The 72,089-nt window shown below is 42.1% G+C and overlaps 1 protein-coding gene across 3 annotated transcripts; it reads right to left on the bottom strand.

Moving 5' to 3' along the window:
* Nucleotides 1–12,630: 12,630 nt before the first annotated feature.
* On the bottom strand, nt 12,631–45,083 carry LOC142658657 (ribose-phosphate pyrophosphokinase 1). 3 transcript variants are annotated; one of them, XM_075834247.1, is made up of 7 exons: nt 44,655–45,083; nt 25,390–25,573; nt 24,862–24,960; nt 15,163–15,287; nt 14,765–14,938; nt 14,116–14,275; nt 12,631–13,215 (listed from the first exon to the last, which is right to left on the bottom strand). In XM_075834247.1, the coding sequence occupies exons 1-7, from the start codon at nt 44,774–44,776 to the stop codon at nt 13,123–13,125; spliced, it is 957 nt and encodes a 318-aa protein (XP_075690362.1). In that variant the 5' UTR covers nt 44,777–45,083; the 3' UTR covers nt 12,631–13,122. The 3 variants fall into 3 exon arrangements, with proteins under 3 accessions (XP_075690362.1, XP_075690363.1, XP_075690364.1); XM_075834248.1 differs by lacking the exon at nt 44,655–45,083 and adding an exon at nt 44,323–44,408; XM_075834249.1 differs by lacking the exon at nt 44,655–45,083 and adding an exon at nt 43,989–44,090.
* Nucleotides 45,084–72,089: the final 27,006 nt, after the last annotated feature.

The raw sequence follows: 72,089 nt of genomic DNA on the forward strand, positions 1-72,089 counted from the left end.
ATGAGCTCAGTTCAGTCGGGTTACCACGGGAGCTCCGTCTCAGGGCACCTTCTCTGCTCGCGGTCAAGCTCCGCCCCCCCTCTTCCATGTTTTAACCCATAGAGCTCTGCGGGCGGAGTTAGACACAGCCGCAGCCCTAGCTGATAATGTTACTGCATCAGCCGATGCATCTGCCAAAAAGTCTGCAGCCTTTGCAAAGGAAGGGAGAGAGGCAATCATTTGTTCTCTTGGGGTCTTATCTTTTAGGTGTATTGTCAGGGATCATTACCATGTATATTGTTTGCAAAAATATTATCCTTACATATATATATATATATATATATATATATATATATATATATATCAGTATATTTGACAAAGAAATCGAATCTATGGAACAATGGAGCGTGTATCAGAAACACGCTTATGGAAGACACCACCCCTGGAATGCAAGAGGAGTGTACAGATGAACTTACAGCTGAATAGAGCCAATGGGCTTAAAGGGGTTGTCCCAAGTTGACGCAAATTTTTTTTTTATACATTCTAAGCAGGAAATGAATTTTAAAACATTTGGTGTTAAAAAAAAAATGTAATTCATTTTCTAAGTGCCTTTTTTTTACACTTGATAACTCAGCAAGTGCTGGTTATCTTTTCTAAAAAGGGGCGTGAGCGGCTCGATGTCAATCAAGCCGCTCCGCTCTGCAGTGTGCGCGCTCCCGATGTTGCTAGATACTGTAGTTCTAGCAACATCGGGAGAATGTTCGTCTCAAGCGGGCATGGTAAGCCCGATTGAGACGAACTTACCGTGAATGTACTGTACACTACACTACACTACATTCACCCCGTTTCGGCAAGCCACTTTTCCCTCCCCCACCCTGTCACTACATTTTTGTACCCGCCGCATCGGTGCTGCATCAGCACCCGGCGAACAACTAAAAATATATAAAATAAAATAATAATCACCTAAGACGTTCTAACGGCGCTCTGAACGGTCCCGTCACTTGCCATCTTCCTTCTTCTTGGCGCCGCTCGCATTCATAGTAACAATGCGTTGTGGCGCAGATGACGTAATCATATCAGGCCCACGTGATTACGTCATCTGCGCCCACCGCTCTGTTATTGTGAATGGGAGAAGAAAAGTGACGGGACCGTTCAGCTCTTTGTGGGAACGTCTTAGGTGAGTTTATTTTTGTATGTATGTTGTCATGTATGTATGTATGTTGTCATGTTTGTATGTGTATATGTGCATGTATGTTTGCATGTATGTATGCATGTATTTATGCATGTATGTTTGCATGTATGTATGTTTGCATGTATGTATGTTTGCTTGTATGTATGTATGTTTGCTTGTATGTATGTATGTTTGCTTGTATGTATGTTGTCATGTTTGTATTTGTATATGTGCTTGTATGTGTATATGTGCATGTATGTTTGCATGTATGTATGTTTGCATGTATGTATGTTTTCATGTATGTTTGCATGCATGTATGTTTGCATGCATGTATGTATGTTGTCATGTTTGTATGTGTATATGTGCATGTATGTATGTTTTCATGTATGTATGTATGTTTTCATGTATGTATGTTTTCATGTATGTATGTTTGCATGTATGTATGTTTTCTTGTATGTATGTTGTCTTGTATGTATGTGTGTATGTTTTCATGTATGTGTTTTCATGTATGTATGTTGTCATGTTTGTATGTGTATATGTGCATGTATGTTTGCATGTATGTATGTTTTCATGTATGTGTTTGCATGTATGTATGTATGTTGTCCTGTTTGTATGTGTATATGTGCATGTATGTGTATATGTGCATGTATGTTTGCATGTATGTATGTTTGTTTGCATGAATGTATGTATGTATGTTGTCATGTTTGTATGTGTATACGTGCATGTATGTTTGCACGTATGTATGTATGTATGTTTGTTTGTATAAATGCCTGTATGGCCATGTATGATACTGTCTGCTGGCGCCCTGTATCTAAGCCAACTTTGCCGCAGGCTTCTATACATGGTATAACAGTCAGTATCACACATGAAAGTGAAACTAAACCTACGACATGTTTTATTTCATTTTTTTTTTTATATATTTTTTTTTTTACAGGTTTGGTGTTTGGACTACGTCGGTTTCGAGGACTACTTAGATGACGCTTTTTTTTTTCATCAATAAAATGGTTAATGAGGGTTGTGTTGGGGGTGCTTTATTTAAATAAAATATTTTATCTATATCTTTGTCTTTTCTTTTCAAGTTGTATTACTATCACTTTAGTAATGGGCGCTGTCTGAGTGACAAGGTCCATTACTAAGGGGAGGATTAGTGTTAGCCGGTACAGAGGCTAACACTAAACACCATTATTACCCCGGTACCCACCACCACCGGGGGTGCCGGGAAGAGCTGGGTACGATCCAGTACCCGACCATCTGTTGTATTGTTTGATCTCTGGGGCGACCGCAGGCTGGTATTATGAGGCTGGGAAGGGCCAAAAACAGTGGACCTTCCCACCCTTGTAATGCTAGGCGGCTGCTGCTGCGGCTGTGTTGTATCTGGCTGGTTATAAAAATGGGGGGGACCCCACGTCATTTTTTTTTATTATTTATTTATTTTTATTAAAAAGACATGGGGTTCCACCCAATTTATCATAACCTGCCACAAACAACACAGTGTTATTAGCCTGGGAATGTACTAAACCAGTGGCCCCTGCCACCCGTGTAATGACAGGCTGCTGCGGCCTTGTATATGGCTGGTTATTAAAAATGTGGGGGACCCAACATCTATTGTTAAATTTTTAAAAAAAAACGACGTGGGGGTCCCCCACATTTTTATAACCAGCCCGATACAACACAGCAGCAGCAGCCTAGCATTACAAGGGTGGGAACGTCCACTGTTTTTGGCCCTTCCCAGCCTCATAATACCAGCCTACGGCCGCCCCAGTACCCGACCATCACAACAGATGGTCGGGTACTGGATCATACCAAGCTCTTCCCGGCACCCCTGGTGGTGGTGGGTACCGGGGTAATAATGGGTGGTTAGTGCTAGCCTCTGCACCAGCTAACACTAAGTACCGCCTTAATAATGGACGCTGTCAATCAGCCAACTACCATTATCTAGGCACTAATAAAGTTTGAAAAAAAAAACACAATTTTTTTTTTATTGAAATAAGAAATCCCCAACAAAACCCTCGTTAACCATTTGATTAAAATTTTCAAAAAACGTAGATCTACGCAGTAGTCCAACGAATCGAAGATGTAGTCCAATTGGTACATCAAAATCTGCAACAACATTAAAAAAAAGTTAGCAATGTGAACAATACCGATACTTATACTCACCTACACACACACACAAACAACCACACACAAACATATACACAAACACATATAAACACACACCCATATATTACACACACACACACACACACACATGTACACAAACACACCCATATATACACAAACATATACACAAACACACCCATATATACACAAACACACCCATATATACACAAACACACACCCATATATACACAAACACACCCATATATACACAAACACACACCCATATATACACAAACACACACACGTATACAAAAACACACACAAACATATACACACAAACCTATACACATATGCACAAACACACCCATATAGACACAAACACACACATACATATACAAAAACACACAAACATATACACACAAACATATGCACAAACACACCCACATATACACACACAAACATACACAAACACATATACGCACAAACACATGTACACAAACAAACCCATATATACACAAACATATACACAAACACACCCATATATACACACACACATATACACAAACACACCCATATATACACAAACACACACACATAAACACACCAAAAAAGCACACACATATATACACACAAACATATATACATATACACACAAATATATGTACACAAACACACCCATATATACAAAAACACACACACACAAACAAACATATACACACAAACACACCCATATATATATACACACAAACACACCAATATATACACACACACACACACACACACACACACACATATATATATATATATACACAAACACAAAAATATACACAAACATATACACACAAATACACTCACACATAAACACACACACATATACACAAACACACCCATATATAAACAAACACAGACACACACACTTACCTTTAGCGGATCGCAGACTTCTCACGACGGGTGCCTTCCACTTCATCTCCTTGCATCTCCTGCGCATGCACCGAGATGCGCGTTCATGAGTAAATGACATCCTCTGCTCCGGACGCAGAGGATGTCATTACGCATGCGCGGCCACCGCTAAAGGTAAATAGCGGTGGCCGGGAACCTAGGCAACGAGCAGGATATAAAAGAGGGACCGACCGCAACTTCAATCAACGATATCAAGAAAACGACATCGCTGGGCGACGGACAGGTAATTAGAATTCTTCTTATTTTTACATGGGGGAGCTTTATAGCTCCATTTATCAACTTGGGACAACCCCTTTAAGCACGTCCCACATCTCCAGGGAGGAAAACTTTTGTGTTTCTTCGTTCAATAAAAACTCCAGTTCTTACTTCCTACTTCACTGAGGGAGGATCTGTACCAACTTGTCTCCTGGTATATTTTCTCCACGCATGCACTCAGATTCCAACTTACGGAGGTGGTTATTCGGTGTGAAATAACAGGCAAAAGGAAGTTATCCTGACAATTGGCGCCCGAAGCGTGGGGCCATACTCGAGGGGATCTCGGAATCCGGACAACCGACAATCACAGGGTGAAACAGACGACCCACTGAAGGAGCCTGATCACCTCCACAATAACACGGTAAGTCAGTGGATTTTATAAATCTTCATCTTATCTGTGTTAGTGGACGGTCTTTTGGTAGTCTGTAGAACCCTGGTCGGTTGCCTGGATTAGCTCTCAGACGACAGGAGCGACATCCCCGCTGTGTGGTCACGAACCCGTAAGAAATTAGTCGCGCCCGACTAACCATCCTCTGGGTAATTAGGGACTAGATAGAAAATATCACCTGTCTTATACAGGGGCACGCGGGCACAATAATGTGCGATAAGTCGTGGATAGTATTATAACCTGTCTTATACAGGTGCGCGCAGGGTGTAACGCACTGATAAGTCGTGTGACAAGGGGCACGCGGGGTGTAAACACTGATAAGTCGTGGATAATATTATAACCTGTCTTATACAGGTGCACGCGGGGTGTATAAAACACTGATAAGTCGTGGGTAATATATTGGCCAGACCAGAGGGTTGCAGGCCAAAAGTTGTTATATAAATTACGTGAAGGATATAGAAGGTTAGAATGGATGGTTTACGGTCAAATCATCAGGATCACCCGTACCCGGACTATCCTATTCGTATGATTTGGTGAAGCGAAGGGAAGGGAAACAGTATGTGCGTAAAATGAAGAAATTGATGGAAGTGTGCGAAATGCATAGAGAGGGCGGCTGCAAGCCAGAGACTGGGCGAAAGGTATTCAGGAGAACAAAGGGAAGTTGGAAGATAGTAAGTTGATGGAAAGTGCTTTAGCATGGCAGCGAACAGCCATAGCTGTCAGCAAAGAGGGATTTGCAGAAGAGGAAGTTAGGAATAAGAAAGGCATTATATTATGTTATATGTATTAGAAACCACAGGATCAGCCGCCGCCCTGTAATGGCGGCAGTCCCTCATGTTGAGTGTGTCCTCATTGTGGGCAGCAAAACCCCCCTCACAGTTGAGCAATGTGCTTCCTGTGGGAGAGGCCGCCCCCACCCCCTGATGAGGTCATGCCTGGCCCAATCAAATCAGTATGAAATGATAGCCTTGTTAATTTTGTCATTTCCCTCAGTAAAGTGTGGACAGTAACACATGCTGCAGTGTTTTCTTCTATTCTAGATTCCGTCCCAGGGGTGCAGGACGCTGTGCACTGGTAAACAGACAAGTCATCATAGTATAGAGATAGTGGCCGACAGATTGGACACTGTTACAGATGTGTGACTCTTGGAGGTTCATTGTATGGGAGAATTTTTGCCGGCATTGAAATTGTTAAGATTGTGAGAACAGAGGCTGTGAGGAGTGAGTGCGTGACCCCCGCCTGTAGAATTTGATGTAACGTGTGTGATAGATTGTGTGGGGGAGGGGGGCTGTGTGCAGTGTGAAAAGCAGACTGGTGTATGGGGCGTGGACTGATGAGACAAGTGATTACAATATTACACTGATTTTAGATCTATATTGTATGCTCTTATTTTTAACAGCAGTCATGTCTAAAAAAAGAATTCTTAGTGTTTTGTGTATGGGGTAAAAAAATCAGTTTCTTTCTTTCTGTGTAAAGGAAAATTTCTTCTCTTTGCGCATGCGTTGTTGTCCATAACTTCACCAAGCGAGAAAAATATTACAGCCGGCTGGATCTGTCTGCAAAAAGATAAAAGTTACGCTGCATATTTATGTGTTATGATGTGATCAGATTTAATCTGTTTTGATGTTAATTCAAATGAATTAAAATACCGATATTGTGAGACACGGGGTCTTGAAAATGTATGTGCCCCCACTGTTCCCTATTCTTGTATATAGTTTATTGGTTTGCAGTAATTAATATTACCAGATAGAATATTTTCCGTTTTATTGAATAACTAATTACAATTGTTTTGTTTTTGTTTTCACTAATGAGGCGCGTGCTATAGTGCTGCCTAAATGTTATTTTGGAAAATGTGAGATGTTTTACAGATAAATGGTTGCAAGTCATTTTAAAGATAAAATGTATTTTTGTCAGGAGAAAGTCATTTTTGTTCCAGGCTGTTGTGTATTACAGGGGGTTAAACTAGTGCCCCCCAGATAGAGTGCCCGACCTTATTATGTTGACATGTAGTTTTGAACCCTGCTACATTACTTTTGCAGAGTCCAAAAAGCGGGGCCTGAAGCCCGGCCGGTATCTTCCCCACTGCAGAACATACAACTACCCGAGGTAGAAGTGTATGACAAGGTGCTCATATGTGTAGACCTGTTCTCAGGGAGGCCTGAAGCCCGGCCAGTATCTTCCCCACTGCAGACATTGTGTGTAATCACAAGGGAACAGTGCTTATCCCAAGTATTGACCTGGTGTTTGTATAAGATGTCAGCAGTTCTCCAGATGTTATTCCAAAGTTAGTTTGTTTAATAACGGTATTCAAAAAGTGTTGTGGGAATATTAAATACTGAGGTTAAGTTTTATGTAAAGTTCTGGACCAGCCTCAGCATTGGACTATTGGAGGCTTGCGTCAGTATTATGTTTGTGTAAATGATAACTTCTCAGTGCAAGTAGATTCCCATTTGAAAATATTTTTGTTGTGAAAGGAAAATTTTAGAGCATAGAATTCTGTGCAGTGTATATGTGTGTGTATATATATGTATATATATATATATATATATATATATATATAGAATAAGTTTGAAGGTATCAGTTTTAGTTACTGCCCAGTGTGAAGAACGTTTAACATAAATCTGTCATTTTTGATGTTTTTCTTCAAATTAATTATCTGATTAAGATCAATTACTGATTATGCGATGAAAAGATTGTTCTCCACAGGAAGTGGACAACTGGGAGCGAAAGGCGTGAGAACCAGATTCTGACAGAATGTGGACGGATAAAGGAAAGTAAACCGGTAGCACCCAAGGCACTCTTGATGGCACTTGCATTGATGGTGTATGACCTCACATATGCCCCAAGACTGCAAGGATCGATGTGGTAAGATCTAATTGGCATGTCCCAGGCTTTACAGCTGATGCTGCTAAATTCTGTTAGAGCTATTTGATTTGCCTACAGAACGGTCCTGGCAGACCGGTGCCAACCTTATCATACCCGCCTCCCACGAAGAGAACCGACCTTGAGAGGCCTTCCCAGGTAGAACGAACCAGAGTAGGGGGAGAAAAATTGGTTTGAGACACTTGTCAGATAAACATGTGGAATCTGTATATATTTCTGTGAATAGCAGATGTTCCAGGTAATCAGCGGAGATCAAGGTACAAATCCTGCTGGAAAGTGTAAACACCAAGTTCAAATACAATGTACCCAGTAATTACACATCTTCTAGGTGCCCTGTCCAGTGGAACAGAGAAGTTTTTCTTACATGAAGGTGTTTGTTTGATGTAGTTTAAGGGCCTGTCATTATTATTGTATGTACTTAGAACAATGTTTATAGTGTATGCGGATGATGTTGTCACCAGATTAGTATTTATTTTAACAATTGACAAGGTTTGGGTCCCCGGCAAGTGCCAGTAAACATGAACTAGAAGACTTTTAATATGATGAACTCTATCACTGAGATGCGGCAGGCGCAGCCGGAGCCAGTACAACGCGTCTGTCATGAACGGACGGCAGTGTCACAATTCTAAGCAGCCGCCCAGACAAGTAACTTACCAGAGGAAGAGGACAGATGCGGAGGGTTTGTGGTAGTCACAATAAAACTCCACTACTCCGTCTACGTGGGATCTTACCCCAGGCTCACAGCATGAGGTGCTATGTACAGCCCGGTGACGTATACTAAAAGAGACGGTGTCTGACAGATGAGAGGGACCAAGCCAAGTCCTGATGACATCAGCAAAGATCAAAGTAAAGACCAAAGACCTGAGTGAATCCGTCAGCAGTATCAAGGTTTTTAATAAGTTAGTGACCAGATGGAGGATAATAATGAATCCCCCACTGGACACCACTGTGCAGTCTGACTCGACAGAAGAAGAAGAGGACGATGATGTACAGGACTTGCAATGAACTGATGGGACCCAAAACCTGAGGGTGATAGCATGAGATTGGTGATCGCATTATATTATTAGTTGAGGCCCTATTGTTTATATTGTCTGAGGTTTATAATTATAATGTGTGTAAATATGCCGCGGCACTGCAAATTACAATCTGAGGAGTTTTATGTGGAGGTGTGGGATGACGGTCACTGGTTGTTGTCACTCATCTGTAAGAAGTACATGGCAGCAATGAGAGCCCGGAGGTTATGTTACCCGGGTGCCTTTAGGTTCGGGGAAGATGCTGCCCATGACCTGTTGTGTCTGCAGGGGTAAAAGTCCCATTAGGACAGTAAGTGACAGTGCGACAATTATTACCATTAATAAAAATGTAGACTGGATTAATTATATACAGTGAAGGAAAAAAGTATTTGATCCCTTGCTGATTTTGTAAGTTTGCCCACTGTCAAAGACATGAACAGTCTAGAATTTTTAGACTAGGTTAATTTTACCAGTGAGAGAGAGATTATATATAAAAAAATAAAAATAAAAAAATAAAAATCACAGTCAAAATTATATATATTTATTTGCATTGTGCACAGAGAAATAAGTATTTGATCCCCTACCAACCATTAAGAGTTCAGCCTCCTCCAGAGCAGTTACATGCTCCAAATCAACTTGGTGCCTGCATTAAAGACAGCTGTCTTAAATGTTCACCTGTATAAAAGACTCCTGTCAATTAATCAGTCTGACTCTAACCTCTACAACATGGGCAAGACCAAAGAGCTTTCTAAGGATGTCAGGGACAAGATCATAGACCTGCACAAGGCTGGAATGGGCTACAAAACCATAAGTAAGACGCTGGGTGAGAAGGAGACAACTGTTGGTGCAATAGTAAGAAAATGGAAGACATACAAAATGACTGTCTATCAACATCGATCTGGGGCTCCATGCAAAATCTCACCTCGTGGGGTATCCTTGATCCTGAGGAAGGTGAGAGCTCAGCCGAAAACTACACGGGGGGAACTTGTTAATGATCTCAAGGCAGCTGGGACCACAGTCACCAAGAAAACCATTGGTAACACATTACGCCGTAATGGATTAAAATCCTGCAGTGCCCGCAAGGTCCCCCTGCTCAAGAAGGCACATGTACAGGCCCGTCTGAAGTTTACAAATGAACATCTGGATGATTCTGAGAGTGATTGGGAGAAGGTGCTGTGGTCAGATGAGACTAAAATTGAGCTCTTTGGCATTAACTCAACTCGCCGTGTTTGGAGGAAGAGAAATGCTGCCTATGACCCAAAGAACACCGTCCCCACTGTCAAGCATGGAGGTGGAAACATTATGTTTTGGGGGTGTTTCTCTGCTAAGGGCACAGGACTACTTCCCCGCATCAATGGGAGAATGGATGGAGCCATGTACCGTCAAATCCTGAGTGACAACCTTCTTCCCTCCACCAGGACATTAAAAATGGCTCGTGGCTGGGTCTTCCAGCACGACAATGACCCGAAACATACAGCCAAGGCAACAAAGGAGTGGCTCAAAAAGAAGCACATTAAGGTCATGGAGCGGCCTAGCCAGTCTCCAGACCTTAATCCCATCGAAAACTTATGGAGGGAGCTGAAGATCCGAGTTGCCAAGCGACAGCCTCGAAATCTTAATGATTTACAGCTGATCTGCAAAGAGGAGTGGGCCAAAATTCCATCTAACATGTGTGCAAACCTCATCATCAACTACCAAAAATGTCTGACTGCTGTGCTTGCCAACAAGGGTTTTGCCACCAATTATTAAGTCTTGTTTGCCAAAGGGATCAAATACTTATTTCTCTGTGCACAATGCAAATAAATATATATAATTTTGACAATGTGATTCTCTGTTTTTTTTTTTTATATATAATCTATCTCTCACTGGTAAAATTAACCTAGCCTAAAAATTCTAGACTGTTCATGTCTTTGACAGTGGGCAAACTTACAAAATCAGCAAGGGATCAAATACTTATTTCCTTCTCTGTATATCCCCAACACCGGGCCCAAAGGGAAAGTCACAATGGCCATACATCAGTTGGAGAGCTTATCTCAAGAGTTGAAAAGGAAGTCCGGTATTACCGACCCATGGGACCAGTATTTTTCATGGATGACAGAAAATATTAGCTCAAATAGGAGTAGTGATAGTGGTCTTTTTAATACTATTCTGTCCTTCTGTGCTGTGTTTTCCCTTGTATCAGGAAAATTATGACGAAAGCTGTAGAACAGACTGTGCAGCACTATGTTTACACAAATAGACGAGGTGACACCGACAGTCCCTTTAAAGACAACCATCCTGTATCCTGAGGAGAATAGGGAACGTTAGGACCATTCCAAAACCTTGGAAGTCTAGGTACAAAGGGGGGTTATTCATAAGGAGTAGCTCGTCTCAAGCTGGTGAAGAAATCCAAAACCCCTACCCGCCTGGCTCGAGTGGTCAGTAGTAGGTTGCTAGGCAAGACTCAGGGATAGAGTAATAATAATTTTTGGGGGGACTGTCAGGGATCATTACTATGTATATTGTTTGCAAAAATATTATCCTTACATACTTATATATACACACACACACACACACACACATCAGTATATTTCACAAAGAAATCGAATCTATGGAACAATGGAGCATGTATCAGAAACACGCCTATGGAAGACATCGCCCCTGGAATGCAAGAGGAGTGTACAGATGGACTTACAGCTGAATGGAGCCAATGGGGCTTTTAGCACGTCCCACATCTCTAGGGAGGAAAACTTTTGTGTTTCTTTATTCAATAAAAAGTCCAATTCTTGCTTCCTACTTCACTAAGGGAGGATCCGTACTAACTTGTCTCCTTGTATATTTTCTCCACACGTGCACTCAGATTCCAACTTACGGAGGTGGTTTTTCAATGTGAAATAACAGGGAAAAGGAAGTTACCCTGACAATATCTCTAACTGCCCCCTTACCAAAATGATAAGTGGATCCCATCATCCACATTTCGTTTTTACGGAATTCACTGTACAATTAAAATATGTTCACTTTATTCTGAGAGTCGATTATAGCGATACCAAATATAGAAAAAAACAAATGTAATCTATATATATATATATATAAAAACCCAAGTGTAAAAAATATAGTTTATTTTGTGTCGCCAAATTCCGAGAGCCATTTTTTTTTTTTTCCGTCGATTAAGTGGTATGAGGGCTTATTTTTTGCGGGATAAGCTGTTGTGTTTAATAACTTTTTATTTAATTTTTTGTGGGAGAGGAGGGGATAAAAACAGAGATTCTGGTGTTGACAATTTTTTTTTTTTCTTTTTACAGAATTCACTGCGGGTTAAATAATGATCTATTGAAATAGTTCAGACTTTTACAGACGCGGCAATACCAATTATGTTTATTTATTTTTTTACTATGCTCTAGGGGGACAATTTTTTTTATTTTTTATTAAAAAAACAACTTTATTTTACTAATTTTCACTTTTTTTTTTATTAGTCTGCCTAGGGGACTTCAAACAGTGATTGTTAGATCGCTTGCATGACATAATGCAATAGTAATGTATTGCAGTATATCGTGATTCCGACAGGCTTCTATTAAGCCCTGCCGGAGCCTTAATAGGAGCAAAGATGTCAGACCTGGGGGCAGCCATAGCAACCATTGCCCATCTTCTGTTTTCACGGATCCCTCCATAAACTCAAGTCTATGGGGATCCGTGAAAACGAAAGCCGCACGTGGGCACCTTGGCTGTAAAAAAAAGTCAGTTTCCCCACGTTCATGTGAATCTAGCCTTACCCTTTAATTTCCCCATCATGTTTTAACTTTAACATGTAACAGACTTCTACAACAATAATTAAAAGGATGAAGAACTTTGTTACACACGACAAATCTACCAACGTTTATATAGTGTATAAATTGACGAACAAAAATATTTCACTTTGTTTATTCCGTGTAAGAAATGTACACAAACAAAAAAGTTTGAATAATGTAACAGCAGCATTTGGTGATCCTTTAGGTCTTACAAAGCCTAGTAAACATTACCATATTCCCTATAGATCCCCTCCCGCCACAAGATGTGAAGAATGGTTATAGGTTAATATGAACTATACGTGGCTTGTTTTGAGAAGCACTAAATAGCAAATAAATGCCAATGAATGTTTAGTATAGAGGTCAACCCCTTATCAGTGGAACCATTGTAAAGCAGCCTGCTTTATTTAAGAAATAAAAAAAGAACACAATAAAGACATCAAAATAGTCGTCTTTCCATCTTCATTGACAAAGTGGTAATTTCTAACAAAGTTCATTAAAATACATAACAAATAAAATGGACCTTCAATGCAGCTACAGTTGATAAATGGGCCTCTTCAGCAGAATGAATACCATTCCAATTTCTTTCACAAAGATGTCTAGTAAAAGGTGCTATAAAGGAACATGGCTGAACAGGTAAGAGACAGACTCCCCATTGTGTGTTCGGCGAATGGCTTCTGCCAAGATCATAGAGATGTCGATGACCTGTTGATAGGGGATTATAAATAGACTTTAAAAAAATGATTAAATATCTGATATACAGACATTTCACATTACTATGAAAAACAAATGAAAGCAAAGACGTGATTATGCCGCCATTAGTCACATTATAAAACAGTCCTTGGGCCGGTTTACTTGCGTTTCTCAACTAAGACAAATTAATTTAAATAAATCCTTAAAGGACGGACATCATTCAAAGAGCTATATAAATCTATGATAAAAAGTGAAAAAAAGAAATAAAAATCTTCAGTTAATTATAAAATGTAATCTATACAAATATATTTAATTTATTATATATTATAAGGCTGAAGTGACACGGTTTTGTACAATTGCTAACTTACATAGGATCATATTGAATTACAGGACTGTCGTACATAAGTTTTGTTTTTTTTTTAGCAAAACCAAGTGCTAGTTACTAATAAAGCCGCCAGACAAGTTGGCATGCAGGGCTAAAAGGTGGACACAGAGGAATTTTGACATGAGGATTGAAAAGCTCAGCTGATCACATCCTTTCTCCACTTTCTGGGGAATGATATAAAAAGGTGCTATAAAAAGGACCATGGCTGAACAGGTTTGCCACTGTTCACACTAGCAAAATGGCTTCCATTCTTTACAGGATCCATGACACATCCGTTTTGATTTTGTAATTGATCCCAAACGCTCCCACTGTCTTACAATGGGGCCATCAGGATTTCGTTATACAAGGAATACTGCAGCTATTCTATCCTTCAGGGGCAGAAACCTGATGGAGCAGGATTTTCTAAAAATGAAAAAAATAACTTCCACCATTTTGTTACAGAGAAAAGTAAGGAGTAGTACAGGGTGAATCGTATTGAATTCTATAAAAAAAACAAAAAAAAACCACATTCAATTAGATGGGAATACCTGAATTTTAGGACAATGTCTGATCTTTTCCTCTTGAGGTATAGTATTAGTCACCACCACAGCTTCAAAACAGGCGTTATTAATCCGGGAAATGGCAGGGCCCGAAAATATACCGTGTGTCAAGATGGCATACACTTTTGTGGCACCAGCAGATAGAAGTCTACAGAGATAATAAAAGAGAACTCGTTTTTCCATTTCCACACATCTTCTGTTTGTGTAAAGCATAATATCAAAAAAATACAAATAAATTGGAATAAATCTTTGATAAAATGGTACATTAAAGTCGAATTTAAAAGGCCAATGTAAGAACTGCACTTAGTCACACTAGCAGGTCTAATTTACCAGATATTTCTGCACGTCAAGACCTGTACCAGACCTAAAACCTGCATGCCTCATTTATACCCATCATCCAACTACAAAAAAAAAACAAAAAACACTAAATCACTCCTTCGCTTTTCTTCCCTTGTAGCTCAAAACGATCTGCACATATTACAGAAACTAGACGGAGCAAAATAAAAATAAGTGACCGGATTAAAAAAAAAACACGCAATAAATAAAACTATAGCCATAAACATGTCACATAGCCCAGCCTTAACGCCCCGGTATAGTTTTTGCACAGTGTTCCATATTAAAATGCTTAGACACTTACTTATCTGCTGCGTGACAGATGGTCCCACAGGTATCTGCCATGTCATCAACAAGAATTGCCACTTTATCTTTCACATCCCCCACAAGAACCATACGGTCCACCTCATTAGCTTTTTTTCTTTCCTTGTGTATTAAAGCAAAGTCTACATTCAGTCGGTCAGCGATTGATGTAACTCTAGATGGGGAAAAAAACCAAAAACACATAGTAACAGACCACCTGCTAAAGTACGTAGACACCGATCTAATGTAAGAAAAAGAGAATTTGGACTTGTCATTTCTCTATATTTCTTCAGTCAACTTGATCTTCTTGGGAAACCAATATATCTTCAAATTAAAGTTAATAAAACAGATTTGATGCGTTCGTACACGTTTTAACATTGATGAAATGCAATATCTTACCTCTTCGCACCACCTGCATCTGGTGACACTATGGTACAGGTTTTCCATTCTGCAATATTTTCTCGAATCCATTTCAAGACAGCAGGTTCAGCATATAAATTATCCACCGGAATATCAAAGAAACCCTGAAACAGATAAGAGTTTACTTAACACGCACTGAGCAAGTCTACGATAAATCTTCACTACATGCAGCTCACATGCTCAGCTGCCCATAGATGTAAAGTTTTGTCCATGATATAATGTGTTCTCATTTTTATTTGATAAAAATGATCATTGGAAGCACAGCCTTACTGTACCATAGTTGAAGGGATTAAAGGGGTATTTCCATCTAAGACATATATGGCTTATCCACAGGATATGTGATAAATGTCTGATAGGTGCAGCTCTGGGACCTGCACCTATCTCGAGAGCGGTGGTACCTAGACCACGCCACGTGAGGCGGCTTCTTGTCCAGCTGTTCAATCCCTCAGATGTTGCTGTTAATAGCAACCGAGGCAGTGGTTAGCCAGAGAGAGGGGGCTCCCTTTGTCCTCCAATGCCCACCCCTGGGGGCAGAGAAGTTGCCATGGCAGCCAGGGCCCCACAGTAGAGCACAGAAAAGATAATCTACTGCATCGATCGCACGATAAAGTACCCTAGGGGTATTTAACCCCTTAATGACCAGGCCTGAAAAGGCCTTAATGGGAGGTGTCCAGCCACAGGATAGGTCATCAGTATATGATCGTGGGGGTCCGACACCCGGACAGATAGGCTGCCTCCGGTCACGGAATAGTGGCCAAGCTGCAGCTCTGCTCCTATTCAAGTGAAAAGGAGCAGAGTAGAATTGCTGTTCTGCAACAGTAGGAGCAATCTGCTTCGGACTCTGAATACTGCATACCCTGCATGACATCCGGTGCCTGGAGCAGCCGATTTGTGCGGGGGTCCGGGTGTCTGAGCCCTACCAATCATACTGATGTCCTATCCTGTAGAGAGGTCATCAGTTCTCCACCATGCCTGGACAACTTCTTTAACGAACGCCTAAATTTCAGTTTGAGAAACTGTATTTTATTTATTTTTTATGTGAGGGGGGGGGTGAAAAAGTTCACTGCTTAAAGAGGCTCTGTCACCAGATTTTGCAACCCCTATCTCCTATTGCAGCAGATCGGCGCTGCAATGGAGATAAGAGTAACGTTTTTTTTTTTTTTTTTTAAACGAGCATTTTTGGCCAAGTTATGACCATTTTTATATTTATGTAAATGAGGCTTTCTAAAGTACAACTGGGCGTGTATCGTGTTCGTTACATCTGGCCGTTTTTACTTCTTTTGCTAGCTGGGCGTTGTGAATAGAAGTGTATGATGCTGACGAATCAGCATCATCCACTTCTCTCCACAACGCCCAGCTTCTGGCAGTGCAGACACACAGCGTGTTCGAGAGATCACGCTGTGACGTCACTCACTTCCTGCCCCAGGTCCTGCATCGTGTCGGCCACATTGGCACCAGAGGCTACAGTTGATTCTGCAGCAGCATCAGCGTTTGCAGGTAAGTAGCTACATCGACTTACCTGCAAACGCCGATGCTGCTGCAGAATCAACTGTAGCCTCTGGTGCCGATGTGTCCTCGCTCGTCCGACACGCTGCAGGACCTTGGGCAGGAAGTGAGTGACATCACAGCGTGATCTCGAGAACACGCTGTGTGTCTGCACTGCCAGAAGCTGGGCGTTGTGAAGAGAAGTGGATGATACTTCTATACACAAAGCCCAGCTAGTAAAAGAAGTAAAAAACGCCCCGATGTAACGAACACAATACATGCCCAGTTGTACTTTAGAAAGCCTCATTTACATAAATATAAAAATGGTCATAACTTGGCCAAAAATGCTCGTTTTAAAAAAAAACAAAAACTTTACTCTTATCTCCATTGCAGCGCCGATCTGCTGCAATAGGAGATAGGGGTTGCAAAATCTGGTGACAGAGCCTCTAAGTTATATAATTTATTTTTACAGCGTGTATATAGGAAAAAGAGATTCTCTGCATTTTTTTAATATCCCATCACGTTTTGTGCTAAATAACCTGTTGAATTTATTTAACAGGTTATTACGGTCGTGTCGCTACCTAATATGAGTTGTTTTTTTATTTTTATGTAATGTAGGGGCAATAAAATATATTTTATGCAAAATAATGACTGGTTACATTTTTTTTTATTTTTAATTCCATTAAGGGATAACTTCATCTACCACTTTATTTTTGAATTATAATGTATTGGCATACTCCTGTATGCTATTACATTATACAGTGTTACAGTCTGCTGTTAGGGCAGCACATTGTATGCCCTAACAGCAGGCAAACTGAGCAGACAGCCCTTGGGTCATTTCTAGTTCCCCAAGGTTGCATGCAGAGGGATCCTCCCTGGTCTTCGAAGAGGGGAGTTGCCTTTGATCATGCCATGTCTCACGGACTGCGGCGATCAAAGGGTTAAACAGCTGGGGTCAAAATGTTTGATTCCAGCAGGTTATAAGTTAAGGAGCTGTAAATTACAGCTCCCGCTTAGTGGAGGAGCCCTCACAGGAGCGCTCTTCAGACACTTCTACAGCGACACCAAAAAGACGTTGCTGTACACAATGGACCTGCACCCGCTCCCCCCAAAAGGAGTCATTAAGGAGTTAAGAAAATATTTTAATAAAATTAAAATAAATTTAATAACTTTAGTCGCCAATAATAATTACAAAAAAAAATAAAAAGTAGACAATTGCTAGTCGTTTCTGTAAACATGATATTTTAACCCCTTCAGGACACAACCGGTTTTGGCCTTATTGACCAGGTTTAATTTTTCAAATCTGACATGTGCCACTTTATGTGTGAATAACTTTGGAATGCTTTTATTTTTTTAAAGCAATTCTGAGATTGTTTTCTCGTGACAGTTTAAAGTTAATGGTAGAATTTGGTCAATACATTCAATGCTTGTGAAAAACCATTTAGGCGTTTCACAGGAATTAAAAGCAAAGTGGAGGTTAAACTTCCAAATAAATTATTTTTTTATTTTTTTGCAGAAAATCCATTTTAATCTATTTTTTTCTAAGAAGGTTTTACAAGAAAAATGCAACTCAATGTTTATTGCCCAGATTCTGCGGTTTTTAGACATACCTTACATGTGGCCCGAGTCTACTACTGGACCGCTTCAGGTTTAAAGAGGTCTTGTGGGGCCAAAACAGTGCAAAAACCCCAAAGAGACACCTCAAGGAATTTATCAAGGGGTACAGTGAGCATTTGGACCTCACAGGTTTTTAGCTGAATTTAGTGGAATTAGGCCATGGAAATCTAATAAAATGTAGTTTAAAGCTCAGATTTTTCCATTTTCACAATAGATAAAGGCAAAAAAACACCTAAGGATTTGTAAAGCAAACTCTTCTGAGCATGGCAATACCTCATATGTGGTGATAAACTGCTGTTTGGACACACTGCAGGGCTTAGAAGGAAAGGAGAAACATTTGACTGATCCCAAATTTTGCTGGAATGGTTTCGGCACCATGTCACATTTGCAAAGCACCTGCAGGACCAAATCCGTGGAAACCCCCCAAAAGTGACCCCATTTGGGAAACTACACCCCTAAAAGAATTTATCTAGGGGTATATACGGAGCATTTAGACCCCACAGATATTTTGCAGAATGCATTGCAATTAGGCCGTGAAAACTAGAACTTTTTTTCCACAAAAAATGTGCATTTCGGAATAAAGGAGAAAAAAGTACCCCTAAATTTAGAAGGTAATTTGCATGGCGATTTTGCAGAGTTGCTTTTTGGGCACCATGCATTTGCAAAAACTCTGAGGTACCAGAGTACAGTGAGAGCACCCAAGAAAGAGACCCCATTTTAGAAACTACACCCCTCAAGTCATTTATCATTTGCCTGGACATATGACAGGGCTCAGAAGTGAAGAGCAACATGCGCATGTGAGGCCTATTGGCCCACAATTGCAGGGCTCTGAGGTCAAATAGGGGTTACTACTTTACTATTTTGGTAACTACACCTCTTAAGGCATTTTAAAGGGTGTAGAGACTATTTTGACCCCACAGGTGTTTTTTCATTAGGAATTAATGCGCAGCGGATGGTGCAAAGTGAAAATTGCAATTTTCCACTGATGACATTTTAGTGCACAATATGTTGTGCCCAGTTTGTGCCACTGAAGACAAATAACTCAGACTGTTAAGCAGATTATCCCGGGTATGGTAATAACATATGTGGAAGTAAACTGCTGTTTGGGCACACTGTAGGGTCCAGAAGGGAGAGAGCGCCATTTGGCTTTTGGAGCGCAGATTTTGCTTGATATTAGTGCGGTTTGAGGTTTTACTGGTATTTCAGTTTATAATGTGTGGGCATATGTAAGCTGTGAGAGGTAACCGAAAATTCTGCCATTTTTTTTTTTTTGTGTTAATCGTTGGCTATGAATTAAATTTTTACCTTATTCTGCAGGTCGATATGATTACGTAGATGCCAAAAATGTATGGAACGCGGTGATATCAAATATGCGTACTTTAAAGTTTTTTTTTCCCCTATAATGTAAGTCTTATTATAGGAAAAAATGCAGTTTGTTTTTTTAACATAACTTTTATACAACATTTTTTTTGTCCCACTAGGGGACTTGAAGGCCTGCACCTTGATCTTTATTCTAATACATTGCACTACCCACGTAGTTAGAGCTGTCAGTCATACACTGACAGCAAGTCTACCAGGGTCCATCTCTGGGCGGTGCCCAATGGGCTTCCATACGTGGCAGACCAGGAGGCTATTGTTAGGCCTTCGGTTGCCATTGCAAATTCCGTTTGGAATTTCCAGGCAGATAATCGCTCGCGCCCATAGAGCGCCACGGGGAAAACCACCGCAAAATACGCTTTCTCTGCCTCCCATTGATGTCAATGGGAGGTCAGAGACGAACGCCCGAAGATAGGGCTTGTCGCTTCTTTTTCCCGCTAGACTGTTTTTCCGCTCGCGGGAAAAAAACACCCCCACCTCCCATTGAAATTAATAGGAGGCATTTTCGGACGTTTTTTGGCGCATTTTCCACGTCAAAAAACGTGTCAACAGGTGAACAGGGCCTTACACAGTTAGGGTATGTTCACACGGCCACGTCCGTAACGGCTGAAATTACAGGGCTGTTTTCAGGAGAAAACAGCCTCGTCGTCATTTCAGCCGTAATGGCATGTGCAAGCGCTTGAACTCCGCGTCCATTACGGACGTAACTGGAGCTGGTTTTCCATGGAGTCCATGGAAACCGGCTCCATTTACTTCTGAAGAAGTGACATGACACTACTTTGGCGCAGGCGTCTATTTACGCGCCGTCTTTTGACAGCGACGCGTAAATATACGCCTCGTGTGAACAGACAAACGTCAGCCCATTGCTTTCAATGGGCAGATGTTTGTCAACGCTTTCAAGCCCTAATTTCTGACGTAATTTGGGGGTTAAAACGCCCGAATTACGTCCGTAAATAGGCCGTGTGAACATACCCTTAGCAAACCCCAGTCCTCTCACTGCTGCTCCTGTTCATGGTCGGCATTCATTTAAAGAGGCTCTGTCACCAGATTTTGCAACCCCTATCTGCTATTGCAGCAGATAGGCGCTGCAATGTCGATTACAGTAACGTTTTTATTTTTAAAAAACGAGCATTTTTGGCCAAGTTATGACCATTTTTGTATTTATGCAAATGAGGCTTGCAAAAGTCCAACTGGGCGTGTATTATGTGCGTACATCGGGGCGTTTTTACTACTTTTACTAGCTGGGCGTTCTGACGAGAAGTATCATCCACTTCTCTTCAGAACGCCCAGCTTCTGGCAGTGCACAGACACACAGCGTGTTCTCGAGCGATCACGCTGTGACGTCACTCACTTCCTGCCCCAGGTCCTGCATCGTGTCGGCCACATCGGCACCAGAGACTACAGTTGATTATGCAGCAGTATCAGCAGGTAATTAGCTACATCGACTTACCTGCAAACGCCGATGCTGCTTCAGAATCAACTGTAGCCTCTGGTGCCGATGTGGCCGACATGATGCAGGACCTGGGGCAGGAAGTTTAGTGACGTCACAGCGTGATCTCTCGAGAACACGCTGTGTGTCTGCACTGCCAGAAGCTGGGCGTTCTGAAGAGAAGTGGATGATGCTTCTCGTCAGAACGCCCAGCTAGTAAAAGTAGTAAAAACGCCCCGATGTACGCACATAATACACGCCCACTTGGACTTTTGCAAGCCTCATTTGCATAAATACAAAAATGGTCATAACTTGGCCAAAAATGCTCGTTTTTTAAAAATAAAAACGTTACTGTAATCTACATTGCAGCGCCTATCTGCTGCAATAGCAGATAGGGGTTGCAAAATCTGGTGACAGAGCCTCTTTAAGTAGATACGCTGTGCAGCATGTCTGCTTGTTAATAAAGCTTTTTTTTTCTCCTGCGATGGGGCGGGGCCTGTAACGATTTCACAATTCTGGGCAAATCCAGAATTGTGCCAACTTGAAATGGCGAATTAATTTGATTAATCGCCCAGCCCTAATACACACACATTTTATTAAGCAATAAACATAATTGGTATCGCTGCGTCCGTAAAAGTCTGAACTATTACAATATAAAACATTTAAGATGGTGACGCTGGTTGCACCGCTCATCCTTAACCCCTCGTGGACAGTTTATTTTTTTCAAATCTGACGTGTCGCTTTATAGGGTAATAACTCTGGAATGCTTTTACCTATCCAAGCGATTCTGAGATGGTTTTCTCGTGACATATTGTACTTTGTTATTGAAAAAATTTGCTTGATAAATTCAATATTTGTGAAAAACATTTTTCCAAATTTAAATGTATCTACTTGTAAAACAGATAGTTATACCACACAAAATAGTTACTAGTTAACATTTCCCTTATGTCTACTTTATGTTTGCATAGTTTTTTTCACAAACTTTTAGTTTTCTAGGACGTTACAAGGCTTAGAACTTTAGAAGCGATTTCCTATTCTCAAGAAAATTTCAAAAGGCTATTTTTTCAGGGACCAGTTCAGTAGTGGCTTTGATGGCCCTGTATATTATAAAGTCCCCATAAATCATCCCATTTTGAAAACTGCACCCCTCAATGTATTCAAACCCGCATTCAGAAAGTATTGTAACCCTTTAGGCGTTTTAGGCAAAGTACAGGTGAAATTTACAAATTAAAAAATTTTTCATGCTGAAATTCATTTGTAATACATTTTGTTCTGTAACAGAAAATTTTACCAGAGAAACGCAACTCAATATTTAATGCCCAGATTCTGCAGTTTTTAGAAATATCCCACATGTGGCCGTAGTGTGCTAATGGACTGAAACACCGGCCTCAGAAGCAAAGGAGTACCTAGTGGATTTTGGGGCCTCTTTTTTTTAGGAATCTATTTTAGGCACTATGTCAGGTTTGAAGAGGTCTTGTGGTGCCTAAACACCCCAAAAGTGACCCCATTTTGGAAACTACAACCCTCAAGGCGTTTTTCTAGGGGTATAGTTACCATTTTGACCCCACAGTTTTCTTGCAGAATTTAGTGGAGTCTGAAGATGAAAACCCCCTTTTTTTCTGTGAAAACATAGAATTTGTTCATTTTTTACAAGGAATAAAACAGAAAAAGGACTCCAACATTTGTAAAGCCATTTCTCCTGATTACAGCAATACCCCATATGTGGTCATTAACTGATGTTTGGACTCCCAGCAGGGCTCAGAAGGGAAGAAGCACCATTTGGATTTTGGAGCGCAGATTTTGCTGGATTTATTTTCGGTGCCATGTCGCGTTTGCAATGCCCTGGAGGGACCAAAACAGTAGAAACCCCCCAAAAGTGACCTCATTTTCGAAACTTTGACAAGGGATAAAAGAGAAAAAGCACCCCAGCATTTGTAAAGCAATTTCTCCCGAGTACGGCAATACCCCACATGTGGTCATAAATGTTTTTTTATTAGAAATGAATTAACCCTTTCAGGACTGATCTTTTTTGCTTTTTCACTGCCCACCTTCCAAGAGCTATAACTTTATTTTTCCATCAATAGAGCGGTGTGAGGGCTTATTGTTTGCGGGAGGAGTTGTAGTTTCTAATGTACTGGGAAACTGAAAAAAATTGCGGGTTGAAATAGGACAAAACACGGATTCCTCCATTGTTTTTGTCTTTCACCGTGCGGTAAAAACGCGTTTTAATCTGCGTCTCAATACGATTACGGGGATACCAGATTTATATATTTTTTTATATTTATATTTGTTAAAAAAAAAAAATTGTTTTGTATCATCCCATTCTGAGAGCCAGAACTTTTTTTATTTTTTGGTCGATTGAGCGGAGGGCTTATTTTTGGCGGCACGAGCTGTAGCTTTTTTTTTGTATCATTTTATGGTACATACAACTTCTTGATCACTTTTTAGAACTTTTTTTTTTTGGCGCTAAGGTGACCAAAAAACAACGATTTTGGCATTTTAAATGCTTTATTTCTTACGGCGTTCACTGTGCGCAATAAATTACGTTTTACTTTATTCTGCGGGTCAGTACGATTGCGGCGATACCATATGTATTTATGTGTTTTTATGTTTTGCAGCGTTTTCACAATAAAATTAAGTTTCTATAAAGTAATTTATTCTGAGTGTTGTAACTTTTTTTTGTCAAAAAAGCTGTGGGAGGTCTTGTTTTTTGTGGGACGGGTTCTAGTTTTTATTGGTACTATTTTGAGGTAAATGTGACTTTTTGATCACTTTATATTCTACATCTTGGGAGGGGTGGTGACCCCAAAAAATAAAATAAATAAATTAGATGCTGGCATAGTAGTTTTTCGTTTGCGGCGTTCACCGTGCGGGAAAAGCAACATTATGTTTTCATAGTTTGGGTCGTTACGAACGCGGTGATACCAAATATGTGCATTTTATTTTTTTTCTTATAGCGGTTTAATTTTTTTTCTTTAATAAATTACTTATTGGGAAAAAAACAAAAACCACTTATTTTTACGCTTTTATAAACTTTTTTTTTTCATACTTTTTTTTTTTACACCACTTAGAATATAATGTATTCAAACTGTCAGTGTGATGTCACAGTCACTCTGACAGTAAGTCTACGAGGACCAGCTAGAGGCTGGTCCTCGTAGGCTTCCATACACCGCAGACCCGGAGGCCGTGGCCTGGCTTCCGGATGCCATCACAAGCATCAGCAACCCCCACAATTACATGGGGCCTGCCGATGTGCTAAAAACCCCCTAAATGCGGCGATCGGGGACAGCTGACCTCCCGGTTCCCAATGCACACCTTGTTGCCGACAGTGTGCATCGGGAACGACAGTGACTTACTGTCACTGACAGGAAGCCTATCAGGAACAGCGGGAGGTTGGTCCTGATGGGCTTCCGTCCATGGCAGACATGGAGGCCATTGTTTGGCTTCCATTTGCCATGCTAACTATCGGCAAACCCCGCGATTTCAGACCAGGGTCTGCCGATATGCTAGAAATCCCTAAAACGCAGCGAACGCAACCGATAGCCGCATTTAAGGGGTTAATTCACCGACCGTGTACACCAGAAACAACTCAGTAACTGTACGTCCTCGTGCGGGAAGTAACCTCCCGCAACGACGTATAGTTACTTACTCGTGCAGATAGGGGTTAAGGATGAGCGGTACAACCACACTTTCCACCTTCAAAACAATACACAAGACAGTAAAAAAAAAAAAATTGGAGTTTTAAAAACCAAAAGAATGAAGCTAGATACCTGGATCTGGGAGGCATGAAGATCCATAGTAATTATGTGGTCAGCCCCAGCCACAGACAGCATATTCGCAACAAGCTTTGCAGAGATTGGAGCTCGTGACTAGAAGTCAAATGGGGGAGAAAATAAAAACATTGAGTGACAATTTTACACTATTCACATATGGAAGAGACTGCTTTAGGAAGTGCCACAAAAACTATAAGGCGTCATGCGTACGACTAGTTTTGCAGCCGTATACTATCTGCAATTACGGATAGTATTAAACACATGCTAACATTTAGGCCAATCCACACGACCGAGGTTTCCAGGGTCCGTGCATTGCCCGGATTGCAAAGAAAAAACAAAAACAAACAAAACAGGACATGTCATTATGCGGTCCGGGTTCATTAAAATGAATGCACATCTTGTGTGTGCATGGTCCGTGATTGCGGATGGTCAGAGGATGACTCCGCGGCCCATTCGTGTCGTAATCACTGACCGTAGACACAGCTACAGCCGTGTGCACGAGGCCTAATACATACATGTCCTTACCTTATCTTTCTTATCCTGGCGGGCATATGGAAAGCAGGGAATAACAGCGGTGACGCGACAGGCGGATGCTATCTTGCATGCATTTATCATGATCAGAAGTTCCATTAAGTTGTCATTTATCTCCCCGCAGCCACTCTGGACAATATAGACATCTTCTCCTCGCACACTCTCGCCAATCTCAACACTGCAATAAAGTGGACCACCATATTAGTGAAATAAATTCTAGATGCTCTTCACTACGCACCCAAGTCTAACGACAATCATATACAACATGCTGACACTTAACCCCTTAATGTCCAATGACGTAACTGTACATTTTGGCCGGGGTGGGGGTGGAGAAGTATGAAGCATTTTATACCTATTGACAGCAATGAGCTTCTCACGTGTCGGCCGTGATAGTATAAGTACTCAGCATTATCTGTATATGGATACCCTGTACAATAACCCCTTCAAGACGTTTGTCATATGGATAAGTCATAGAAAGCTAGGGCTTCCCACATTTTGCCGTATCCACACGACAAATGGTGGACAACGGCTCAGAAGCCACCATCCCCGGGTGTTGGCTGAATGTTATAGCCGACACCCAGGGGTAATGGCGAGGACCGAAGTTTGCTCAGATCCCCGCTATTAACCCCTTAAACGCAGCGGTCAAAAGCAATCGCTGCATTTAAGGTGTTTGCAGCTCATCGGCACCCCAGCAGGGCCTAAAGGGCTTCCGCAGCCGGCGGAAAGATGGTGCCGGCTTAGAAGCTGAGCCGGCGTCTTCAGCGGTGGAGGCCAGCTGTATGTTACAGCTGACATCATTCACCTGTAACGGCAGGAGCTGAAGCTAGCTCGGATTCCTGCCATTAACCCCTTAGATGAAGCGATTAAAAAAAAAAATCGATAGCTGCATCTTTGTGGTTGGTAGCAGATTGGCAGCCCTGCCATGCTATAGCAAGGTTGCCAGCTGCTGCTATGGCAACAGGAGGCCTAGCAATGGCCTTCTGCTCTGCATTACGGAAGCAGATTAAGCCTAATCAGGCTTGCTGTCAGTGAATGACTGACATCTAATACAGTGCACTACATAGGTAGTGCAATGTATTACAAAAAGAATCTGACAGTTGGACCTTCAAGTCCCCTAATAAGACAAAAAAAATTAAAAATAAATAAAGAGTTTCAAGTAATAAAACACAATCACCCTTTTTCCCTTGTCAAGTCCTTTATTATTGAAAAACAAACCATAAATATTTGATATCGCCGCGTCCGTAAAAGCTTGAACTATAAAATTATTATGTTATTTATTCCACGTGGTGAAAGGCGCAAAAAAAAAAAAAAAAAAGTAGTAGAAGAAAAGGAACGTAAAAAACAATTCCAGAGTTTCGTTCTTTGGTCACTTTGGCCTACAAAAATTTGAATAAAAAGTGATCATAAAGTCGCATGTATCCAAAAATGGTACCTATGAAAACTATAGCTCATCTCGTACAAAAACAAGCCCTCATACAGCTCCGTCGACAAAAAAAATTTAAAATAGTTATGTCTCTCACAACATGGAGACAAAAAAATACATTCTTTTAACAAAAGTAATATTGTGCAAAGATGTTGTAAAATATAAAAAAGTGCTATCAATTTGGTATCGCCGGAATCGTACTGACCCGCACAAGAAAGTTAAACGTTTTGTTTTTACGCTGTTCACCATGCGTTTTAAATGACACAAGTTAAAAAACGATATGCCAGAATTTGTTTTTGATTACATTGCCTCCCAAAAAAAATAGGATAAAAACTGATCAAAAAGTCACATGTACCCCAAAAGGTACCAAAATAACTACAGCACGTTCCACAAAAAAAAAATAAAAAAAAAAGCCCTCATGCCGCTACATCTATCAAAATATAAAATTAGTTAAGTCAGGAAATAAAAAATATGCAGTTGTACAGGCCCGTGGGGAACATTTCTTCTGTTTCAAGAGATCTATCAAAGCCCTAATATTAGGGAACCAGGAAGGGGAGGGCCCAAACATCTGCTGCAAGCAAGGGCGTCCGTATTATACCAGGACAACACTTTCCCAGCAAAATTCCCCAAACTGTAAAGGTGCGGAGTGTGGACCAAAAGGGGATAAGAAAGGAGATTTATCAGTGAGACACTGGCCTGTGCAGAAAGGATTGTGTCACAGCGTAACACACATCTATGGATTAATTTACCCATTATACCACCAGACTATGCTCCTGATGTACACTGCCCAGTTTACATATGCCCCCACTTTAGAAAATAAAATATCACTAAAACTCCAAACAAAACTACTACCACGCAAAATCCACGCTCCAAAAGCCAAATGGCGCTCCCTCCCTTCTTAACCCTACAGTGTGCCCTAACAGCAGTTTACTTCCACATATACAGCATCGCCATACCCAGGAGAACCCTTTTAACAATTTTTGGGGTGTGTCTCCCCAGTGGCACAAGCTGGGCACGATATATTTGCCACTGAAATGGCAGATTTGGGAAAATTTGCTATTTTTACTTTGCACCATCCGCAGTGCAATCATTTATGAAAAAGATCTGTGGGGTGAAAATGCTCACTAAACCCCTTAAAGAGGCTCTGTCACCAGATTTTGCAACCCCTATCTGCTATTGCAGCAGATAGGCGCTGCAATGTAGATTACAGTAAGGTTTTTATTTTTAAAAAACGAGCATTTTTGGCCAAGTTATGACCATTTTTGTATTTATGCAAATGAGGCTTGCAAAAGTCCAAGTGGGCGTGTATTATGTGCATACATCGGGGCGTTTTTACTACTTTTACTAGCTGGGCGTTCTGACGAGAAGTATCATCCACTTCTCTTCAGAACGCGCAGCTTCTGGCAGTGCAGACACAGCCGTGTTCTCGAGAGATCACGCTGTCGTCACTCACAGGTCCTGCATCGTGTCGGACGAGCGAGGACACATCGGCACCAGAGGCTACAGTTGATTCTGCAGCATCGGCGTTTGCAGGTAAGTCGATGTAGCTACTTACCTGCAAACGCCGATGCTGCTGCAGAATCAACTGTAGCCTCTGGTGCCGACACGATGCAGGACCTGGGGCAGGAAGTGAGTGACGTCACAGCGTGTTGGGGTGCTTTTTTTTCCTTTATTTGTTGAGAATTTTTTTTTTAGCTGAAGATATGTCTTATTGAGAAGGGATTATTTTTTACTTCCACTGCCCAATTCTAATAAAGTCACATGTGGGGTATTGTTTTACTCGGGAGAAATTGCTTTACAAATGTTGCAGTGCTTTTTCTCCTTTAGTCCTTGTGGAAATTAGAAATTTGCTAAACCTACATTTTCTTTGAAAAAAATAAATAAAAGATTTTCTTTTTCTCAGCCTATTTCCAATAATTTCAGCAACATACCTGTGGGGTCAAAATGCTCACTATTGACCCAGCTATTTTCCTCAAGTGGTGTAGTTTCCAAAATGGGGTCAATTGTGGGGGGTTTCCATTGTTTTGGCATCACAAGACCTCTTCAAACCTGACATGGTGCCTAAAATGTATCCTCACAAAAAAAAAAAAAAAAAAAAAAAAGCCCCAAAATTCACTAGGTGCTCCTTTGCTTCTTCGGCCTGTGCTTCAGTCCATAAGCACACTACAACCACATGTGGGATATTTCTAAAAACACGTATAACCTGGGCAATAAATGTGGAGTTGTGTAAATACTTAAATAATAAACGTAATTTTTTTTAATGTCAATTTCACCTCTACTGTGCATTAATTCCTGTGAAAAGTCTAAAGGGTTAAGAAACTTTCTAAATTTTGTATTGAATACTTTGAGGGGTGCAGTTTTTAAAATGGGGTGACTTATTGGGGGGGTTTCTAATATATAAGGCCCTCAATGCCCCTTTACAACTGAACTGGCCCCTGTAAAAATAGCCTTTTGAAATTTTCTTGAAAATAGCCGCAATTTCGCAAAGTTCTAAGCCTTGTAACATCCTAGAAAAATAAAAGCATGTTCAAAAAATGATGCCAATCTAAAGTAGACAGGATGTTAATTAGCAACTATTGTGTGGTATAATTGCCTGTCTTACAAGCAGATACATTTAAATTTAGAAAAATGCTAATTTTTGCAATTTTTCCGCGAAATTTTGGTGTTTTTCCACAATTAAATACTAAATGTACCGAGCAGAATTTGGCAGCAACAAAGTCCAATGTGTCACGAGAAAATCTCAGAAATCGCTTGGATATGTGAAAGCATCCCAAAGTGATTACCACATAAAATGAAACATCAGATTTGAAAAATGAGGCTCTGTCATGAAGGTCAAAAGTGGCCAAAGAGGGAAGGGGTTAAAACAGAGCAGCATGCTGACTATATACATTGTACAAATGCTCAGCAACAATTGACTAAAATTATATAACATATATATATATCTATCTATCTGTGCTTCATATGCTGACCGTCACCTCGCTCTAACCGCCAGGTTCGGAAATACCTCCAAGCCTGGCTTTTTAACCACTTAGATGCCACGGTCAATAGCAACAGCCTTTAGAAAGAGGGGGAGCACCCCCTCTGTCACTCCATCAGTCCCCCCAGTGATGCGATTTTACATTGCCGATGGTAGTCATCCCAAGTCTGCCATCTTTCTGCTCCTATTGAGCTTGCCCCCCCCCCGCCCAAAAAAGTTATGGGTCTCAGAATACACAAAACAATTGTTAATTACAAAAAAAAAAATATAAAAAAATATATATGTATTAGGTTATTTTTTTTTTTGGAACAGTATATATATATATATATATATATATATATATATATATAAAAAGAAAAAAAGACTATATAAATGTGGTAGTCAAAAAACAGAAACCCCAAAAACAATGGAGTACATTTTTTTTTCTTCTTCCAGTTCCACAAAGAAAAAAAAATAAATTCATTGCAGCTACCCAGTACATTATATGTATGCATTTTAAATGGCTCCTGGAAGGTGCCTGACTGAACTCATTGGGGTAATTTATTAAGACTGGCGTTTAATAAATCAGTTCATTAGAGCAAGATGCGACACATAATAGGAGGCAAACTACTCTTAATAAATGTGTCGTGTCTTTTGGCCGACGGAAATGGTTCATGCACTCCCTTCCCCATCGTACATAAAATAAAGTACACTTACCACACCTCTTCACTTCTCCCTGCCGGGTGCTCCCAGGCTCCCTCAGCATGCTGTAGCTCACACAAGTTCCTGATGGCAAGCAGCGTCAGGCTCTTATTTGCAATGCAGCACTCAACGTTTTAATACTGCCTGGTGTTAATACGTTGTACGAGCTGCAGCCTGCTGAGGGAGACAGGATCGATCGGGGAGAAAACGGTCTTGTCTTATGGGGATGGATGGGTTTACATGGCTACATAGTTAAGGTTGGAATAAAAAAAAAAAAAAACACTACTGACAGGTCCAACCTGTAATTCTATCGTGTCAATCCAGAAAAAGGCAAAAACTACCACCAAATTGCCTCATTAGGGAACCCACTTTTTACTCTAGACGTAGAGGATGACCCCTTGTCCTGGTTACAGGCCTAAGTGTAAAAAGACTTCTGACCTGTCCAATTACATATTCGTAGACTGTAATTAGATCGCTCCTACGCGGTCTTTTTTTTTTTTATAAACTATATAGCCCCAAGTTTTGATAACCTTTCTTGGTACTGCAATCCACCTGTTCCCTTAACCTTGGTCGCCCTTCTATGCACCTGTTCTAGTTCAGCCATGTCCTAATGCATAGGTGCCAAATATTCCATATGTGGTCTGCATAGTGATTTGTATAGCGGCAAAACTATGTTCTTGCCATAAGCATCTATTTATTTGCCTTGGCAGCAGCTGCCCGCCACTGGTTGTTAAAGGTAAATGTACTATCCAATAGGCCTAAATATTTTTCAGTACTAGTTTTACCATTTAAATAATTGTAAAATGTGTTAGGCCCAAGTGCATAACCTTACATTTATCCACATTAAATTTAATTTTCCATTTCTCTGCTCCAGGGGCGTTTGTTTTTTTGACTGGTTTGGATGTTGGACTGCATCGGAGTCGAGGACTACTTCGATAGTATTTTTTTTATTCTCAATAAAATGGTTAACGAGGGTTATGTGGGTTTTTTTTATTTTAATAAAATATGTTTAGGTCCTTGTATTTTTTTCAAGCTTTATTACTACCGCCTTAGTGATGGCCGCTGGCTGATTGACAGCGTGCCTTAATGTTAGCCAGTGAAAAGGCTAACACTAACCCCCATTATTACCCCGGTACCCACTGCCACCAGGGGTGCTGGTAAGAGCTGGGTACAATCCAGTAGCCACACATCTAATGATGGTTGGGGACAGGGGGAGCCACAGGCTGTATAATTAGGCTGGGGAAGCCCAAAAACAGTGGGCCTTCCCTCCCTGGCAGTGCTAGCCTGCTACGTTGTATCTGGCTGGTTATGAAAAATGGGGGTCCACACACCCCCCATATTTCATAACTAGCCAGATATAACATAGCAGCATGCTAGCATTACCAGGGTGGGAAAGCCCACTGTTTTTAGGCTTTCCCAGTCTAATACCAGCCTGCATCCGCCCCAGTATCGGTACTGTATCGTACCCAGGCTCTTCGCAGCAAACTTGGAGGTGGTGGGTACCGGAGTAATAATGGGAGTTCGCGTTAGCCGGTGAAAAAGCGAACATTAACCCCCATTACTACTCCGGTAATCAACTTAGTAATGGTCGCTGTCAATCAATTTTATTGAAACCAAAAACCCCACACACAACCCTCGTTAACCATTTTATTGAAAATGTAAGACAAAAAAAAAAAAAAAAAAAAAAAAAGCAGTCTTAGAATCTAACGTAGTCCAACATCTAAACATGTAAAATAAAATAAAAACACAGAACACCCCATTAGTGACACATGTGGTAGGCTTAGATACAGTGCCCATGTGTGATACTGTCTTTTGGACCCTCATATGTTAGGCTTAGATACAGTATAAGACTACTGTCTCTTGGGGCCCTGTATCTAAGCCTACTATGTGGTAGGCTTAGATACAGGGCCCAGCACAGAGGATCATACCATGTGATCAGAGGCTGAACCGTGATGGAACTAGAGGGGTTACAGGCTTACTTCAGTTCCTCAGGAGAGGGAGGAATAAGGAGAAAGTGTTAAAACATGTTGGTGTTAAACAGTTAGTGATTCCTGATGAAGGGGGATGCATCGATACATTTGGGATGTTTGGCCATTTTATATTTGTCTTTATATTTAAATGTTTAGTGTCATCCTTTTACTTCGGTTGACGATTCTGCCTGCTGCATTATTGAAAGATTGACCAGAGGAGTGATATTTAAGGTGATCGCGGATCGGAGGGGAGCTTGTTGCCTGGTTCTCCTCACATATGCGAGTACTATTCCATTTATATGCTAATCTGATTGCACTGCATTGAACTTCAATACAGCCACTCTCCAAAGAATTTAAAAAAAGGTACAGCTAGTGTATAGAGAGCCTGCAGTTCCCCTATCCTTTTAGCGGTAGGCTACTTTCCAGGAAAGATTTTTAATTCCAATTTTTGATATGGGTTCAGAAGGAGTGTATTTTAGACCTTCAAGGACAAAATTTAGATCTCGGGGGATGACAAACCTGCTTCCTGAGGGATAAACTATGAGCCCCTGAGAAAATCTTTTGATCCAACGATGATTGGGTAGATCTTGATCAAAATAAGAACTAAGTGCAGAAATCCAGACATAAAAGCTCCATAACCGCTCCGTGTGTCAGCAGCATATGATGCGTGGCTGCGTGATTTTCGCGCAGCCATCATTATGACACTGTATGTTTGTAAACAGAAAAGCACAGTGAAGGTGAAGCTCTTATAAGTGTCTCCCCTACAGCTTTTAGTTCTCTGACGTTTGAGGACATCATCTGAACAGGCCATGTACCTTGAAAGTGCTTGTCTTGGATTACCGACCCCCAGCCGTGTTTGCTGACATCTGTGGTAATTACCACATAAGGCGAAGTTCTACAGGGGACCTCCTTGCTTTTGTTTGTGGAGAGCCACCAATGGGAGAGATTATTTCACGGTTTCAGAAATTTGAATCCAAGGAGTCCTGTTTTCGAACCCACTGGGATCAGGATCAGATTCTGTAAGGGTCTGGAGTGAAATGGACTCCATGGAATAGATTGGATGCAAGACGTCATCATTCCCAACATCCGCATTCCTTCCCTTATAGAACAGGAGCTTTTCCGCCAAAATTTCCTCACTTCTGTCAGGAGAAGTATTTGTTTCTCTCTTGGGAGGGAGGAATGTTGAAGGGAGGAGTCTAGTAGCACTCCTAAGAAGACACTGTTTTTGGGGAGGAAGACTTGACTTCTGGAAGTTGATTATCCATCCCAATTCCTGTAGTTGGGAAAGAACCTGTGAAGATAGACGGAGTATCTGCTGTCAACAGGAAATCATCTAAATATAGGATAATTACTATGCCCTGACTTCTTAAGAATGCCATAATCTCTGCAATAATTTTTGTAAAAATTCTGGGGGCGGAGGAAATGCCGAAGGGGAGGCAGACAAACTGGAAGTGGAGAATGGAAGGACCGTTCTGAATCGCGAATCTGAGGAATCTCTGGTAAGCGGGGTGGATAGGGACGTGATAATACACATCCTTTAAATTGATCATACACATTGACTCCTCTTCCCTTATTAGAAGAAGTCGATCTGATAGACTCCATCTTGAATTTGCGATATTTTACCCATTTGTTCAGTAACTTCAGGTTGATTATTGTCCTGTAAGAGCCGTTTGGTTTCTTGACTAAGAAGATTTTTGAATAGTGGCCCTTGAATCTTTGGCTGTGGGGAACTCGAGTAATTGCTCTCAATTTGAGCAGTTTCTGGATATCCAGGATAAGGATCTGATGAAGGTCTTTTGCTTGGTACTGGGTTATTATTAGAAATTTCTATGGAGGAGAATTCTAATTTGTACCCTTCTTTTATAATCTTTAGAACCCAAGGGTTCTGGGTTATTCCGGTCCATTTGGAATAAAAATGTAGGAGTCTTCCCCCTACACTCTTGTCGTCATAGCTTTGAGGGCTGAAATGAGTTATTGGGGTTAAGGAGATATCTTCGACCCCTTCCTCCCTTGGGGTAACTCCAGCGACCGGACTTCCCTTTCCCGCTGTAGTTCTGTAAGCTTGGCTCCCTCTGTTGGCGAAACCTCCGAAACGGAGTTTTTTTTTTTAGGTTTCTCTTCTGGAAACCCCTTTTTCCTATACGCTGCGTTCTCCAGCACGTTATCCAGGAGATGACCGAACATAAGAGAACCTGTAAATGGGATAGCACATAACTTGTTCTTGGACTTCATATGTCCTGACCACATCTTGAGCCATAATGCTCTTCTAGCAGCATTTGAGAGAGCTCCATTCCTGGCAGCAAATCTAATGGATTCCACTGAAGCATCTACCAAGAATCCGGATGCAATCTTTAGTAAGGGTAGGGATTCGAATAGATCTTGTCGTGATGTCTTTATTAACAAATGGGTCTCCAGCTGGTTTAACCATATAAACATTGCTCTTGCTACAGATGTGGCCGCGATATTTGTAGAAATTAAAGCTGATGAAGATTCCCATGCTCTTTTCAGCAGTCAGTCTGCCTTCTGGTCCATGGGATCCTTCAACTGAGAGGAATCTTCAAATGGGATTGCGTTTTTTTTTAGCCACTCTGGCTACTGGGACATCTAATTTTGGGATCTCATCCCAAGATTTAGTGTCTACTGGATCAAAGAGAAGTCTGTTTTTAAATTCTCTTGAAATTAAATCTTTTTTCCAAATCCTCCCATTCTGTCGTTACCATAGAGTTCCTCTCCTTCTCCTAACTCACCCTCCGAAAAGTAATAACACTCCTGCTCCAAGTCAGACCCCTGAGGTGGTGGGCAATATTTTTGTTCCACTTCAGTCCGTGGCCTTTTTGCCCAGGAGTGTGAGGGAGTTCCTTGAGGAGGGGCGAGGGAGGCTACGGACTGACTTACTTCTTCGCGAATCATAGCCCTAAGTATAGACATAAATGTCGGTTGTTCCTCTTTTAGTAATTTTGCAATTCAATCTTGACACAATTGTTTCCTATGTGACTGGCAATTTTTTCGCTCAAGTCGCACATTTTTTAACCTTTTTATCAGTTTGTCTCTGAGAGGAATCTTTAGCCTAAAGAGAACAGAAGGCAGGTAAAGTATGGTGTACTTACATACTGAGTCATAACCCTTGCTCCAAGGGTGAGACTCACGTGACCCTGGGACATATCCGGAATTCCATCAGCACGAGGAAGTTCCATTCCGCAACAAGTAATAGAGAATGCAATATCCACAAGATATAAATCCAAGTTAGAGGTATCAGCTCTAACTACATACCTGTGCATGTCCCTTTAAATGCGGGCGTTTCGAATTTCCCGCCTTCCAAGATGGCCGTGGACCGAAAGTAGCCCGACGACATTTCCGATCGCGGCTATTCGACTGAGGTGCGGCCGCGTCATAGCCGGCTATGCGGCGCTTACGAGGATGTTTTGCCGGCGTTTCCAACCATATGGAGGAGCCGGTCCCCGCATGGTCACGCAGCCAGGCCGAAGCCTGCTTGGGAATCCCAAACCCCACACACTACCGGAATCCTGCCTAGGATTCCTAAGGTAGGAGTTTTAGGTTGGGAGCCAAGGTACCTCTCGTTAGAGGGGTATTAGCCTAGGCTTTAGGAGGAATAGAACAGACTCCCTGATCTTGCCCCGACAGTTTTCTCCTGCAGCACCACAGGAGCGATGTCTCTCTGCTCCTGCCCCTGTAGGGACAGGAACAACACTGGCAAGTGGTGGTGGGAGGGGCCTTTTAACCTCTGTCTTCCTGTCCCTATAGAGGTCAATAGGGCAACCTCCTGTGGTGCTGTCATAAGGGATGTACTGGAAAAATATATATACATTTTCCAAAGCCGCATAAGCTGTAACCTCTTGTGTGCCCCCTTCCAGGGACAGGAAAACACGGAGGTGGGGGAGGGGCTATTTAATATTTTGTGTTTGTGTCTCTGATACAGGGTGTAGATTCAACCTCCTGTGTGATGTCATGGAGGGTGTAATTGAAAAAAATAAGTTTTGGAAATTTTCTTGAAAATGCGAGAAATTTCTGCTAAAGTTAAGCCTTGCAATGTCCTAGAAAAAAAAAAAAAAAAAAAAAAAAAAAAAACATTAAAAACAAAACAAAGCCAACATAAGGCTATGTTCACACGGGGTATTTTGCAACGTTTTTTGATGCGGAAACCGCGTCGCAAAACTCGGCAAAAACGGCCCGAGAACGCCTCCCATTGATTTCAATGGGAGGCGTCGGCGTCTTTTTCCCGCGAGGCAGTTTTATCTTCGGGCGCTTCCGCCTCTGACCTCCCATTGACTTCAATGGGAGGCAGAGAAAGCGTATTTCGCGCTGTTTTATGCCCGCGGCACTCAATGGCGTGCAGGGAGAGGAAAATCTGCCTCAAAGTTCCAAACGGAATTTTGAGGCAGATATTCCTCCCCCAAAATACTCCGTGTGAACATAGCCTTAGTAGACATGAAATTTGAATTAGTAATACCACACAACATATTTACTATCTGTCTTAGGCCTCATCTACACGAGCATGTGCGTTTTGCGCACGCAAAAAAACGCAGCGTTTTGCGTGCGCAAAAGGCACTTGACAGCTCCGTGTGTCATCAGTGTATGATGCGCGGCTGCGTGATTTTCGCTCGGCCGCCATCATAGAGATGAGGCTAGTCGACGTCAGTCACTGTCCAGGGTGCTGAAAGAGTTAACTGATCGGCAGTAACTCTTTCAGCACCATCGACAGTGAATTCCGATCACCATATCGAGTAACCTGTTTAAAAAAAAAAAAAGAGGTTCGTACTTACCGAGAACTTCCCGGCCGTTGCCTTGGTGACGCGTCCTTGGTGACGCGCCTCTCTTGACATCTGGCCCCACCTCCCTGGATGACGCGGCAGTCCATGTGACCGCTGCAGCCTGTGCTTGGCTGGAGCTGTCACTTGGACTGAATTGTCATCCCGGGAGATCAGACTGGAGGAAGAAGCCGGGAGTTATCGGTAAGTCAGAACTTTTTTTACACGTTCACGTATATTGGGATCGGAAGTCACTGTCCAGGGTGCTGAACCAGTTTAACTCTTTCAGCACCCTGCACAGTGACTGTCTCCTGCCGGGTTCGGTCAAAACGAGTTCGGCCGAACACGGTGAAGTTCGGTTCGCTCATCTCGAAGACACTCTGTTCAGATGTTTGTAAACAGAAAAGCACGTGGTGCTTTTCTGTTTACATTCAGTTTGACAGCTCTTGCGCGAATCACGCAGTTCGCACGGAAGTGCTTCCGTGCGACCTTCATGGTTTTCACGCACCCATTGACTTCAATGGGTGCGTGATGCGCGAAAAACGCAGATTTTTTAGAACATGTCGTGAGTTTTTTTCAGCACACTCACGCTGAGCAAAACTCACGGACTGTCTGCATGCCCCCATAGACTTGTATAAGCACGCGAGTGGCACGGACGTATATCACGTTCGTGTAAATGAGGCCTTACAAGCAGATACATTTAAACTTAGAAAAATTAAAATTTTGCAGATTCACAAAATATTGGTGTTTCTCCACAAATAAACACTGACTATCGACCAAAATTTACCACTAACTTAAATTACAGTGTGTCACGAGAAAATCTCAGAATCGCTTAAAAAAATAAAAAAAGCATTCCAAAGTTATTACCACAAAGTGACAGGTCAGATTTGAAAAAAAATTGCCTAGGTCCATAAGGCCAAAACAGGCTGTGTCCTGAGGGGTTAAAAAAGTATTGGTCTATCGACATTCTAAGAGGAAAAACGGTCTTATTTTCCTGCCGACGTAGCTTTAGGACTGCTTATTTTTTAGCAGGACAATTTGTCATTTTTATTGGTTCAATTTTGAGGTATACACACAACTTCTTGGAAAGCAAGATGAACAGAAAACTGTACTGTCATGGTCTTATTTCATCTTCTACAGCATTTACCATGCGGGTTAAATAACGTAATCGTTTTACGGTTTACACGTTGCGTATATACTGCAGATTTTCTGCAAAGGATTTTGTTGTGGAAAACCCGCAGCATAATACAGTAACACCAAAGTGGATGAGATTTCAACAAATTTCATCGACATGCTGCATAAATGCGCAGAAAACACAATAGCTCAGAAATTGAGATTCGGTGCGATTTTTTTAATCTGCAGCATGTCAATTGTATTTGTGTAAATGCTGCTTATTTGTTGCGATATCTCCCTATTGAATTCAACAGGGAGGTAAAACCTGCAACAAATAGCAGAAAACGCACCTAAAAAAAAAAAAAAAAAAAAAAAAAAATCTTAGATTTACCCAGTAGTCTGTTTCTTCGTCCAATCACAGGTTTCAGCGGTCACATGGGATGAAACGTCATCCAAGGGCTGCAGAATGTACACGTCGCCATGGTAAGTTTTTTTTTTTTTTTCTTTGTGCAGTTTGCCCCGCAGCATATCTGCCCTGTGTGAATATATGCTTATACCCTTATAGTTCTATGTAGCTTCTTAATTTTTTTTCGTATTAAAGTAAAACGGTCACCAGCATTTCACCTATTGAACCCTACTCACACCTCGCTGGCCCCTGCTGTCAAGTTAATTGGTGTTAACCTCTCTCCTAAACTGCTCTTCTGACCGTAAATAACGGTCTGCAAAAATTGTGTGCCTTTTATGGTAATAATCAGGTAGTCTCGTTCAGGTCCCGATCATGTGACATTGCAGTGAAAGATAATGCTAGCAATAAACTGGAAAATTTGTTGTAGCACACAATGGCCTCCAGGACTCCCATCCATGGAAGCCTATCAGGACCATTCGGAGGCTGGTCCTGATAGGATTCCCGTCAGAGTAACTGTCAGCATCACACAGACAGTTATACATTAGGTAGTGTAATATATTATAGCAGTGATCAGAGCTGCAGGTCTTCAAGTTCCCTAGTGGGACAAAAAAACAAAAAAGTTAATAAAAACTAGTTAAAATAAAGTAAAAAAAAAAAAAAAAAAAAAAATAGTACACATTTGTTATCACCACGTTCGAAGACACCCAAACTATAATGTTATTTTTGCCACACGGTGAACACTGCAAAAGACAATAAAAAAAATAAAACCATACCAGAAGCGCTATTTTTTTTGGTCACCACACCTCACAAAATTTAGAGTAAAACGTGATTTAAAAAAATAAAAATAAAAAATAAAATATCACATTTTCACCGAAATAGTACCAATAAAAAAAATACAACCCGTCCCGCAAGAACACAAGTCTTTAAAGGTTTTTTTTTTTACTGCAAAAAAAAAAAAAAAAAAAAAAGGTTACGGCTTTCAGAATATGGTTGTGCAAACACTGCAAAACGAAAAAAAACAAAACAATATACATATGGTATCGCCGTAATCGTATCAATCCGCAGAATAAAGTAAAATTGTCATCTATAGTGCACAGTGAAACCTGTAAAAATAAAAGCATTTAAAAACACCAAAAATCGGTTCTTTGGTCACCTTAGCTTGTAAAAAAAATAAAATAAAAAAATAAAATAAACATTGTATTAAAGAGGCTCTGTCACCAGATTTTGCAACCCCTATCTCCTATTGCAGCAGATCGGCGCTGCAATGGAGATAAGAGTAACGTTTGTTTTTTTAAAAACGAGCATTTTTGGCCAAGTTATGGCCATTTTTATATTTATGTAAATGAGGCTTTCTAAAGTACAACTGGGCGTTTTTACTTCTTTTACTAGCTGGGCGTTGTGTATAGAAGTATCAGCCACTTCTCTCCACAACGCCCAGCTTCTGGCAGTGCAGACACAGCGTGTTCGAGAGATCACGCTGTGACGTCACTCACTTCCTGCCCCAGGTCCTGCATCGTGTCGGACGAGCGAGGACACATCGGCACCAGAGGCTACAGTTGATTCTGCAGCAGCATCAGCGTTTGCAGGTAAGTATCTACATCGACTTACCTGCAAACGCTGATGCTGCTGCAGAATCAACTGTAGCCTCTGGTGCCGATGTGTCCTCGCTCGTCCGACACGATGCAGGACCTGGGGCAGGAAGTTAGTGACGTCACTGCGTGATCTCTCGAGAACACGCTGTGTCTGCACTGCCAGAAGCTGGGCGTTCTGAAGAGAAGTGGATGATACTTCTATACACAACGCCCAGCTAGTAAAAGAAGTAAAAACACCCAGATGTAACACACATAATACACGCCCAGTTGGACTTTAGAAAGCCTAATTTACATAAATATAAAAATGGTCATAACTTGGCCAAAAATGCTCGTTTAAAAAAAAACAAAAAAAACGTTACTCTTATCTACATTGCAGCGCCGATCTGCTGCAATACGAGATAGGTGACAGAGCCTCTTTAAGTCATCAAAATGTTGTATGGACCAAAAATTGGTACCAATTCTACTGCTCATCCTGCCACTCGTTTCCACTGTTTTGGAACCACAAGACTTCTTCAAGCCGGACATATAGACTTAAAAATAAAAAAAAAAAAAAAGAGAAAAGGAAATTTATAAATTTACCCTCTACATTGCTTTAATTCCTGTGAAACGCCTAAAGTGTTAAGAAGCTTACTGAATGCTGTTTTAAGTACATTCAGGGGTGCCGTTTTTAAAATGTGGCAAGTTATGGGCAGGCCCTCTAATATAAATATATAGGTCCCTCAAAGCAACTTCACAACGGAACTGGTCCATGAAAAAATAGCCTTAAAATTTTCTTGAAAATGTGGGAAATTGCCGCCAAAGTTCTAAGCCTTGTAACGTCCTAGAAAAATAAAACTAAGTTAACCCCTTCCCGACCACCCCAAGTAGATGAACGGGCTGCAGAGCTGGTCCTTGTGCCTGCAGTCCGTTAATCTACGTGTGCTCCTAAGGCTGGATTCACGAGCACATTACGTCCGTAATGGACGAATGTATTTCGGCCGCAAGTCCCGGACCGAACACACTGCAGGGAGCCGGGCTCCTAGCATCATAGTTATGTACTATGCTAGGAGCCCCTGCCGGACAACTGTCCCGTACTGTAATCATGTTTTCAGTACGGGACAGTAGTTCCATGGAGAGGCAGGGACTCCTAGCATCGTACATAAGTATGATGCTAGGAGCCCGGCTCCCTCCAGTGTGTTCGGTCCGGGACTTGCGGCCGAAATACGTCCGTGCTTTACGGACGTAATGTGCTCATGTGAATCCAGCCTAACAGAGCACACAGACGCTCCCCGCAGCCCGGCATCTCCCAGTACAGGCTGCTACCATGAGCCTTAGTACTGGGGGAAAACATCGGGTCGGATCACAGCGGTAATCCAAACTAATTAACCCCTTAATTGTGGCAGTCAATAGTGACCGCCGCATTTAAGTTGTTATTGCAACATCGGCACCCCGTTACGCGATTGCGGGGGCCGATTGCTATGGCAACCGGAAGGCTTCAGGTCTGCCATCTATTGAAGGCGATTACGTCCTGCCAGAGGCAGGACCTAATACGCCTTCTGTCAGTGTGAAACTGACTATAATACCCTGCAATTCATAAGAATTGCAGGGTATTATAACAACGATCCAACAATTGGATCTTCAAGTCCCTAGAAGGACTAAGGAAAAAAAAAAGTTACAAAAAATGTAAAATGTCAAAATAAAAATTAAAAAAAATTGCCTTTTTTTCCCTTATAAAGTCCTTTATTATTAGAAAAAAAGAAAAATAAACTATGCATAATTGGTATCGCTGCGTCCGTAACGGCCTGAACTATAAGCATATAATGTAATTTATCCCGCACGGTGACCGCCATAAAAAATAAAATAAAAATTAAAAAACTATACCGGAATAGCTATTTTTAGTCACTTCAGCTCCCAAATAATTCTCATAAATAGGGATCAAAAAGTCGCATGTACCCAAAAATTGTACCGATAAAAACTAGTTTGTTCCGCAAACAAGCCCTCACACAGCTTTCCTGATAGAAAAATAAAAAAGTTGTGGCTCCTAGAATATGGCGACACAAAAACGACAATTTTTTTTTTTTAAAACCGTGATTTTATCTTGCAAACACCATAAAAAAACCTATATACATATGTTATCGCCGTAATCGCATCGACCCGCACAATTAAATATGTCATTTATAGCGCACGGTGAACGCCATAAAAATAAAGAATAGAAGTTTTGATGGCCTAAATCCACTAAATTCAGCACAAAACCTATGGGATCAAAATGCTCACTATACCCCTAGAAAAATTATTTTTAGGGCTGTAGTTTCCGAAATGGGGTCACTTCTGGGGGTTGTCCAGTTTTGGTCCCTCAGGGGCTTTGCAAATGCGACATGACACCCGAAAACCAATTGAATAAACTTGATCTCCAAAAGCTAAATAGCGCTCCTTCGCTTCTGAGCCCTCAAAGCCACTTCAGAACTGAACCCGGACCGCGGAAAGAACGGACATGTCTTATTACGGCCGTGTTCTGCGGTCCAGGCTGATAGGAAATAATGGACACGGCCATGTGCACGGCTCGCAATTTGCAGACGGCCCGCGGGTGACACTCCGCCCCGACCGACGCGAAAATCTCGGCGCAAAACTCGGCAAAAAAGGCCCAAGAACGCCTCCCATTGATTTCAATGGGAGGCGTCGGCGTCTTTTACCCGCGAGCAGTAAAACTGCCTCGCGTGAAAAAGCAGCGACATGCCCTATCTTCGGGCGCTTCCGCCTCTGACCTCCCATTGACTTCAATGGGAGGCAGGAGAAGGCGTATTTCTCGCTGTTTTATGCCCGCGGCGCTCTATGGCCGCGGGCGAAAAACGGCGCGATAATTGCCGCGAAAATCGGCGTGCAGGGAGAGGAATATCTGCCTCAAAGTTCCAAACGGAATTTTGAGGCAGATATTCCTCCCCCAAAATACTCCGTGTGAACATAGCCTAAGGCCGCATTCACACGAACGGGTCATGAAAAATGGCAAGTTTTCCACGGCCGATTTGCCACCGTGTGGGACCCGTTTTCTGCTGTCACGTGGCCGATTATCCCTGTTGTGTCAATAAGCCCTAAGGCCTCATGCACACGGCCGTTCCTGTAAAAACGGCCCACGATTGCGGCCACCCGCGTTTTCAGGCCATGCCCCCGAAGTATGAAAGCAAAGCCTGTATAACACAAAAAACCAGACATGCTCCATCATTCACGGCACGGATACCAATCCGAAGCGATACGGAAAGGTGTCCACTGCCAATAGAACTGAACGGGGCAGTAATTACGGCCGTAAGCACCCAGCCATGCCCATAATCACAGCTCGCACGGCCGGCTGCCCACATTTTTGGGCCGTGCTCCCATACAAAGTATGGAAGCACGGCCCGTAAAATGCAAAAGAACGGACACGTTCCATAATTTTCGGAACATTTCTACAGCACAGACACCCATCCGTAGCAATACAGAAAGCGGTCCACGGCCAATAGAACTAAATGGGTCCGTAATTGCGGACCGTATTACGGCCATGTGCATGGGGCCTTACAGGTTCCAGCAGAACTCTTCCCTTCGGAGCTCAGTATGGCTGACATTTTACAGGCAACCTGACAGAAGGTTTGGAGTCACTAACCACGAGCCGTTATGCAGCTGGGGCCGTTACTAAAAAAAGCCTAACTAATGCTCACATGTCTCAGCTCAAACCACGGCCTCCTGTCTAGAACCTCAATCCCATCTCAGCGTGTTCTCTAAAAAAAAACAACGGTAATGACTCCAAACTAATAAATCGGGAGTCCGTATGCGGAATGCGGCAGAGGTGATGCGATAATCTTGGGAGCCGGTACTGCATCACGCGCAGCCTTCCTCCAACACGTGGTTTTATATACATATTTGAGAAGTACTGCAAACAAACGAGATGTCTCTATGTACTGGGCGGACACAAGCAGCGCTTTTACTACCCCCCACTGAGTATATGAAATGAGGGCATCAAACTACAACCCGTGCCTCCCTTTGCCCCAGTACGTCATGTCTGCTCCGAGCTCCGTGCAGAACCCGGCTTTGTGCTCTTCCCATCACATCGTTTAGGACTCTTAGCTCACACGTGTTTTCAGCTTATGCTCAGCTGTCTGTACAGACGCATGCCGGGACTAGTAGTCATACTGGCCTTCCACTACGCTCAGACGTACGTAAGTTAAACTACAATTCCCAGCAAAACTTGCGCCAGGCTTTTCCATTTTCGATTGTCACGCTCTACGCTCTATCAATGATGTGCAGCTCCCAATATATTATCCTCGCACTATGGACTACACGACCATCACTAGGGAGCTGTGAGCCGTCAGTCTTTGCATCCTTACCACGTCTCCTGGTTGCTGAACTTTTTGGTAACCACTCGCCCCAGTTCTAGCCCCAGACGGTCAGCGATTTTTTGGGACAAGTCCTGGTGGGAGCTCCCGCTAAAGATCTTGATGTTCGGCATGTCCTCTCCGGTGCCCCTTGGAAAGATACGTCACTGGAGTAAAAGAAACCGCAAGATAAGGTGAAGCCTGGACGATGTCCTGTTGCTTAACGGAGACGAAACTCTTTACCCTGCCTATGTCGTCGTTCAACCAATGAGATACTACTCAGAACACACCCCTTTCTTGCGGCGGAAAGTCTAATTGGACGCTTTCTGAAAGAGGCTGTGTCTGCCATGTTGAGTATTGGCAAGTAACGTCACATTTTAGGGTGTTGGTCAGGTTGCGATAAAATGGCAAATGAACCCCCCCCCCCCCCTTCGTAGTAATACTTGTACGATATTTAGTGCTTATGATAGATCAGATCACGTGTCCCGGTGTGGAGTGCCTGTTTAAAGTAGCGGCTAGGTTCATCTCCATAAGCACCTCGTGACGTCGGAAGGTCAGATCACATTTCAAAGTCACGTGGTTCTGGAGCTGTAGCGTCTGAATGTTCAGCATTTTAAGTGTCGTTTGCTGTTTGGGGCACTAGTGTCGCGGGGTACAGAGCGGGAAGATGCTTCAAAAGACATAAAATGTTACTTTTTTATTTTTGTGGGGTGGTTAAGAAAAAAACGAAAAGACATGGTGTGAAAGGGGACTTAGGGCCTGTTCACATCAGCGTTGCCCTTCCGTTGAGGGGTTCCGTCGGAGGTTTCCGTCAGGTTAACCCCTCAGGGCCTGTTCACATCAGCGTTGGCTTTCCGTCGGGAGAACCCCACAACAGAAAGTAAAACTGAAACCACAGCTTCTGTTTCAGTCACCATTGATATCAATGGTGACGGAAACATTGCGGCAGGTTTCTGTTTTTCCGACGGAATCAATAGCGCAGTCGTCTTTGAGGGGTTCCACCTCTGACCTTCCATTAAAAACAAATGGAGGCTGAAAAAACCTGCGGCGCTCGTTTGGAGCATTTTTGTTGTGGTTTTTCACTAGAGTCATACAGCTGAAAGGAACAAGGGAAAGAAAATCTTCAAAAAATGTTTGCGCCAGAAAAACGATGTGTAAACTACCAGTTAGGGCTCATTCGCACGACCGTGAAAAAAAATGTCCATTAAAAACTGATCAACTGTCAGTTTTTCATGGCCATTTTGCATCAGTGTGTCTCTAAATTTTCATCCATTTCAAATCCGTCTGTCCGTTTTTAATGGCCGTTTGACATCCATTTTACATCAGTTTTTCATGGCCGTTAAAAAAACTGATGAATTTCATTGGTCAGGTTTTTTTTGTCCCAATCCCCTGAAAACACCCAAAGGAAGGTCACATGTTCACCTAGACACTATTTACAGCCTCCCTGTATATGATGCCACACACCTCCCTGCAGATGATGTCACACACCTCCCTGCAGATGATGTCACACACCTCCCTGTAGATGATGTCACACACCTCCCTGTAGATGATGTCACACACCTCCCTGTAGATGATGTCACACAGCCTCCCTGTATAAGATGCCACACACCTCCCTGTATAAGATGCCACACACCTCCCTGTATATGATGTCACACATCTCCCTGTATATGATGTCACACATCTCCCTGTATATGATGTCACACACCTCCCTGTATATGATGTCACACACCTCCCTGTATATGATGTCACACACCTCCCTGTATATGATGCCACACACCTCCCTGTATATGATGCCACACACCTCCCTGTATATGATGTCACACACCTCCCTGTATATGATGTCACACCTCCCTGTATATGATGCCACACACCTATATATGATGCCACACACCTACTATATATGATGCCACACACCGCCCTGTATATGATGCCACACACCTCCCTGTATATGATGTCACACACCTCCTTGTATATGATGCCACACACCTCCCTGTATATGATGTCACACACCTCCCTGTATATGATGTCACACACCTCCCTGTATATGATGCCACACACCTCCCTGTATATGATGCCACACACCTCCCATATATGATGCCACACACCTCCCTGTAGATGATGCCACACACCTCCTATATATGATGCCACACACCTCCCTGTATATGATGTCACACACCTCCCTGTATATGATGTCACACACCTCCCTGTAGATGATGCCACACACCTCCCTGTAGATGATGCCACACACCTCCCTGTAGATGATGCCACACACCTCCCTGTAGATGATGCCACACACCTCCCTGTAGATGATGCCACACACCTCCCTGTAGATGATGCCACACACCTCCCTGTAGATGATGCCACACACCTCCCTGTAGATGATGCCACACACCTCCCTGTAGATGATGCCACACACCTCCCTGTATATGATGTCACACACCTCCCTGTATATGATGTCACACACCTCCCATATATGATGCCACACACCTCCCTGTATATGATGTCACACACCTCCCTGTATATGATGTCACACACCTCCTTGTATATGATGCCACAAACCTCCCTGTATATGATGCCACACACCCCCTGTATATGATGCCACACAGCCTCCCTGTAAATGCCACACACCTCCCTGTATATGATGCCACACAGCCGCCGTGTAGATCACGCCACACCAGCCTCCCTGCAGATCACGCCACACCAGCCTCCCTGCAGATCACGCCACACCAGCCTCCCTGCAGATCACGCCACACCAGCCTCCCTGCAGATCACGCCACACCAGCCTCCCTGCAGATCACGCCACACCAGCCTCCCTGCAGATCACGCCACACCAGCCTCCCTGCAGATCACGCCACACCAGCCTCCCTGCAGATCACGCCACACCAGCCTCCCTGCAGATCACGCCACACCAGCCTCCCTGCAGATCACGCCACACCAGCCTCCCTGCAGATCACGCCACACCAGTCTCCTTGCAGATCACGCCACACCAGCCTCCCTGTAGATCACGCCACACCAGCCTCCCTGTAGATCACGCCACACCAGCCTCCCTGTAGATCACGCCACACCAGCCTCCCTGTAGATCACTCCACACCAGCCTCCCTGTAGATCACGCCACACCAGCCTCCCTGTAGATCACGCCACACCAGCCTCCCTGTAGATCACGCCACACCAGCCTCCCTGTAGATCACGCCACACCAGCCTCCCTGTAGATCACGCCACACCAGCCTCCCTGTAGATGATGCCACACCAGCCTCCCTGTAGATGATGCCACACCAGCCTCCCTGTAGATGATGCCACACCAGCCTCCTCGCGGGTGCAGCGCCGTCTCTTGTCTTCTTCAGGTGTGGTCACTCGTCTGCACGGGATCTGGCAAGGCAGCGAGACGGGGCGATGACGTAATCGAGGGGCCTTCAAACCCGTGAAGACTAGTGACCACACCTGAAGAAGCGCTGCAACAGTGAGTATGCCAACGATAGTCAGCAATGGAACTAGCAGTTCCCTTGCCAATCCCCATGTAACAGATCCGTTTTACATGTATTGACAGCCGTTAAAAACGGATCCATTGACTCCTATGGGGGCCGTCAGGCCGTTAAAACGACCCAAAAATAGGACATGTCCAATTTTTTGACGGCCATTATTCACGGGCCGTTAAAAAAACGGCCGTGTGAATGCACCCATAGAATATCATTGCTCTGAAAACGGCCATGTGAAGGCCGTTAAAAGGACGGCCATCACACGGCCGTTTTTCACTGTCGTGTGAATACGGGCTTAAAGGAACAGTGTCATCACAATTTTTTTTTTAATATGTTAAAGATGTTAGTGCTTTATTAAAAACGTTTGGATTAATTTGTGTGTTTGTGTGTTACTTTTTCTTATTTTTACACTTTTTCTTCCCTATGGGGGCTGCCATTTTTTTTTCCATTTCTGTATGTGTCGATTAACGACACATACAGACATGGAATACGGCAGCCACAGTCCCATAGGGACTGCGAACGGGTCCCGTCCCATCCACTTCTGTGTACGCCGTCTGTGTGGGAACTGCGCATGCGCCGCTCCCACACAGTCCAATTTGAAATGCGCGCCGTCCGGCGCCATTTTCCTGTGGACCGGAAGTCGCGGCCGGACAGTAAGATTATTACTCCCGGCCGCGGCTTCAGGACTTGTGCACTTGGACCAGCGGCAGCAGACGGAGCGGACTGGGCCGGAGGGAGCTGCGGCGGCAGGAGCAGGTAAGAGATTTCTATGTATGTTCGTGTTTGTGTGTGTTTACTACTGTATGTAAACCTACTACACTGTGTGTTAGCTCAAAAAATGGCGACGCACAGTGTAGGAGGTTAGACCGTTCAAACCCCTCGTTTATCCCGGCACTAGCCAGGATAAAGGAGGGGGGGATTCTCAGAGCTCACTAGAGCAAGTGCTTTTTTCCCAATTTTGCAGCAAAAAGCAATGTGGTTGCTTTACCACATGCAATGCTGCAATTTTGGGAATAGCTCCATCTAGTGACCAGCAATGGGAAATATTATAAATTAGAATCTAATTTATAATATTTCCTGACTCGTGAAAAAAAGAAAAAAAATTTGAACAATGTTTAATCACCTACACACTAAATGTTTAATTAAAAAAAAAAAAACATGTTTTGCTGGCAACACATTCCCTTTAATCTACTGTGAAACCTTTAAAGGAGTTGTCCAGGATAAGTTTTTTTCCTAAAAAGTATCCCCTAGCCTTGGTTTGCCTTCCCTAATACCCCATATTAACCTCTTAACCCCTTAATGACCGGGCATGTTTGTACCTTAATGACCAAGCCAGATTTGTCAAATCTGGTATGTCTGACTTTATCAGAGAATAACTCTGTGAAAGTTTTGAATATCCAAGTAATTCTGACATTGTTTTTTCGTCACATGTTGTACTTTATTTTAGTGGTAAAAGTAGACTGATACAATTTGCGGAAATTAATTAAAAAATAGAAAAATGGAAGAAATTTTGTAAAAATTACCATTTTCCCCTATTTTTAACTGCAATATGTCACATATGTAAACACATACTGTACAATTTTTTAAATTAAATATATATTTCTATCTCTTTACTCTATTTTGGCAGCACTTTTGAAAAAATAAAATAAATTTTCAGCAATTTAGAGGACTTACAAATTGAATAATAATTTTATACATTTTGAAGTACATTTTGTTTTCCTGCACCAAGCCAGGTTTTCAGAGGCTCATAGGTCTCAAAGTGATGGAAACCCCCACAAATGACCACATTTAGAAAACTAGACCCCTTAAGGTATTTACCTAAGGGTATAGTAAGTATTTTGACCCCACAGTTTTTTGCTAAATTTAATACATAGCAGGTGAAAAAAAAAAAATGTCACTTTTTTTCATAAAAGTATCAGTTTGAAGACCAATTTCTTTGTAAAGCGACCATGAGAATGAAGAAACACACCACAAAATCTATCACCCTGTTTCTCCTGTTTTCAAAAATACCAACATTGTGGCCCTAATGCGCTGCCTGGACACACGGCAGGACCCAAAAGGAAGGGAGCACCCGGAGGCTTTCAGGACTCATATTTTGCTTGAAAATGTTTTAGGCCCCACTCTACATTTGGAGAGGCTTTGAGCTGCCAGAACGATAGAAACTCCCCATAAACGACCCCATTTAGAAAACTAGACCCCATAACATAATTATTTAGGTGTATAGTAAGTGTTTTGACCCCACAGTTCTTTGCTAAATTTAATGCATATCAGGTGAAAAAAAAAATTATTTCACTTTTTTCATAAAAGTATTAGTTTGAAGACCGATTTCTTTGTAAAGCGAACATGAAAATGAAGAAACACACCCCAAAATCTATCACCCTCTTTCTCCTGTTTTCAAAAATACCCACATTGTGGCCCTAATGCGCTGCCTGGACACACGGCAGGACCCAAAAGGAAGGGAACACCCGGAGGCTTTCAGGACTCATATTTTGCTTGAAAATGTTTTAGGCCCCACTGTACATTTGGAGAAGCTTTGAGCTGCCAGAACGATAGAAACTCCCCATAAACGACCCCATTTCGAAAACTAGACCCCTTAAGGTATTTATCTAGGGGTATAGTTAGCATTTTGACCACACAGGTTTTTTGCTAAATATATTGGAATTAGTCTGTAAAAATTAAAATGTACTTTTTTTCTGAAACAACATAGAAATTTTTATTATTTACAAGGAATAACGAAGAAAATGCACCCCAACATTTGTAAAGCAATGTCTCCCGATTACGACAATACCCCATATGTGGTAATAAACTGCTGTTTGGACCCACAGCAGGGCTCAGAAGGGAAGGAGCGCCATTTGGATTTATGATTTTGCTAGAATGGTTTTCGGTGCCATGTCGCATTTGCAATGCACTGGAGGGACCAAAACAATGGAAACCCACGAAAAGTTACCCCATTTTGGAAAAACCTTCAAGAAATTTTTCTAGGGGTATAGTGAGCATTTAGACACCACGGGTCTTTTGCAGAGTTTATTGGAATTAGGGCGCGAAAATTAATATCAACATTTTTTCCACTAAAATGTTGCATTTTCTCATTTTCACAAGGGATAAAGGAGGAAAAAAACAACCATATTTTATAAAGCAATTTCTCCCGAGTACGGAAATACCCCACATGTGGTCAAAAGTTTTTTCATTAGAAATGAATTAACCCTTTCAGGACTGATCCATTTTTTGCTTTCATATTTTAGATTTTCACTCCCCGCTTTCCAAGAGCCATAACTTTTTTATTTTTCCATCAATAGAGCGGTGTGAGGGCTTATTTCTTGCGGGACAATCTGTAGTTTTCATTGGTAGCATTTTGGGGTACATGCGATTTTTTTTTTTTTATAACTTTTTATTACATTTTTTTGCAATCCTGAGCAAAAAACAGGAATTCTGACACCGTTTTTTAGGTTTTCTTTTTGCGGCGCTCACCGTACGCTATAGGTGACATTTTTACTTTATTCTGCGTGTTAGTACGATTACGGTGATACCAGATGTATATAGGTTTGGTCCTTTTTTTTAGCGTTTGCGCAATAAAATGACTTATTTATAAAAAAAAAAATTTCTGTCACCATATTCTGAGGGCCATAATTTTTTAATTTTTTAGTCAAAAAAGCTGTGTAAGGGCTTGTTTTTTGCGGGACGGATAGAAGTTTTTATTGGTACTATTTTCGGGTACATGCGACTTTTTGATCACTTTTTATTCTCTATTTTGGGAGGGGTGGTGACAAAAAAAATTGTGATTCTGTCGTCGTTTTTTATTGATTTTTTTTTGGGGTGTTCATCGTGCGGGAAAAATAACATTATAGTTTTATAGTTGGGTTCGTTACGAACGCGGTGATATCAAATATGTGTACATTTTTAACGTGTTCATTTTTTTTCTATAATAAAAGTCTTATTATAGGAAAAAAAGCATTTAGTGTTTATAGAACTTCTAACTTTTATTTGTACACTTTTTTGAAAACATTTTTATTACTTTTTTTTACTTTTTTTTCTTGTCACACTAGGGGACACTTAGTCTTGCAGCTTTGATCGCTGCTAGAGTACATTACACTACACACGTAGTGTAATGTACTCTAACTGTCATTGTGACGTGACTGTCACACTGACAGGAAGCAGAGGAGGAACGGCCGGAGGCTGTTCCTCCGAGGCTTCTGTACATGGCAACCCGGAGGTCATTATCTGACCTCCGATTGCCGTGACAAGCATCGGTAGCCCCCACGATCACTTCGTGGGGGCTGCCGATGTGCTTCAAACCACTTAAATGCGGCGACGGCAATCCGTCGCCGCACTTAAGGGTTTAACTGCCGAAATCAGCGGCGATGGTCCGCTGTCTGGCGAGACTGATGTCTCAGCTGTCTAGGACAGCTGTCAGCGCGGGCCTGTCACTCTGTGTTTACACAGAGTGACAGTTTGAAATGCGGACGAAAATGAACGTCATGGTGCGGGAACTAGCAGCCGACCATGACGTTCATTTTCGTCCTTGGTCGTTAAGGGGTTAACCAGTTTCTGTTTGATCTCCAGTGTCACTGCTGCTCTTTCTGTTTGTTTACTTCCCTGGCTTCTGGTCCTGGCTGTTTCCTGTCTTGTAACCCACCATACCCATGATCCTTTGCTGCATCTGAGGAGACAGCTTGCATCTCTCTCAGCTATTTGCATACTGCCACGCCCCTCTATGTTCACAGGTCCTTCCCTGCTCTAATTCCAGGCAGCTCCCTCCCTGCACACTGTCCTACACACTAGAATCATCATTATCCTCCCCCGCCCCCTCACAGCCTGATAAATGTTAGTCTGCCCACTCCACCTATGTCAGACATCTTGGTACACACAATCCAGTCAGCGCGTTTTGCTCACCTGCTGCTGGATCTGTTCCAAGAGATCCTGTATTAGGCCCTGTTCACACTGAGTTTTTCTGCAGGCAGAAAATTCTGCCTCAAAATTCAGTCTGGAATTACGAGGCAGATTTTGATCTGCCTGCACGCTGTTTGCTGCGTTTTTCACAGCGTTTTTGCACGCGGCCATTGAGAGCCACGGGCAAACACGCAGCAAAAAACACTTTCTCTGCTTCCCATTGATGTCAATGGGGCGGTCAGAGACGTAAACGCCCGAAGATAGGGCATGCCTCTTCCTTTTCCCGCGAGCGGTAAAAACGCCTCCGCCTCCCATTGAAACCAATAGGAGGCGTTTTCAGACGTTTTTTGGCGCGTTTTCCAACGCGGTTTCCTCAGCATAGGCCATCAATCTGTCAGGGTCCGACACCCGGCACCCCGTCGATCAGCTGTTTTGAAGGGGCCACAGTGTTCGTATGAGCGCTGCTTCCCCCTCCATTTCTTTACTGCTCACATTGTGAATCACGGACACGCTTGTAGCGGCGGTTCACAGTATTACAGCTTTCTCCCATTCAAGTGTATTCTGTAATACTGTGAACCGCCGCTACAAGTGTGTCCGCGATTCACAGTGTGAGCAGTTAAGGAAATGGAGGGGAAGCAGCGCTCGTACGAACATCGTGGCCTCTTCAAAACAGCCGATCTGCGGGGAGACGGGCCACCACCCATCAGATATTGATGGCTTATCCTGAGGATAGGCCATCAATTTTTGTGGACTGGAAAACCCCTTTGACACCCGAAATATGATTACTTTATGGAAAGTAGACCCCAAGGTATTAATTTAACGACATATCAAAGATTTGAAAATCTGCCGTGTAAAATGTCTGCAGCATGCAGATGAGTTTTGTAAAATCTACTTGCCTTGTACCCCGTGTGTTACATGGTGACTTTGGCCACGACACAGGTTGTCCGACCAAAGATCGCTATGTCCCATAGCCTACACCGCAAGTAATGAAAGTCAATGTGGTCGCGTTGCGACCTGCAAGTAACTGCGACACGACAGTTTGGATTTCTTGCAACTGTCATGTCGTGGCAAATTGCGCGTTGCGACACAACCACATTGACTTTTATTACATGCAATGTAGGCTACGGGACATAGTGATCTTTGGCTGGTCGACCTGTGTCGTGCGTGGCCAAAGTCGCCGTGTAGCAGATAGACAAATTTATTTATAGAGGAAATTTTTCTAGAAAAAATAAGAAGTGTGTTTTTTTCTTTACATTACATTATTCTTCTCCCTCTCTGCCAAACTGCCAGAGAGGGAGAAGATGCAACTGGTGATCGCTGTGACAGCGATCATCTGGCCAGAGACCACTCTGAAGCCCTGTGATACAGCGGTCTCTAGACAGCTGTATCATGGAGCTCCTTACCGTCGGCACGCATGTGATTGCTGTGAAAGGCTGTCACAGCGTTCACATGGCTAAGCTCCTTAAAGGAACAGTGTCATCACAAATTATTTTTTTATATGTTAAAGATGTTAGTGCTTTATTAAAAACGTTTATATTTATTTGTGTGTTTGTGTTTTACTTTTTCTTATTTTTACACTTTTTCTTCCCTATGGGGGCTGCCATTTTTTGTTCCATTTCTGTATGTGTCGATTAACGACACATACAGACATGGAATACGGCAGCCACAGTCCCATAGGGACTGCGAACGGCTCCCGTCCCATTGACTTCAGTGTACGGCGTCTGTGTGGGAACTGCGCATGCGCCGTTCCCACACAGTCCAATTCGAAATTGGCGCCGTCCGGCGCCACTTTCCTGTGGACCGGAAGTCGCGGCCGGACAGTAATATTACTACTTCCGGTCGCGGCTTCCGGATTTGTGCACTTGGACCAGCGGCAGCAGACGGAGCGGACGGGCCGGAGGGAGCCGCGGCGGCAGGAGCAGGTAAGAGATTTCAATGTATGTTCGTGTTTGTGTGTGTTTACTACTGTATATAAACCTACTACACTGTGTGTTAGCTAAAAAAATGGCGACACACAGTGTAGGAGGTTACACCGTTCAAACCCCTCGTTTATCCCGGCACTAGCCAGGATAAAGGAGGGGGGGATGCTGAGAGCTCATTAGAGCGAGGGCTTTTTACCCAATTTTGAAATGCTGCAATTTGGAAACACATGGTACAGTTACGTCATTTGTGACGTAACCGTACACTCTGATAACCGGAAACAGGACGTTAGCTATCGAAGCTAATGGACGGGTCTGCAGAGGAAGTGCCAATTTTGGATTAGCAAGTGGTCACGTGACTGAAGATGGGATACAACGCTACATTCATCAAATCCAAAGTAAGTATATTGCAAAGTTACTTGTTTTGCATTGTTTAGTTTAACTAAATGTGATTGTTTGCTTCCGGAAAACCCCTTTAACCCCTTAAAGGAACAGTGTCACCATTTTTTTTCATGTCAGTTTTATGTTAGTGTTTTATTAAAAACCTTTTTATTTATTTGTGTGTTTGTGTGTTACTTTTTTCTATTTTTTCACTTTTTCTTCCCTATGGGGGCTGCCATTTTTTTTTCCATTTCTGTATGTGTCGATTAACGACACATACAGACATGGAATACGGCAGCCACAGTCCCATAGGGACTGCGAACGGGGCCTGTCCCATCCACTTCTGTGTACGCCGTCTGTGTGGGAACGGCGCATGCGCCGCTCCCACACAGTCCAATTTGAAATGCCCGCCGTCCGGCGCCATTTTCCTGTGGACCGGAAGTCGCGGCCGGACAGTAAGATTACTACTTCCGGTCGCGGCTTCCGGACTTGTGCACTTGGACCAGCGGCAGCAGACGGAGCGGACGGGCCGGAGGGAGCCGCGGCGGCAGGAGCAGGTAAGAGATTTCTATGTATGTTCGTGTTTGTGTATGTTTACTAGTGTATGTAAACCTTCTACACCGTGTGTTAGCTCAAAAAATAGCGACACACAGTGTAGGAGGTTAGACCGTTCAATCCCCTCGTTTATCCCGGCACTAGCCAGGATAAAGGAGGGGGGGATTCTCAGAGCTCACTAGAGCGAGTGCTTTTTTCCCAATTTTGGAGCAAAAAGCAATGTGGTTGCTTTACCACATGCAATGCTGCAATTTTGGGAATAGCTCCATCTAGTGACCAGCACTGGGAAATATTATAAATTAGAATCTAATTTATAATATTTCCTGACTCGTGAAAAAAATAAAAAAAATTTGAACAATGTTTAATCACCTACACACTAAATGTTTAGCTAAAAAAAAAAATACATGTTTTGCTGGCAACACATTCCCTTTAATGACCGGGCCTGAACAGACCTTAAAGACCAAGCCAGATTTGTTAAATCTGGTATGTCTGACTTTATCAGAGAATAACTCTGCGAAAGTTTTGAATATCCAAGTAATTCTGACATTGTTTTTTCGTCACATGTTATACTTTATTTTAGTGGTAAAAGTAGACTGATACGATTTGCGGAAATTAATAAAAAAATAGAAAAATTGAAGAAATTTTGTAAAAATTATCATTTTTCCCTATTATATGTACAATTTTTTTTATTAAATATATATTTCCATCTCTTTACTCTATTTTGGCAGCACTTTTGAAAAAAAAAAATTTTTTTTGAGCAATTTAGAAGACTTACAAATTTAGTAATAATTTTATAAATTTGGAAGTACATTTTGTTTTCCTGCACCAAGGCAGGTTTTCAGAGGCTCATAGGTGTCAGAATGGTGGAAACCCCCACAAGTGACCCCATTTTGAAAACTACACCCCTTAAGGTATTTATTAAGGGGTGTTGTAAGTATTTTGACCCCATAGTTTTTTTGTAAGAATTCATGCAAATCAGGCGTAAAAAAATATAATTTCACTTTTTATATAAGTATCACTTTGAAGACCGATTTCTTTGTAAAGCGACCATGAGAATGAAGAAACACACCACAAAATCTATCACCCTGTTTCTCCTGTTTTCAAAAATGCCCACATTGTGACCCTAATGCGTTGCCTGGACACACGGCAGGGCCCGTAAGGAAGGGAACAACCGGAGGCATTCAGGTCTGATATTTTGCTTGAAAATGTTTTGGGCCCCACTGTACATTTGGAGAGGTTTTGAACTACCAGAACGATAGAAACTCCCCATGAACGACCCCATTTAGAAAACTAGACCCCTTAAGGTATTCAACTAGGTGTGTACTAAGTATTTTGACCCCACAGTTTTCGCAGGAATTAATGCAAAGCAGGTGGAAAGAAATTTAATTTTACTTTTTTTTTCACAAATGTGTCATTTTAAGGTCAGATTTCTTGTACAGAGGACATGAGAATAAGGAGATGCACCAGAAATTGTATCACCCTGTTTCTCCTGTGTTCAAAAATATCCCCATTGTGGCCCTAATGTGTTTCCTGGACAAACGGCAGGACCCAAAAGGAAGGGAGCACCCGGGGAGGCTTTCAGGACACACATTTTGCTTGAAATTTAGAGTTGCAGTCCGATAGGTGCTCCAGCACAAAAGCTTTTGTGCTGGAGCACCTATCGGACTGCAACTCTAACAAATTATAGGTAAGCTTTTGTCCAATGTATCCTCTCGCCAATTACTTGATTAAGATAACTGGAATCCCCTCTTTTGTGTGTTATACTTAATAATGGAGTCTATGCAACTCTGTTACTTTTTTTATTGAGTTCATATAACTCTACTACTTTCTATATGAGGGATTTCCTTAGTATACCTGAGAGGATTTGTCTTTGTGACAATATAACCAACCCAGCTTGTTCACCAATAATGCCGGTATCTGCTCCTTGAACCTTTTTACTAGAGTCTTGTCCTTACATTATATTCTATTATATACATATATTTTTATATGACTGTCTGTCTGTAAATGTTAATAAAATTTGTACGTTTGATATATATTCCTGGCTATAAGCTCTCTTCTTTCTGTGTTTTGATACCCTATGACTATGTCGTGCTAAGAAAGCAGCTGTCGTGCAATCATGTCAGTCCATAGACATTATGTATATCAACCCGCTCTGATATATAGTAAGTTAGAGTGGGAAAAATAAACTGTTGGCGGAAAAAGGCAATATATCCAAAAAAAAGGAGGAAGAATGTATCCAGCTATGTGGAAAACTAGAGCATGTTCACAGGATGAAAGAAAATTTGTAGGGCTGTAATGACTTTATTATTCAAAGTGACTGGTCATACAACGTCTCTTTAGCTCCATCAATCCCTATATAAGGGACGAATGTGCCAAGTGGCACGGTACACCATAACAAGCCCCTGCCCGGCAAGGTAGGAACCGCCATGTGCACAAAACAACCAATCACCTGTAGAATATATAAAGGGGCAGTGTCCCACACCGTATGTATAGATACAGTAAAGGACCACTACTCCCCAAATTAATGTCGCTATTTCTAGAAGTATTGTCGGGTGTAAGAGGTCCACCAAAAACCCGAACAAAACTGTAATAAAGCCCATAGTGTATTGATAAGGAACAGCTCGCTTATTAGAAATCCTCAGAATAAAAAGAACCCCAGTCAGTAACAGCTATTTATGGCAGGACATAGTCATAACGGAAAAGGAAATAAAAAGCTTTCAGGGCACAATTTTATCTTGAATGAATTTCAGGGCCTTATTCCACTTTCTATAACTGCGTTATATCCCAAAATGACTCAATCTAGAAAAGTATATTTCCCTCCCTCCCAAAAAAAGTGATTAAAAAAAAGAAATCTCTAAAAGAACCCTAAATTGTGGCCTCTCCTAAATATACAGCGAAGCTGCTTCCCTAAAAAAATAAATTAAAAAAAAGCGGTGTACAGAAAAATAAAATCCTAAATGAATCCTGCATTTTAACTTTTATAGCTCACAAAAAAAAAATTGTTATGTGCAACGGTATGATAGATTTCAAAACAGGGACTTATGCATAGACCAGGGTTGGAAGGACAAGTGGAACAATAATATCGTGACTCACTTCGCTGTCCTCGTTTGCTGCAGACCCGACATAGATTTTTGGAGTATTTTTGGTTAGGTGTTGAAGGGATGGGGTGTAAAAAATGTTTTTCAACAAGTCGGCGTACATCCTCTGACTCATGGACTACTCTCTGGTCTGCAGATTGAAATAGGAGGAAATCTTCAATCACTTTCTCCTGAAATTCAAAGAATGTCGCCCTGCCCGCTGATTTTTTTGTACAGGACAAATGCATTGTGCATTGCAACCTGGATGAGGTATATTGCCACTTTCTTATACCATGTTCTGGTTTTCCTTTTAACCAGATAAGGTTGTGACATCTGGTCGCACAAATCTACCCACCCATGAATTTGTTATACCCGATGACACACACAGGCTTTTGTCTCTCTGCAGAGGCCCCACGTTCTCTAACAGTTGCTGTTGCACTTGAATGGACAGTGCCGATCATGTAGACGTCCTTGCGGTCACAAAATTTTAAAGCCAGCATCTTCTCAATTTGAAAAGTGCATTACTCCGCCTTTCGTAGTTTTTTATCCACAAGTTGACTTGGGAATCCTTTGCGATTCCTGCGTATTGTGCCACAGGCTCCGGTGTTGGCACAATGAAGGGCGCTAAACAATGGCACACTGGTATAAAAACTGTCAGTGTATACATTATACCCCTTGTGTAGGAAAGGACCAATTAAATCCCACACAATCTTACCAGTGGTACCAATATTTGGAGGGCACCCTGGTGGATTAAATTCACTGTCTTTACCCTCGTAGATCTTAAACGCACATGTGTAGCCAGTAGTGCTTTCACATAATTTGTAGATCTTTTCCCCGTATTTTGCACTTTTTGAGGGTATGAATTGGCGGAATGAGAGACGCCCTTTGAAATTCATTAGCGATTCATCCACTGCTAAATTTTGTTCAGGTGTATATGCTCCTAAAAAGGAGGAATTAATAAAATTTAGCAAAGGCCTTAATTTATACAGCCGGTCACGGCTTCTGTCGCTGGAAGGGGTTGCCCGTAGGTTGTCACTAAAGTGGAGAAATCGCATAAGTATTTCATACCTGCTGCGTGACATAATGCCAGAAAAAATGGGGGTGGCATGTATAGGGCTTGATGCCCAATATAACCTAATAGAGGGTTTTTTTATAATTCCCATGTTAAGGGTGAGGCCCAGAATTTTTTTTATTTCCGTTGCATTTGTGGGATTCCACAACCTGGCATGAGGTGACGAAGGCTTATTTGCAATGTACTGCCAGGCATACAAATTTGTTTCCTGCACAAAATGTTCCAAAACTTGGTCCGTAATAAAAATATTAAAATAATTTAGTGGTGAAAAATTACTGACATTGGGATTTATGCCAGGAGTAGCAATAAAGTCATTTATGGTGGAAAAAAATAAACTTGTGGGTTCCCACACTAAATCGGTTTGGTGGGGTTGTGCAATTTCAGGGGCTGCACTTTGAACGGAAGTTGTGTCAACTGCGCCGTCTCCCATATCACTGGTGCTGGGTCTCATATCAATAGAATCCCTTGAAGCGACACTTTCGCTGTCGCTTTCAAGTAAAAGCTCAACTTCAGATGCAGAATCCGTATCTGAACATAGCATCTGATAGGCTTCCTCAACGCTGTATCTTCTGGCAGCCATAATGATTATACAGTCTAAACCGCAAATAATAAATGGAACTAGCGGTTTAAATTTTTTTATCAACTAAGAACACTAAAGGAATGAAACTTTTTATTTTTTTTGACGTTTTTTTTGAAGTTTTTTTTTTCAAACCTAAACCTAAACCCTACGCCTAAGGCCTCATGCACACGACCGTATTTTTTCCCACCCGTAAATACTGGCGTAAATACGGGTCCGGTGTCACACGTATTCCACCCGTTTTGCACCAGTATTTACGAACCCGTGCTCGTAAATATGGGTCCGGTGTCACACGTATTCCACCCGTATTTACGAGCACGTTTTTGGCGGCAAAATAGCACTGCACTAATCGGCAGCCCCTTCTCTCTATCAGTGCAGGATAGAGAGAAGGGACAGCCTTTTCTGTAATAAAAGTTAAAGAAATTCATACTTACCGGCCGTTGTCTTGGTGACGCGTCCCTCTCTTCACATCCAGCCCGACATCCATGGATGACGCGGCAGTCCATGTGACCGCTGCAGCCTGTGATTGACCTGTGATTGGCTGCAGCGGTCACATTGCCTGAAACGTCATCCAGGACGTCGGGCCGGATGTCGAGAGGGACGCGTCACCAAGGCAACGGGCGGGAGACCGGACTGGAGGAAGCAGGAAGTTGTCGGTAAGTATGAACGTCTTTTATTTTTATTTTTTACAGGTTTATACTGATCGGTAGTCACTGTCCAGGGTGCTGAAAGAGTTACTGCCGATCAGCTCCCTGGACAGTGACTATTTACTGACGTCGCTTAGCAACGCTGCCGTAATGACGGGTGCACACATGTAGCCACCCGTTATTACGAGAGCTCCATAGACTTCTATGGACTGTCCGTGCCGTTATTACGGCCTGAAATAGGACATGTTCTATCTTTTTCAACGGCACGGGCACCTTCCCGTGAGAAAACGGGAAGGCACCCGTCGCCAATAGAAGTCTATGAGCCCGTTATTACGGGTCGTGATTACGACCCGTAATAACGGGAGTTTTTACGGTCGTGTGCATGAGGCCTAACACAAACTGTAAACCCAAGCCCAGAACAGCACCCTACGCCGTCTAACAGCGTACCCTAAAAAGAAAGTAGTTTATAGTACGATTCTTAGTATATACAGTAAATATACTTTTATATATATATGTATATGCTATAAAATACTGAAAAAATGTTTTTTTTTTTTAAAACTGTGTGTGAGGAACAAGTGATTTTGTGAGGGGACACTGACACACTTGTATCTGTTTCTCTCCACAGCTAGAACAGAGTGAGGAGAAACAGATACATGTGTTTAATTTTATTTTACTGTAGTGATCACTATGATTGGATCTCATAGTGAACACAAAAGATCAGGAACCAATACTATTGGCTCCTGATCACTGCTCTAAGTACAGAGCTGGTAGCAACAGCTCGTTCTTAGAGCAGGAGCTGTCATTTAGACACTCCACGTCGGCTGTCACAGCGGTCACATGATGTTACTGATGGCTGCACTAAGAACCGGACCTGATACTTACAGCCGGTTTTTAGTGCAGACTTCACCAGGGTGCCGCTAAACCCCCTCTACTACAGCGACGTCAAAAGGCGTCGTTGTAGACTGAGTACCTGCACCGCCTGACGTCAAAAGACGGTTGGCGGTCGTTAAGGGGTTAATCTGTTTACAAATGTAAAAAAATAAAACTCTATATATATATATATATATACACACACACATATATGTAATAAGTGTGTGTGTGTGTATATATATAATATATATATATATATACACACACACACACACACACACACACACACACACACACACACACACACACACGTACACACGTACACACACGTACGTCATTACCAATAGAAGAACAGCCACGAGGCAGCAGAGGCGCACACTCATGGAGGTTTCCTCATATTATAAGTAAGACTAGGAGTTTCAAGAGGACTTGTCACCTACCTAAAAAACTGTAGCTGACATCTCCATTAGATTGCCGGCGCCTCAGATTCTGTCGCTTTGTGTTTTCTTCTTGCCCCCACCCTATTTGAGAAATCGGGACCGCTAGTTTTGGTGCCCAATAAGCAAATGAAGCCTTTGACTGTCAAGTGGGCGGTTAACACTGCTCACTTGCGAAGGGAGAGTTAGGCTATGTTCACACAGAGTATTTTGCCGAGATTTTTTACGCGGAAACCGCGTTGCAAAACTCGGCAAAAACGGCCCGAGAACGCCTCCCATTGATTTCAATGGGAGGCGTCGGCGTCTTTTTCCCGCGAGCAGTAAAACTGCCTCGCGGGAAAAAGAAGCGACATGCCCTATCTTCGGGCGTTTCCGCTTCTGACCTCCCATTGACTTCAATGGGAGGCAGAGAAAGCGTATTTCGCGCTGTTTTATGCCCGCGGCACTCAATGGCCATGGGCGAAAAACGGCGCGAAAATCGGCGTGCAGGGAGAGGAATATCTGCCTCAAACTTCCAAACGGAATTTTGAGGCAGATATTCCTCCTGCAAAATACCCCGTGTGAACATAGCCTTAGTCTTTGCGCTCTGACGTCGTCCAATCAGAGCTGACAAAGTCAGATCGGCTCAAGTACAGTCGTGTTCATGAATATTTTATTCAAATAAATTTGCTTTTCAGACAGAGAGTCTAGACAGCACTTCTTCCAGTGAGTGTCCCAATGCAGCGGCAGAGAATGTAAGTATATTGAAATCAGTGGCAGACACAGACAGCTTAGGGCCCCTGTGCAAGAACAGTATATTGGCCCCTTGCTCTCTAATATCTCATCATAGATCACCCCCTTACATCTCGAACGATCCATCAGTAATTGTTAGCCATAAAATTCATCATCTCGGGCACTTATATGCAAAGTAACAGACTGAGGAAGGCTGCTTCAAGGTGACAGTGGGTCCCCTAGGCTACTGAGTTCTTAAACTGTTTTTATTATTGAAAAGCATAATATGAAAACAGAATAACAAAATAATAGTCCTGACTACGCAGAGCCAGAATGCAGTTGTCCATGCAAATGAATGTCAACGGGGGTGAAGAAAGGAAAGAAGGGGAGGTGTAGGACAAATAGGGAATGAAGGGAGAGAAAAATTTTGTTCCAGATGTATTACATTGTATGTATCTCATATGAACTGTAGTATATTATAGACCAACATTAAACAGGGTGGAATTTGTTATAACCCTTGTAATTCCCTTAATACCTTATGGTCAAGCTACGACCTTTGTGTCAAAGAGCTAGTCTCAGTATATGTAATCCAGGGGGTCCAAGTGTCTAAATATTTCTTCCTTCTCATAGATTCCCAGTGGGCCATTTCTTTTAGTCTCTGAATTTCAGACACCTTGTCTGACCATTGGCTAAAAGAAGGTGGTGATGTTTCTCTTCACAGTATATGTATAAGCTATTTTGCTGCTGTTATTAAGAGAGTTGGGAGATTATTTTTCTTAGGGGTGAAACCGGGTATGGGCTTCCACAGTAAAACAAAAGCAGGGTCTAGTTTTATGTTGACGGAACATAGTGGTTTCTATCTGTTGCCAAAATGGTTCAATGATGGAACAATGCCACCATATCTGTGACAATGACCTGTGGCATCGTTACATCTCCAACATTTATTTGAGATTAAGTTCTTGATAGCGTGTAATACAGTTTGCGTCTTGTACCATCGTATGGTTAACTTAAACGAGTTTTCCTGGATTCTCGTACAGCGAGAAAAAACATAGGTGTTTGCTACTATGAAACGGGTTTCAGGCTCAGTAAGAGTTATATCCAGTTCTTCTTCCCACTTCCTAATATAACGTGGTTTACATTCAGTTTTTAAAGTTATAGTGTGGTGTTACATCTGGGAATGTTCGGGGGTACTATATTGGTTTGTAGTGAACAGATTCTCCAGCATTGCAGTGGGGGTAGGGTGAACTAGGGACATACTTAATTTTTGGCATTCATTTTGGAATTGGTGTTTAAGGAGGAAGTTCCTCTCAAGGAGTTTTGTGATATCGGTATCACTAGAAAGTGTTAGCACATCTGACATAGTCAAGTGAGATGTGATGTCCCAGGGATCTGGTAAGTTCTTTCCAGGTCCGTGTCTGTAACATGAAAGCAAACATAAGGGTAGTAAAGGCGAAGGGGTAGAGAGTAAATCTTCACCTCTTGCCAAACTGAAATGGTACCCCTAATGAGTCCATTAGTGTAGAGCGTGTGGGAGGGGGATGAGGGCGTAAACCCCATAGGGCTTGCTTTTCCTCTACAGACATAAGATGATTTTCCATAGTGGAGAAGATCTTTTGAGGGTCATTATGTATCAATATTGTCCGTCTGCGAAGGTGGTTGACTCTATAATAGGATAAGAGATCTGAAAGACCGAATCCTCCAAACCGTGAGTCTGTGGTCAGATATTTATAAGTCAGCCTAGGTCGTTTGTTATTCTATATGAATGCAGAAAAATACCTTTCTAACTGTCGAAAAGAAGGACTTGGGGAGCCAGATTGGTACTGTTTGTAGTACATAGAATAATTTTGGTATAATAAAAGTTTTAAGCAGATTCCACTTACGCATCCACAAAACAAATGGAATGTTTAAGGATTATAGCTCGATTTTTATTTTGGTTAACAGGTTTATATAATTTAATCTCTACAAGAGGGAAGGCTCTTTGGGGAGTTGAATTCCTAGATATTTTATGGATGTATCTGGCCATATATAAGGGGAACTCTCTTTCAATTGAAAAATTATTGTTTGGGGGGTCGAGATATTAAGAGTCTCTGATTTGATCAAATTAATTCTAAAGTTGGATACTGTTCCGAATTCAGAGAAGAGATTAGTAATATGAGGGAAAGATTGTTCAGGATTGGTGGTGATGATCAAGAGATCATCAGCGAATTCAGCTGTTTTATGTGTATATGCAGCTATTGTCAGACCTTCGATAATGGGGTCTTGTTGGATCTTAATAAGTGTCTCCATCACTAAAACAAATGAGGTAGGTGATAACGGACATCCCTGTCTCGTCTCATTAGTTATGTTCAATGAATCCGACAGAACCCCCATTGACTTTAACTTTTGCACTGGGGCAACTGTGCAAGGACAGAATTGCAGTTATGAATAGGGAGGGCATGCCAAATTTCTCGAGGGAAGATATTATGTAGGGCCACCTCAACCTATCAAAGGCCTTTTCAGCATCTGTGCCGTGGAGGACCAGAGGTATCCGGGTTCTTAAGGCGTGTTGCACAAGTCTAAGGACCCTGGATGTATTGTCCGACCCCGTCTTCCCTCGACAAATCCGGTTTGTTCGGGGCCTATGATAATAGGTAATAGAGGGCTCAATCGGGAAGCAAAAGCTTTAGCCCACCACTTGATGTCTGTGTTTAATAGAGAAATGGGCCTATAACTACTACATTGCGATGCGTCTTTACCTTCTTTAGGAATGATTGTTATATGAGCTTCTAAAGCCTGGTAGGGTAATGATGAGCCTGTTAAAGTGAGTTACACAGGGGCGTGGCCTGGCTGCTGAACTGGATGGACGTGTGAGTACCTAGCTCCCGCTCCTTGTTGAACAATATAGCGATGAACATTCAGTATTAGACCTCAAAAAGAGACTTTAACCTGCCAGAAACCTGCCAGATACCTGCAGCAACATGCCGAGAAAAAAAAGGCCTCTGCAAAGACCGGAGAAACTTATAGATTTCTATCTCTCACACACGACGGAGCAAAATCAAGATGGCGCCGAAGCACACTCGCCGGCTAACTCCGTTGCCTCAGAACCGCTGCAGAGATCAGTGGAACGTATTTCACTGACGCTGCCACAACGAAGGAGCATATCTGTCTCCCCTCGAACACAAACACTTCTACAGGCGGGGAAGGACTTGCGGTTAGACTCTCAACCCTCGGAACAGGCCGTGAATGCACATATTCAAGATCAGACATACCTGGGTCCTACGAGGGAAAAATCCATCATGGCGCAGACCGCACCTTCCTCACAGATCCTGACAAGACAAAACCAACAACTTCCATCGCATGCAGATACATCTGAGGTAAGAGCTGATGACATGCAAAATAGAGAATCTATAGCTCCCTCGGATTTATTTGAAGATATGCACACCTCAGATAAGATGGTGACTGATTCTATAATGAAGGAAATGTTGAAAGCATTACGTCAATCTTTGCAGGCTGATATTGGGCATTTGATTAACCCTCTTCAAATTGCTATTCAGGAAGTGGATCAGAGAGTCCACAAAGTTGAATCCAAAATGGGGGACTTTGCTCGTTCACATAATGACTTGATAGACGCACATTATGAGATGGAATCGGAAATGCAATTTTTACGTACTAAAGTAGCAGATATGGAGGACAGGTCAAGAAGGAATAATATAAAATTCAGGGGCATACCTGAAAATATAACCCCTCCAGACCTGATATCATATATACAGTCATTTATAAAAGTTATGTTACCGAAATGTACAGAGGCGGACATGTCTATTGATAGAGCTCATAGGGTTCCCCGCCCCAAACATCTAGCGGATACTGTGCCGAGAGATGTGCTGGCGCGCATACATTTCTACACGGTGAAAGAAAACTTAATGGAAAAGACGCGTAAAACTGGCCAACTACCGGAACCATATCAGCAATTGTTGCTCTATACAGATCTCTCAGCAATGACACTCCAAGCGAGACGTCAACTTATCCCCATAACTACCATCTTAAGAGAAAACAAGATTTTATATAAATGGGGATTTCCGGTTCGTTTGCTTATCACCCGAAATAATGCCTTCTACGCGATCAAGAATGTGGAAGATGGACTCAACTTGTTGAAGCAGTGGGATCTGAGTCTCCCCACGTCTAGCCAAACGAAACAGCAAGTACCTCAGCATATTTCGAATGAGTGGCAGGTGGTGGGATCCCGGAGAAGGGACAAACTTTGAGGTTTATGACATATTACATGGGAGTTCTGACTCTCCGATCATCCAGAGTTGGCAAACAGGAACTACGGTTTACTTGCCCTCACTTTTGTAGATAGCTGGAATGCTATCTCCTGTTGTACAGATACTCTTCGGAGTAAAAATGGCCGTGTTATTTGCCTATGTTATATGTAAGATGTTTTGTTTATGTTTTTGTACTCAAGGTATACTGTGTGGGTCGAACTTATATAAGGGTCAAATTGATGCATTATGGTGGCTAATCTACTATTCTGATATAGAGAGGGTAATACTAAAAGGGAAAAGAGAAGAATATCACCGCTTATTGTATAATGTAGTAAAATGGTACTAAAATTTATGTCTTTAAATGTCAAAGGCCTGAATAGCCCACAAAAACGGTCGTTCTTATGGACGGAAGCTAAAAATCTATCTTGCGATGTTATATGTGCACAAGAAACGCATATAATGTTGAAAGACGCATTCCGATTGAAACATCCAAACTTCCCATTTCTATACCAAGCCCACTATTCCACTAAATCCAGAGGAGTTATGATAGCGTTCAAAAATTCTCTCGCTTTTAAACCTATGGTGGAAAAAATAGATCCGAAAGGACGATTTATTATACTAATCTGTTCAATTAACAATGTTATCTACACTATAGTGTCGGTATATTCGCCAAACAAGGGACAGATTCGCTTTTTTCACAAGATAACACGGATTGTAGCGAAATTGCAACAGGGGAAACTTATAATGTGCGGAGACTTTAACATGATTGTTGACCCCGATATGGATGCAACCTCCTCTGCCAGAGGAAATGGTCGGACTCTGAGCAAAGTACTGTGGCAGAGGGAGTTGTATGATGTTTGGAGAACACAACATAGCACGGAGAGGGATTACTCCTTTTTCTCGGCAGCTCATGGCACATACTCAAGAATTGACATGTTCCTTGTCGATAGAGAGGGCCTACTGATATCCCAAGATTCCACTATTGAAACTATTACCTGGTCTGATCATGCAGCAATTACTTTATCCCTGGAAGAGAGACATGGTATGAATCGTTCATATCTATGGCGGAACAATACTTATATTATGTCACATTCCAAGTATAAAAGGCAGTTTGAGGATGACTTAAATGAATACAGGTACATTTATCAAATTAGGTCATAGAGATAAAAAAGATAGAAATATTCGTATTACATCTATACTGGATGAGATCAAGCGGTTGGAACTCTTAAATAAAGCTCAGAAATCTATGACTCATACAAAACGACTTAACGAGTTGAGACAACAACTTCGTAGCTGTCTTCTACATACATATCAGAAACACCTAAAGACTGTAAAAGCTAAATATTATTCCCAAAATGATAAAGCAACTAGACTCTTGGCCTCCCGTCTTAAGGTGCAACATACGAAGTCTCGAATTCCCTTTCTGAGAAACGGGACGGATACTGGAAAATTATATAACCCAGAGGATATAGCCAATAGATTTAAAGAGTATTATAGCTCACTGTACAATTTACACGCTGACCCCTTTTCTCATCCAGTATCGGAACAAGATATTAATAAGTTCTTAAAGACCTTGTCACTCCCGAAACTTACACAGGAAGACGTAGATAATCTGAATTTACCTATTACACAGACAGAAATATCTAAAGTAATAACATCTTTACCTTTGGGTAAATTCCCAGGCCCAGATGGGTTATCAAATGACTATTATAAACAGTTTGCTGGTATTCTAATACCTCACTTACATGCAGTCTTTGAAAAAGCCATAGCTACCGGAACATTCCCGAAAGAAAATCAATCGGCCTTAATAGTAACACTGCCCAAGCCAGAGAAAATCCCTGACATACCACAAAACTTTAGACCTATCTCATTGCTCAACTCTGATTTAAAGATATACGCAAAAGTGCTGGCGAACCGACTGGCTCCTATTTTGCCTGATTTGGTAAAGGGGGATCAAGTGGGATTCGTCAAGGGCCGACAGGCGTTTGATAACACTAGGAGAGTGCTGAACATATTACATACCTTAGAATCCCGAGGTACACCAGCAGTACTGTTATCATTGGATGCCGAAAAGGCGTTTGACCGGATTAGCTGGTCGTATGCATTTTCGGTTCTTAGGTATATGGGTTTTGAAGGCAGTATTTTGGACGCAATTCTAGCCTTATACTCCGCTCCATCTGCTAAAATATTCACAAATGGCACACTTTCTGAGGAATTCCTCATCACTAATGGGACTAGACAGGGGTGTCCATTATCGCCACTGATCTTTGTTTTATCAATAGAACCTCTAGCTCAAGCCTTAAGAGAAGATGTTGAGATATGTGGCATCAGGATTGGAGATCGCACACATACAGTTTCACTATATGCGGATGACATAATTCTGACGTTATCTGACCCGGAGACGTCTCTTGCTAAGGTTATGGAGGTTATCAAATTATTTGGGAACATATCATACTATAAACTGAATACTCAGAAATCGCAGGTTCTCCCTCTCAACATTTCAGAGCAATCTTTATACTTTTTGAAGACCAAATTTCCTTTTGATTGGCGAGTAGACGGCATTAAGTACTTAGGAATAGTTTTGACAAGTACACACAAACAGCTTTTTAAACACAACTATGAACCATTACTGACACATATACAAGTAGAAGCACAGAGAATGACTAAATCAGAGGTTTCTTGGATTGGAAGGATTGCGGCCTTTAAAATGTTATTGCTCCCAAAATTGTTATACCTCTATCGAACTCTTCCAATTCAGATTCCCATGTCCTTTTTCACCTCAATGCAAAAGATCATCTCTCATTTCATATGGGCCGATAAACATCCTAGAATTTCCTACAGATTATTAGCTAAAAGTAGGAGAACAGGTGGATTGGGAGTGCCTGATGTTTATCACTATTATTTGGCTTCGCAGGTGTCGCAGCTGTCCTCATGGTGGATAGAAGATGATAGTAAACATTGGGTACATATTGAATCGTGTGGAGCACATCCAGTATCGCTGAAGTTGTTAATGTTGGCTTCATGTTGGAGGATACCTACCCCACCTGGCGTTTCTCCACTGACACGGGCCTCAATCTATAGCTGGTCGAAATTTCATGAGTACTCTCAATCTAGTAGTCCCTTGTCCGAGGCCAATTCTCCAATAGAACTATTACCCTTAGCTATTCCTAACCTACATATTAAGCATTGGAAACTGGGGGGAGTGAGGGATCTGTCTCAGCTCTTGGAAGGATCTCATATGATATCATTTGAAATACTTTCCCAACGGTTTAACTTACCTTCTACAGAATTCTATACATATTTCAGAATTAGCCACCTTCTCCGCTACCAACATAAACATGAGACCTTTTGCAACAACGCTATATTTCCCATACTCTCGAGAAGAGGTAAAGGCTTGAAAGCCATTTACAATTTTATATATGATCACGATTCATTTAACAAAGCATACCCATATAGGGAATGGGAAAGAGAGCTGGGACAAGCCTTTACTCCTGAACAGTGGACAAGAGCTTTTATTTGGATTAATAAATCAGTACAATGTAGCTCTCATTATGAAGCAGCAATGAAAACTATGCTAAGATGGTACTATACACCTGAACGTCTAAGTAGGATATATCCCAATTCTTCCTGTAGATGTTGGAGAGGATGTGGAGAGAGAGGTACTCTGCTTCATATTCTATGGAAATGCCCAATGCTGACAACATACTGGCAAGATATCTTCAGCTTGATTTCCTCATTGACCAATCAAGTGGTCTCTAACTCTCCACAAATGGCATTGCTATTGCTAGATATCCATGTGATACCGCCCAGATTAAGGATACTCATATGTAAAATTTTGATCATCGCTAAGACGGTAGTGACAAGATATTGGAAATCTTCTTCCATTCCCACAAGCGCGGAAGTCATTTCATCTGTTAATGACACATATACATATGAAAAGATCCTTCTGTATGGTTCAGACAAATTTACTACTTTTTCAGGGATATGGGACGTGTGGAAGAACAGTCTGTACTGTACAAAAGCATGAGAATTGATGTGATATGACTCTGTAGTTAATACAAGAAATTCTTGAAGAAAAGACCTATTGAGTATACCTGTAATGTTATGTTTATTTTTATTTTGTTGTTAATGCTGATGAGGGGTGAGCACACCTGATCGGTATATGTTCTTTTGATCAATTATCAAAGTATTGACACAGAATGATATATTCCAATAACTCAACATTATACTTTTTCAGTTTATGTACATGGAAATATGTGGTTATTGATCATGTTTGTTCCTTTTGTGTTTGTTTGAAAAATATCAATAAAAAAGATTGAACCATAAAGTGAGTTACACAGGGAAGTGAATGGAGATATTAAAGTGTCTTTGAATTGTTTATAATTATAGTGTAGCTGTCTGGTCCTGGAGTTTTACCTGATGGAATAGAGTGAAGAACCGGCAATAATTCCCCTGGGGAGAAGGGAGTAAATAGCGCTCTAGCTTCAGCCTCTAAAATATGTGGAGTGTCAATAGAGTCTAAAAACAATTGTATTTACGGCATGTTTGGTGAAGGCAGGAGTGGTTGGAGGTGATTCAGAGTAGTTGAGATTAGGGATGC

This window comes from Rhinoderma darwinii, chromosome 8 (assembly GCF_050947455.1).
Source record: "Rhinoderma darwinii isolate aRhiDar2 chromosome 8, aRhiDar2.hap1, whole genome shotgun sequence".
NCBI classification, from domain to species: Eukaryota; Metazoa; Chordata; class Amphibia; order Anura; family Rhinodermatidae; genus Rhinoderma; species Rhinoderma darwinii.

Coding starts and splice junctions, on each gene's coding strand:
- LOC142658657 (XM_075834247.1), bottom strand. CDS start 44,776: ATGCCGAACATCAAGATCTTTAGCGGGAGCTCCCACCAGGACTTGTCC. Junction 14,276..14,764: donor ATCTGTCACGCAGCAGATAA/GTAAGTGTCTAA, acceptor TTATCTCTGTAG/ACTTCTATCTGCTGGTGCCA. Junction 13,216..14,115: donor GACATTGTCCTAAAATTCAG/GTATTCCCATCT, acceptor CCCTATCAACAG/GTCATCGACATCTCTATGAT.